Source organism: Triturus cristatus, chromosome 9 (genome assembly GCF_964204655.1).
Source record: "Triturus cristatus chromosome 9, aTriCri1.1, whole genome shotgun sequence".
Lineage (NCBI taxonomy): Eukaryota > Metazoa > Chordata > Amphibia > Caudata > Salamandridae > Triturus > Triturus cristatus.
The window spans coordinates 601762584-601834672 of NC_140592.1; positions in this window are offsets into that span (position 1 = coordinate 601762584).

Here is a 72089-nt window from a genome sequence, read left to right on the forward strand (position 1 = left end):
GTCTGAAGACTTAAGCATGTCGGAAAATTTATTGACGTCTTTTGGCCCCGTAACCTCAGGCGAAGTACTGAAGGTCCTCGGGAGCTTGAAGAGTGGCTCGCCTCAAGACCCAGTCCCAATGCGGTATTTAAAGCAGGTTGCCCCATCGATAGGAGAGCCTTTGACCGATTTGGTCAATCTCTCCTTCGCTCATGGCACGGTACCGCCAGACTGGAAGAGCGCAGTCGTTAAAGCGCTTCTGAAGAAGCCTGGCTTAGATCCACAGAACTTAGCCAATTTCAGGCCCATCTCCTTGCTACCAGGGATTAGTAAGGTTGCCGAGAAACTGGTTAACCGCCAACTGTCCAACTTTCTCGAGGAGAATGGTCGGTTGAGAGACTCCCAGACGGGATTCCGACCGGGTCATGGAACCGACACGGCCCTGCTAGCAGTTGTAGAGGAGGCCAGAAGCACTTTGGATACAGGGGGGTCAGTGGCAGTGATCCTCCTGGACCTAAGTGCGGCCTTCGATACTGTCAACCATGGAGTGTTGACACAACGCCTAGCAGAGACAGGAGTCACAGGAGCGGCCCTGGAATGGCTGGCCTCTTTTCTGGAGGGGCGTACCTTCGAGGTTTGGGAAGGCAACGCAAAATCTCCTCCCTTTCCACTTCACTGTGGGGTGCCTCAGGGCTCATCCCTAAGCCCCACGTTATTTAACGTGTATATGGCACCCCTTGAGGGTGTGGTGTCTCCGTTTGGCTTTAAGACCATAAGCTATGCGGATGACACTCAGCTAGTGGTGGGTCTGACACAGCTGGAGAAGCAGCCTGAAACGCTCCATTCATGCTTAAGAGAGGTGTTTGACTGGATGACCAGGTCATCGCTCAAATTGAACGGCTCAAAAACTGAGCTGATGATCTTGGGCCACTCAAACTTCGCCCTCTCGCCGAGCAGCTGGCCCAACTGTATGGGCACTCCGCCTGACCCAAAGAAGGAAATTAAGAGCCTGGGGGTCTGGCTGGAGCCTGATCTGTCCTTTAGGACACACGCCAAGAAGATCGCTGGCGTGTGTTATGGACTGCTCCGCTCGGCCCGTAAGGTTCTCCCCCTCTTACCGGAACTCTCCCGGAAGCTGTTAGTCCAAGGTCTAATCATCTCACGCCTGGACTACAGTAATGCACTCTTTCTCGGAGCACCGGAATCAACGTTCAAAATCCTGCAACAAGTGCAGAACGCGGCAGCCAGGCTGCTGCGGAACGTTCCGGCCAGGCAATCAGCCAGGCCCGCTCTAAAGGCACTCCATTGGCTCCCGGTCAAAGAGAGAGTGACCTTCAAAGCCCTCTGTATTGCTCACAAGAGCATTCAGGGGAAAGGACCTGCTATTCTGAAGGACATGATTCGGCCCTATAAGCCCACCAGAGCCTTACGCTCCGATAATAAACACCTCCTTCAGATAAAGAGAATTAGGAGAGCCCGTTCAGGTGGCAGGAGCTTTTCCATCCATACTGCACACGCCTGGAACTCCCTCCCACTCTCACTACGCTCTGAACCAAACCTGCTCAGGTTCAGGAAACATTTGAAAACTTATCTATTTCCAGAATAATTCTAAATCTGTTCTGCTTCACACAGGCAGCTTGCTCTGATTCTCTATAAGCGCTGGGATGCCTCTGGGTAACCGTGCGCGGTACAAAATTCGTTAATAATAATAATAATAATTAGCGCTGGTGGGAGCCAGTGCGACCATCACTTTGGCACCAAGATGCCTACGGGTGAACGTGTGCTTTACAATTGCACACTATGACCTCCTATGATGCGCCCACTACCATCCTTGCAAACGTGCCCCTCATATCTCCATAGCCCCTCTCTCACATACATTTAATCTGTTACAAAGTGTTGCTACAGAGTGGCTTTACTAATCCACTTAGCTGTCTACATAATACAGATCTCTTTGTTTCAGCATACCGTTTATGGCGACAAAACTGCCGCTACACAAAAGTCAGATATATCCATCTAGCAGAATTTTTTTTTGGTACTCTGCAGCAGTACCACACTTTACGGACTTTCAGGTAACTTCAAAGAGACTCATTATAGTTCTTTCACAGTCTCAGAATTTCAGCACTGAGAAATATCTCTGTGAATAAATATTTATATATATATATATAACAATTAATTCCCAATGTCAGCGCGCTCAATACCTGGTGCAGGCAGCAACGGGTGGAATCCTTACCCGATACTTAAATTCAGAAACACAAAGGATGCCGCACTCCAGAGACAGGTTTCGGAGTTGCTTTATTTTCACCACCACCAGTCGTGGTGAAAATAAAGCAACTGTGAAACCAATCTCTGGAGTGCGGCATCCTTTGTGTTTCTGAATATATATATATATACAAATATATATCCATATGAATCATGACGAGAAAAGGTGCCCTTCCAGGTGGATCAGGACTTCGTAGCGACATTGCCGCTTTACAATTCCAAATGAAAATCATGCCGTATTATAGCACAAAGGACGCCCTCCAGTCGAGAAAGCAGGTAACAAAAGTTGTTTTAATTAATGGCCAGCAGTCAAAGACTACATGTATCTGTATATATATATAAATATATATATAGATATGTATATAGATACATATATTACCTACTGGCGGTCGCCTGTAGGAGGTTATAGGTAGGACCTATTTTCCATAGGAAATCTGCAACATTCTTTTCCCAATAACTTTGGCGCCGATTGACGAATCTTCGCAAAATTTTCGAAATTTTTGGCCAGCTCCGGTCCGCTCCTATCCTGAAAGTCTTGGGATGATTCGTGTAGCGGGGGCCGAGAAAAAAAGGGGGGTCCCAAAACGTGTTTTCCGCATGCAATTTCCCATATGACCTTTAGCCGCAGCTACAGCCCGAACTGCTGAACGGAATTACACCAAATTTGGCCAAAGAGTTAGTCCTCAGTTCAGACTCGTGCCTTTTGCTTAAATGGTGTAAATCCGTTCAGTAGTTCCTGAGAAAATCAAAATCAAAATCACATATATATCTGGGCGGAGCCTAACCACACATCTCATCGTGAGATCTGATTGGCTGTCAGCACTTCATCCAAGAAGTGTTGGCAGCCATCTTGGGACCAATATACATGATAGCACCTCATTAAAAAGCATTGCAGTTAATAGAAGGTGTTAAGACGTTAGTTACATTATAAATCATTTGTTGATGGTATCATACTCATTTTAGGAATTCTGGTGTGTTCTAAGGTGATATTACCATGTGAAAAAGCCTTCTGCTGGGATATCGTGAATCAAGTTTGAGAGAAAAATATTTTCTCATGCTTTTCACACAGAGGTTTGGGAGGTGATCTATAAGCTAACCTGAGAGCATATTTTCTGTAAATTCACATTATCTTTATCAGTCATGTGAGCATGAAGTCTGAAATTCTCAGTAAAACATGTACATCCAACAAGGGCAGATACTGTCAGTTGAATCCTTTGTGTTCTACTGCAGCTTCCCAGAGTGTTCTAAAGAACAACTAGAGCGCTAACAGTCCTACTTATAACAAACGTATGGCACACCTGAAGCCATCTTGATTGGAATAAAGTGGTAACTCTTAAAACATTTAATTTAAAAAGGAACAAAACAAGGGGGTTCATTTTGCCATAGAAAGCATGATTAGTGCTGCAGAAAGAAAAATTAGGGCACATTTTGATTGACTTCTCTAATCCTCTTCTATTTAGTTAAAAAAGTCTGACATACTGACTGAAACATGCACTTTCAATACCAGCAGCAGACTTCCCTGGTGTGCAGTAGCTTTACTACAGTGATAAATAAGCAACAAGAGTGCTAACATTCCGAATTTATAGCAAATGTGTGACACATCTGAATGCCTTCTTGATGGAATCAAAGTAAAAAACTGAAAGTGTTTCCTACTGAGGAGACTGTAGTAAATGAGGAAATTAGGAAACTTCATAACAAATAAGTCTCCCAAGATGGCCACCAGAGACAAAAGAGCCCAAATGTAGCACAAATATCACTCAGATGTAGCCCAAGTATAGCCCAATGACAAAATGTCCCAGAGTGTTCTAAATATCAACTAGAGCGCTAACAGTCTTACTTATGACAAAATTATGGCACACCTGAAGCCATCTTGATTGGAATAAAGTGGTAACACTTAAAACATTTAATTTGCAAAGGAACAAAATGAGGGGGTTCATTTTGCCATAGAAAGTATGATTAATGCTGCAGAAAGAAAAAGTAGGGCACATTTTGACTTCTCAAATCCTCTTCTATTTCATTAAAAAACTTTTGACATGCAGACTGAAACATGCACTTTGAATACCAGCAGCAGACTTCCTTGGTGAACAGTAGCTTTACTACAGTGATGTAATGAGCAACTAGAGTGCTAACATTCAGAATTTATGGCAAATAAATGATACATCTGATTGCTTTCTAGATGGAACCACGTAAACAAGCGTTGAAAACGTAATAGGTCTCGCCCTCGTTTAAGTTAAAGCAATTCAGTTTGTAATTAGGTGGCTTTTTAGCTTTGCTTTTATTAGCGTTTTTCAAACTTTCATGTACATAATATGCATATGTAAGTATATATGTATATGTATGCATGCATTTATATTTATATAGATATGCAGATTATATATATGTTTATATAAGTATGTATATATATATATATATATATACACACAATATCTACTGGCGGTCGCCAGTAGATAGTTATAGTTAGGACCGTGTTTCCATAGGAAATCTGAAAATTCTATTTTGAATAACTTTGGCGCCGGTTGACGAATCCTCGCAAAATTTTCAAAACTAATGGGGCGCTCCGTTCAGCTCCTACCCCGAAAGTCTCGGGGTGATTCGTCAAGCGGGGGCCGAAAAAAAAGGGTGGTCCCAAAATGCGTTTTCCCCATGCATTTTCCCATAGGCACTTTAGTCGAAGGTACAGCCCGAACGGCTGAACAGAATTACTTGAATTTTGGCAGAGAGGTAGTCCTCAGGTCAGGGAAGTGCCTTTTGCATATATGGAGTCAATCTGTTCAGTAGTTCCTGAGAAAATTGCAGTTAAAGCACATAAATATCCATAGCCGCGCACGGTGCGCGCACCGTGCGCGCACCCTAACGTGCGCGAGCGTAATTCTGATTGGTGGTTACATGTCAGTCAACGTTCGAATCGGTCGAAATCAGGAAGTGTTGGCCGCCATTTTGTTTGTTGTGGGTGCGAGAGTGAAAAAGAGAGGTGGCGAACGTGAAAAGGGGGCAGGGTAGAGAGTTCCTGACCCCCTAGCCTTTGTCAGGTGGTCCCTAAAGGACCCCGAAGGGTGAAAAATAATTTTATTTTATTTTTGAAAAAAATCGCGGGGTGCGCGCACCGTGCGCGCATGGTGTAAGACCATAAAAAAATAAATTTAAAAAAATTAAACATTAGCATTTAAAAAACCGTACAAATTCACTTAAAAAACCATAGGTTTCACACATGTTATAGTTAGGTGGACATTTCACTCGTAAAAAAACAATGAAATTCCACCGTTATAGTTAGTTCAGATAACTATAACTCACGCGACCGCCACTCTATCACAAGGATGATGTCATCAGTGATGTCATGAGTGATGAAATATGTGACGTCATGAGCATTGGATTGCGGGCGCGCGAGTTATAGGTATCTGAACTAACTATAACGGTGGAATTTCATTGGTTTTTTACGAGTGAAATTTCCACCTAACTATAACATGTGTGAAACCTATGGTTTTTTAAGTGAATATATATATAAATGCATATGCATATATATGCATATATATATGTGCATATGTGTGCGTGTAGAGAGAGGTAGAGAGGTAGAGGTGTAGAGGTAGAGAGGTAGAGGTAGAGAGGTAGAGAGTAGTAGAGAGAGAGGTAGAGAGAGGTAGAGAGTAGAGGATGAGTAATAGAGAGTAGAGAGTGAGTAGTAGAGAGTAGTAGAGTGAGTAGTAGAGAGTGAGTAGTAGAGTGAGTAGTAGAGAGTAGTAGAGAGTGGGTAGTAGAGAGTGAGTAGTAGAGTGGAGTAGAGACTAGTTGAGTGTGAGTAGTAGAGTGAGTAGTAGAAAGTAGCAGAGAGTGAGTAGTAGAGAGTGAGTTGTAGAGAGTAGTAGAGAGTGAGTAGTAGAGAATGAGTAGCAGAGAGAGAGTAGTAGAGAGTAGTAGAGTGAGTAGTAGAGTGAGTAGTAGAGAGTAGTAGAGAGTGAGTAGTAGAGAGAGAGTAGAAGAGTGAGTAGTAGAGAGTAGTAGAGAGTAGTAGAGAGTGAGTAGTAGAGAGAGAGTAGTAGAGAGTGTGTAGTAGAGAGTGAGTCGTAGAGAGAGAGAAGTAGGGAGTAGTGGAGAGTGAGTAGTAGAGAGAGAGTAGTAGAGGGTAGTGGAGTAGTGGAGACTGAGTAGTAAAGAGTAGCAGAGAGTGAGTAGTAGAGTGAGTAGTAGGGAGTAGTAGAGAGTGACTAGTAGAAAGCAAGTAGTAGAGAGTAGTAGAGAGTGAGCAGTAGTAGGGAGTAGTAGAGTAGTAGTGAGTGAGTAGAAGAGAATGAGTAGCCGAGGGTAGTGGAGTAGTGGAGACTGAGTAGTAGAGAGTAGTAGAGAGTGAGTAGTAGAGTGAGTAGTAGAGAGTAGTAGACAGTGAGTAGTAGAGAGAGTAGTAGAGACTGAGTAGTAGAGAGAGAGTAGTAGGGAGCAGTAGAGTAGTAGAGAGTGAGTAGTAGTAGTGAGTAGTAGAGTAGTAGTGAGTGAGTAGTAGAGAATGAGTAGTAGAGAGTAGTGGAGACTGAGTAGTAGAGAGTGAGTAGTAGAGTGAGTAGTAGAGAGTAGTAGATAGTGAGTAGTAGAGAGAGTAGTAGAGAGTGAGTAGTAGAGAGAGTAGAGAGTAGTAGAGTAGTAGAGACTGAGTAGTGGAGAGTGAGTAGTAGAGAGTAGTAGAGAGTGAGTAGCAGAGAGAGAGTAGTAGAGAGTGAGTAGTAGAGGGTAGTAGAGTGAGTAGTAGAGAGAGAGTAGGAGAGAGTAGTAGAGAGTGAGTAGTAGAGAGTGAGTGATAGAGAATAATAGAGAGTAGTAGAGTGAGCAGTAGAGAGTGAGTAGTAGAGAGAGTAGTAGAGAGTGAGTAGTAGAGAGTCAATAGTAGAGAGTGAGTAGTAGAGAGAGAGTAGTAGAGAGTGAGTAGTAGAGAGTAGTAGAGTGAGTAGTAGGGAGGGAGTAGTAGAGAGAGAGTAGTAAAAAAGTGAGTAGTAGAGTAGTAGAGAGTGAGTGGTAGAGAGTAGTAGAGAGTAGTAGAGAGTGAGAAGTAGAGAGTGAGTAGTAGAGAGTAGTAGCGAGTGAGTAGTAGAGAGTCTATAGCTTAATTTAAAAAGAACACAATGAGGGGGTTCATTCTGCCATAGAAATTATGATTAGTGCTGAAAAAGATAAATTAGGGCACATTTTGATTGACTTTTCAAATCCTCTTCTATTTCATTAAAATATTCTGACATGCAGACTGAATCATGCACTTTCAATACCAGCACCAGACTTCCCTAATGTGCAGTAGCTTTACTACAGTGATCTAATAAGCAACTAGAGTGCTAACATTCCGAATTTATGGCAAATGTGTGACGCATCTGAATGCCTTCTTGATGGAATCAAATTAAAAAACTAAAAGTATTTCCCAATGAGGAGACTGTAGTAAATGAGGAAATTAGGAAACTTCATAACAAATAAGTCTCCCAAGATGGCCACCAGAGACAAAAGAGCCCAAATGTAGCACAAATATCACCCAGATGTAGCCCAAGTATGGCCCAATGACAAAATGTCCCAGAGTGTTCTAAATACCAACTAGAGCGCTAACAGTCTTACTTGTGACAAAAGTATGGCACACCTGAAGCCATCTTGATTGGAATAAAGTGGTAACACTTAAAACATTTAATTTGCAAAGGAACAAAATGAGGGGGTTCATTTTGCCATAGAAACTATGATTAATGCTGCAGAAAGAAAAATTAGGGCACATTTTGACATCTCAAATCCTCTTCTATTTCATTAAAAAAATTCTGACATGCAGACTGAAACATGCACTTTGAATACCAGCAGCAGACTTCCCTCGTGAGCAGTAGCTTTACTACAGTAATCTAATTAGCAACTAGAGTGCTACCATTCAGAATTGATGGCAAATGTGTGATACATCTGAATGCCTTCTTGATGGAACCAAGTAAACAAGCATTGAAAATGCAATAGGTCTCGCCCTCATTTAAGTTAAAGCAAATCTGTTTGTAATTAGGTGGCTTTTTAGCTTTGCTTGTATTATTGTTTTTCAAACTTTCATGTACATAACATGCATATGTATGCATATGTGTATATGTATATGTATGCATGCCTTTATATTTGTATGTATATAGATATGCAGATTTTATATATGTTTATATATGTATGTAAATATATAGACACATATATATAAATGCATATATGTGCATATATATATGTGCATATGTGTGCGTGTAGAGAGAGGTAGAGAGGTAGAGGTCTAGAGGTGTAGAGGTAAAGAGGTAGAGGTAGAGAGGTAGAGGTAGAGAGGTAGAGAGGTAGCGAGTAGTAGAGAGAGAGGTAGAGTGAGGTAGAGAGGTAGAGAGTGGAGAGTGAGTAGTAGAGAGTAGTAGAGAGAGTAGCAGAGAGTGAGTAGTAGAGAGTAGTAGAGTGAGTAGAAGAAAGTGAGTAGCAGAGAGTGAGTAGTAGAGAGTAGTAGAGAGTGAGTAGTAGAGTGAGTAGTAGAGAGTAGTAGAGAGTAGTAGAGAGTGAGTAGTAGAGAGTAGTAGCGAGTGAGTAGTAGAGAGTAGTAGAGAGTGAGTAGTAGAGAGTGAGTAGCAGAGAGTGAGTAGTAGAGAGTAGTAGAGTGAGTAGTACAGTGAGTAGTAGAGAGTAGTAGAGAGAGAGTAGTAGAGAGTGAGTAGTAGAGAGTAGTAGAGAGAGAGTAGTAGAGTGAGTAGTAGAGTGAGTAGTAGAGAGGGAGTAGTAGATATTAGTAGAGAATAGTAGTAGAGAGAGTAGTGGAGAGTGAGTAGTAGAGAGTAGTCGAGAGTGAGTAGTAGAGAGAGAGTAGTAGAGAGTAGTAGAGTAGTAGAGAGTGAGTAGTAGAGAGTAGTGGAGTAGTAGAGAGTGAGTAGTAGAGAGTAGTAGAGAGTGAGTAGTAGAGAGTGAGTAGTAGAGAGAGAGTAGTAGAGAGTAGTAGAGAGTGAGTAGTAGAGAGTGAGTAGTGGAGTAGTAGAGAGTGAGTAGTAGAGAGTAGTAGAGAGTGAGTAGTAGAGAGTGAGTAGTAGAGAGAGTGTAGAAGAGAGTAGTAGAGAGTGAGTAGTAGAGAGTGAGTAGTAGAGAGTAGTGGAGTAGTAGAGTGTGAGTAGTAGAGAGTAGTAGAGAGTGTGTAGTAGAGTGAGTATTAGAGAGTAGTAGAGTGAGTAGTATAGAGTAGTAGAGAGCGAGTAGTAGAGAGAAAGTAGTAGAGAATGTGTATTTGATAGTGAGTAGTAGAGAGAGTAGTAGAGAGTGAGAAGTAGAGAGAATAGTAGAGAGTAGTGAAGTAGTAGAGAGAGAGTAATAGAGTGAGTAGTAGAGAGTAGTTGAGAGCAAGTAGTAGAGAGTGAGTAGTGGAGAGTGAGAAGTAGAGAGTAATAGAGAGCAAGTAGTAGAGAATGAGTAGTAGAGAGTGAGTAGTAGTGAGTAGTAGAAAGTGAGTAGTAGAGAGAGAGTAGTAGAGAGTGAGTAGTAGAGAGTAGTAGAGTGAGTAGTAGAGAGAGAGTAGTAGAGAGTGAGTAGTAGAGTAGTAGAGAGTGAGTGGTAAAGAGTAATAGAGAGTAGTAGAGTGAGTAGTAGAGAGTGAGTAGTAGAGGCAGTAGTAGAGAGAGTAGTAGATAGCGAGTAGTAGAGAGTGAGTAGTAGAGTGTGAATAGTAGAGAGTGAGTAGTAGAGAGTAGTAGAGTGAGTAGTAGAGAGTGAATAGTAGAGAGAGAAGTAGTGGAGAGTGAGTAGTAGAGAATGAGTAGTAGAGAGTGAATAGTAGAGAGTGAGTAGTAGAGAGTAGTAGAGTGCGTAGTAGAAAGTGAGTAGTAGAGAGAGAGTAGTAGAGAGTGAGTAGTAGAGTAGTAGAGAGTGAGTGGTAGAGAGTAGTAGAGAGTAGTAGAGAGTATTAGAGAGTGAGTAGTAGAGAGTGGTAGTAGAGAGTACTAGTAGAGAGTAGTAGTGAGTAGTAGAGAGTGAGTAGTAGAGAGTAGTGGAGTAGTAGAGAGTGAGTAGTAGAGAGTAGTAGAGAGTGAGTAGTAGAGTGAGTATTAGAGAGTAGTAGAGTGAGTAGTAGAGAGTATTAGAGAGCTAGTAGTAGAGAACAAGTATTAGAGAGTGTGTAGTAGATAATGAGTAGTAGACAGTAGTAGAGAGTGAGTAGTAGAGAGAGTAGTAGAGAGTGAGAAGTAGAGAGAGTAGTATAGAGTAGTAAAGTAGTAGAGAGTGAGTAATAGAGTGAGTAGTAGAGAGTAGTTGAGAGCGAGTAGTAGAGAGTGAGTTGTGGAGAGTGAGAAGTAGAGAGTAGTAGAGAGCAAGTAGTAGAGAGTGAGTAGTAGAGAGTGAGTAGTAGAGAGTAGTAGCGTGAGTAGTAGAGAGAGAGTAGTAGAGAGTGAGAAGTAGAGGAGTAGAAAGTAAGTGGTAAAGAGTAATAGAGAGTAGTAGAGTGAGTAGTAGAGTCAGTAGTAGAGAGAGTAGTAGAAAGAGTAGTAGAGAGCGAGTAGTAGAGAGTGAGTAGTAGAGAGTGAATAGTAGAGAGTGAGTAGTAGAGAGTGAGTAGTAGAGAGTAGTAGAGTGAGTAGTAGAGAGTGAGTAGTAGAGAGAGAAGTAGTAGAGAGTGAGTAGTAGAGAGTGAATAGTAGATAGTGAGTAGTAGAGTGAGTAGTAGAAAGTGAGTAGTAGAGAGAGACTAGTAGAGAGTGAGTAGTAGAGTAGTAGAGAGTGAGTGGTAGAGAGTAGTAGAAAGTAGTAGAGTGAGTAGTAGAGAGTATTAGAGAGTGAGTAGTAGAGAGTGAGTAGTAGAGAGTAATAGTAGAGAGTAGTAGAGAGTAGTAGAGAGTGAGTAGTAAAGAGTGAGTAGTAGAGAGTAGTAGCGAGTGAGTAGTAGAGAGTGAGTAGTAGAGAGTGAGTAGTAGAGAGAGTTGTAGAGAGTAGTAGAGAGTGAATAGTAGAGCGTATTAGAGAGTGAGTAGTAGACAGTAGTAGAGTAGTAGAGAGTGAGTAGTAGAGGGTAGTAAAGAGAGAGTAGTAGAGAGTGAGTAGTAGAGTAGTAGAGAGTAGTCAGTCAGTGCCAGTCAGTGTCGGTCAGTGTGAGTCAGTCAGTCAGTGTCAGTCAGTCAGTGTGAGTGTCAGTTAGTCAGTGTCAGTCAGTCAGTGTCAGTCAATCAGTGTCAGTCAGTCAGTGTCAGTCAATCAGTGTCGGTCAGTGTCAGTTAGGCAGTCAGTCAGTGTCAGTCAGTCAGTCAGTGTCAGTCAATCAGTGTCAGTCATTGTCAGTGTCAGTCAATCAGTGTCAGTCAGTGTCAGTGTCAGTCAGTGTCAGTCAATCAGTGTCAGTCAGTGTCAATCTGTCAGTGTCAGTCAGTCAGTGTCAGATAGAGCAGATCTGCTGACTTGGTTCTCTGGCTCTAAAGCAGCTCTGCTGACCTTGTTCTCTCCCTCTAAAGCAGCTCTGCTGATCTAGTTTCTCTGGCTCTACAGCAGGTCTGCTGACCTGGTTCTCTGGCTCTAGAGGAGCTCTGCTGACCTAGTTCCTAGGCTACAGAACAGCTCTGCTGATATGTTTCTCGGGCTCTACAACAACTCTGCTGACCTGGTTCTCTGGCTCTAAAGCAGCTCTGCTGACCCGGTTCTATGGCTCTAAAGCAGTTCTGCTGACATGGTTCTCTGACTCTAGAGCAGCTCTGCTGACCTGGCTCTCTCCCTCTGGAGCAACTCTGCTGACCTGGTTCTCTGCCTGTAGAGCAGCTCTGCTGACCTGGTTCTCTCCCTCTGGAGTAACTCTGCTGACCTGGTTCTCTCCCTCCAAAGCAGCTCTACTGACCTGGTTTCTATGGCTCTACAGCATCTCTGCTGACCTGGTTCTCTGGCTCTAGAGCAGCTCTGCTGACCTGGTTCTCTGGCTCTAAAGCAGCTCTGCTGACCAGGTTCTCTCCCTCTAAATCAGCTCTGCTGACCTGGTTCTCTGGCTCTAGAACAGCTCTGCTGACCTGGTTCTCTGCCCCTAGAGCAGCTTTGCTGACCTGGTTGTCTGGCTCTAGAGCAGCTCTGCTGACCTGGTTCTCTGGCTCTAAAGCAGTTCTGCTGACCTGGTTCTATGCCTCTAGAGCAGCTCTGCTGACCTGGTTCTATGGCTCTAAAGCAGCTTTGCTGACCTGGTTCTCTGGCTCTAGAGCAGCTCTGCTGACCTGGTTCTCTGGCTCTAAAGCAGTTCTGCTGACCTGGTTCTCTCCCTCTAAAGCAGCTCTGCTGACCTGGTTCTCTGGCTCTAAAGCAGTTCTGCTGACCTGGTTCTCTCCCTCTAAAGCAGCTCTGCTGACCTGGTTTCTCTGGCTCTACAGCAGCTCTGCTGACCTGGTTCTCTGCCTCTAGAGCAGCTCTGCTGACCTGGGTCTCTGGCTCTAGAGCAGCGTTGCTGACCTGGGTCTCTGGTTCTAGAGCAGCTCTGCTGACCTGCTTCTTAGGTTCTAGAGCAGCTCTGCTGACTTGGTTCTCTGGCTCTACAATGGCTCTGCTGACCTGGTTTCTCTGGCTCTACAGCACCTCTGCTGACCTGGTTCTCTGCACTCACGATGCAAGCACCCGACTTCGAGAAAATATATTTGAAATTAATATACGTTTATTATAAGTACAAATATGTTATTTTTATGACTATCTTAGATAATCTCTTGTATATTAAAGACACATACATATCATTTTGGAACATAACATTTTTTTTGCGGGAGTTGCGCACCCAGCGCGCCCCAGCACGTATATGACATCACGCGGGACCCACCACCGCGCAAGCATCTCGTACCGTAATGTGCATGTGTTACGAATGCGCGGGAGTAGGAGTCGCGGATTGGTCGTATACCAATCGCACACATCACGTAATATTAAATGTATATGATGTAACTGAAAAACATGGAGCCGTCGCACACCGTACACGGATCCTTCATGATTTTTCTAAAGTAGAGGCTAGAATCCGCACACCCACCGTGATGTATACGCTTCGAGTGCACGACTCTGAAAAAAATTGGGATAAAACGTTTCTTTAAAAGAAAATATTATAAATATATTAAAAGAATTTTTTTGTTTTTTTTGCAATTTTCAAAAAAATATATAATGTTATTTAATGAATAAAATATTTATAAATGAACAGTTAAAAAACTGTAGAAAATCAGTACAAAAAAATAGGTATAACTACTATCACACTTAAAAATTAGCATTTAAAACACCTTTTAAATTCACTGAAAAAAAACATAGGTTTCAGAGGCGTTATAGATAGAAATTAGCATTTAAAAAAGCTTTGAAATTCACTGAAAAAACCATAGGTTTCAGAGACGTTATAGTTAGAAATTAGCATTTAAAAAACCTTAGAAATTCACAGAAAAAAACATAGGTTTCAGGGGTGTTATAGTTAGCTGGCCATTTCACTCATACAAAACCATAGAAATTCCTCCGTTATAGTTAGTTCTGCTAACTATAACTCGCGCGCCCTCAATGCACTGCTGATGATGTCACATATTGCATCATTCATTACATGTTCAGTGACATCACTGATGACATCACTGATGACATCTCAAATGACATCACTGATGACATCACTGATGACATCATCCACGTGACAATCTGATACATATCATCATACACTAGTATAACCTTTCATCACTCACTGTAAAATACAGCGTACCATATTTGAAACTGTTGGCACACCAATACCAGTTACTACATACCCACTCACTGATTCATAAGTCTACACACACAACTACCCATTCAACAAAAGAATCGTTTATACATACAGTCACTAATTAATAGAACACTATCAAATGCACTTATACACATATATAGACATTGACACATCAGCATTCATCTTAGTCGGTTATACAGTCATCCCACTCACTCATGAAAAAAATGTATCACACTTACATTTACTCACTTACATAATTATCCAACAACACCTTGTTTATTCAAACACATAGTAACTCATAGTTAATATGTTAAAAAATCACCATTACAATTATACACTCATTCATATAGTTACTCTCACAATCACTGACTCTTACACATACTTATTTATATACACCGACTCTCACATACAATGCCTTTTATTTTTTTACTTTGTTGAAGATGTACAACTAAAACACATATTCGCTCACCAACACACAAATAAATACACTCAGTAACCCAAACAACTTTTTCCACATGTACTCTTAAACCTATACACCTAGTCAATCAACCATTCACACATCTATGCATAGAGTTACACACACCCCATCCAACCACACACAAACTCAGTGTCCCATACAAATACTCACCCAACTAATCAATAACTAATGTACAAACTCATGTAGTTAGTGACCAACTGATGCAGCATGTTATACAACAACAGAGACAGTGATGCACACATTCACATAGTTTAGTTACTAATCCATGTATTAAGTGAGACACTTTAAATTACTCACTTAAACAGACAGTCAGACAGCTACTAAATCCTCCATCCAGACAGTTATATATCCACTCAATCTTCAGTACAGATTGGCATATATATATAATACATATTTAAATTTCAAACTAAACTACATTCACTGGATGATGTCATCAGTGATGTCATTTGAGATGTCATCAGTGATGTCATAAGTGATGTCACTGACCATGTCATGAATGATGCAATATGTGATATCATCAGCAGTGCATTGCGGGCGCGCGAGTTATAGTTAGCAGAACTAACTATAACGGAGGAATTTCTGTGGTTATGTATGAGTGAAATGGCCAGCTAACTATAACACCCCTGAAACCTATGTTTTTTTCTGTGAATTTCTATATATATATATATATCATTCACTAACTAACGAAAGCACAATCTAAAGTCAACCTGACCCAAGCGATATGCTGCTGCTCGCCAATAATTGATAGCCTGTCTACACTTCCCCAGTTCCTCGCTATGGTCCTGACAGAAATAAAGAAACTACCATCAGGCTTGCAAACTCAATCACACCTTTCAGATTCACACTCAACAAATGGAATCACCCCAAAAGTCAAAGACCAAAGCACAAATCTCAATAAATCTGGCAAAAATCATAAGGCTTCTTCAGCAAAAATCACCACTCGATCAATCGATGCTCCAGTAATAGTTCCGTCTCCAGATAATCGAGATAATCGAGTGGCACCTAAGGAATACGGTATTTTTCAATTAATGAAATCAAACAACAAAAATAATACTACGTCAAAAACAGACAAACCGTTCACACCTGAGACAGGTGATATAATCTCAATTGAGTTCAAACCTATCGAAAGTAATCAACTCACAGAATCAACGTTAATTACCTTCTCAACTTCAGCAATCAAAGAGGAAGTAATTTCAAGGTCTGATTTATTTAATAAATGGGGCATCAAAATAGTTCCCCAAACTGAACCACGGTATCCATCGGTCCTTGTGAAACCCCCGGCTATATTAGATAAACAGGGACCACCACTATTCTCAGTATTAAGATCAGCCAAACGGCGATCCCCAGTAAGGGCGATCTATCGAAAAAAAGAGGAGGCCAAAACCACAGCGACTGACTGGGCCTGGCTGCCAGCGGCCCTGGACGGGGAACATTATAATTGAACTCAACCTGGTCTCTCAGTGTGCTCATGGAACATCAATGGCTTTACCCAAAAATGTCAATCCCCAGATGTGATAACGTTTTTAAAAAATCACGAGGTCATACTATTGCAGGAAACATGGTACCTGGTCAGCCTTCCAATAGAAGGATACTTGGAATACAGAACACCAGCTCAGAGGCTGCATAAATCTGGTCGACCCAGTGGCGGTCTCTCAATTTACATCTCAGCCAAGTTAAATGTTAATATAGTGCAATTGACATTTGAAGAAGATTGGATTTCTGGCGTAAGGATTGATAACCCCAAACAGAACGAACAACTAATCCTGATCAATATCTACATCTCACCAAGGGTCAGGGAGAAAAAAATGAAGTTTCACCATCTAATCCAGGTTCTGTGTAACATACAAAGTAACTATAAAAGACCAGCCTGCCTAGTAACCGGTGACTACAACACAAACCTCTTTCAAGAACTTCCGAAAGAGTATGATGCACCGTGGCCAGACGCTCTGGAACAAATAAAACCCACTGGCAATAAATTTAGCAAACTAGGCGAATATATGGTGCTACAACTCAGTGGTCTGGGATACACAATCTTAAATGGTCGCTTCCCCAAGGATAATCCTCCAAACTGGACAAGATCAAACGGTCATACCCATTCCTTTTTAGACTATACCATCTGTAACAAGGAAATTCTCCCTCTTATCAAGAATTATACCATAGCTGCTCGAGGAGACAGTGACCATCGCCCTCAAGTAACCACCCTGTCATTTCACTTAGTACATCATGCCATGGCAAGTTTGACCTCAGAAGGTAACTATACTGATAACCTCCAAAGGCTGAAGTGGTCTGATCCGATTATTCCAGCAATAATGAGGCAATGTAGAGCCCAGCGAGATTCAACGAGTATTGCTGCACTCCCGCCTACTTCCTCATGGGAATTCTTCTCCCGGGAACTGCTTAAAAAATTCCCACGTACTACATGGAAAACCAAAAAAGGAAACCAGGCAATAATAACAGCCGAAATCAGGAAATTAAAATCAGTACGTAATAGTGCTCTAAGACAACTACGCAGGCTCCCAGGGGAAGATCATAATCTTAACAAATATAAGCAAGCTCAAAAAGCATTTTGACGTGCAGTATTCACCGAGAAAAAGAACGGCTCCAAGCAGTTCTGGCTAAAATTGTTACACGCAAGTAAAAATCACAACCCAAAATCCTTCTGGTCACTTGTTAATACTAAAATACACAAACAAGGAGGACAAAGCAGCGCTAACATCTCTGAAGCTGAATGGGTTTCCCATCTAACAACTCATTTTGAGGAACCAGAAAAAGATGCCCCATTGGCCAGACCACTAGCCACGGCTCCACAACCCAATTCATGCCAATTACTTGGCATAACGGATGCAAGGATATTAGGAAACCATGTCGAATTAAATACAAGGACTCCATCGACAACAAATACGGAATCTCTGCTTCAGTCCATAGAACTGTCACAAAGTGCTCCAACAACTCTGGGAATCATTAGAGAAAAAACCGTTCGAATCATAACCGAGGGTCGTTCAGACGGAGCTCCAGGGCCAAATGGTCTCCCCCAGTCTCTGTTTAAGTAGGATACAGAATTTTGGGGCAATCAATTGGCACCCCCTTTTTCCTATTGCAAGATCAAATCAGTAATACCGGAATCGTGGCAAGGTGCCATTATTCATCCAATTTACAAAGGCGGTAAGAGATCAGACCCAAAAAACTATAGGATGATCACCCTACTGGATGTGGAATCGAAATATTATGCTAAGCTGCTCCTTCAAGATCTGGCATCCTGGGCTGCAAAAATACATCTTATACGTTTTAACCAGACAGGATTTGTGCAAAAATCAGGCACTATAACGAACTTGCTCACAATTTCTGTCCTGCTGGATAAAGTGGCGACCTCAGGAACGTTAATGCATGGCGGTTTCGTTGACTTTAAGGCTGCATTCGACCGCGTACCTGGAAGCCGATTATGGCTCAAACTGCGGACATGGGGGATTCCACCAGCGTTATTACAAGCCATAATCATGTTACACACCAACACATGGGTTCGTATAAAACTTGGGGATGGAACCTATATCTCAAGGAAAATACAAACTTCCCGCGAAGTGAAACAAGGGTGTGTGTTGGCGCCCCTTCTTTTCAACCTTTTCATCTCCGACTTGTCAGAATCACTTGACAAAGTTAATTCTCACCCCCCAAAACTCGCCGGGACAAGAGTTAGTAATCTACTGTACTCAGACGATCTGGTCCTGCTAAGTCACACCAGGGTCGGCTTGCAGAGACTACTTGATCGGTTATCTCTATATACCATCGAAAACGATCTCGAACTGAACTTAACAAGACAAGGGCAATCACCTTTGGGCAAAGGAAATATCAAGGTGGAGGTTGGCGATACAATGGTAAAAACGTTGACAGAGCCCCTTCTTACAAGTATCTGGGGGTTCACCTGGACAGAAGGGGAATATTCTCTAAACACAGAGACGAGGTAGAAGCCAAAACCCTGACAATCCAGGTGTTTTTTAAGACTCTAGCAAGGCAACTACCTGGCCCCAGTCTGACCCCACTCATAACTGTCATGAAGGCAAAAATGATCAATTTCCTCACCTATGGCCAGGAGATCATGCAAGGGAAAGACAACAGCCATGTAAATAAAATAATAACAAGACCATTCAAACAGGTGCTGGGTCTACCAAAATCTTCATCTCCCGCCCAAATACGTCTCGAGTTTGGTCTTCAAGACCATCAAGCAGTAGGGCGTGGAGCGTACATCAGGCTGTGCAATAAGTTGCGTACCTCCAGAGAAGGAACCCTGGAGGCCCTTTTGTAGGCGGAAATCTCAGCCGGCCAACCTGGCAGTTCATTCTGGCGCTACCTGCAAGATTCTTTAACCCCTTCCCCGCTCATGACGGAACCGCTCCGTCATGAGCCACGGTTGCCGTGTGCTCATGACGGAGCGGTTCCGTCATGCCACGACCGTTGGCGGCCGCTCCGCCCACGCGGCGCTGTTTCCCCGCCTGTGCGGGGGGACAACGCAACTGGGCGGAGTCATTACGGAACCGCTCCGTCATGAGCACAGCTCAACCGTGGCTCATGACGGAGTGGCTCCGTCATGAGCACAGCGCCACCGCGCTGCCCCCCCGCACCCCTCAGCGCTGCGGTGGAATTCCCGCCGCAGCGAAGGGGTTAAAACTCCTCGACATAGAAGAAATCTGGTCCTCTAATCCACCGCAGCAGGCTCTTAAAATTCACATCAAAAGAAACGTCTGCCTTTGGTCTTTTCATTCGGATAGAGCCCAACTGGTGCAACGCAAGCACGCCTGATCAATTGTATCAGGATTCAAGCCAGGGATTATGGCACACCATCTGTCATGTACCTACTCAGTGCTGTGGAAAAAAATATTTTTGGCCCTCAGAATGGGTGAATGGCCATTCCTGTACCATCTGCCAGGATGGCGCCGCACAAATCCCAACGTAACATGCAGGGGGTGTGGGAGTAGCCCAGAAACAATCGAGCACGTGTCATGTCGATGTCCTGCAGTCCATGACGATCGAAAGTCCTTGTTAAAGAGCGAATGGAATAAACTTGGAATTCGTACGTGCCGGCAAGCCATCCTTGCATCAATGAACCCGGATAATCCACAGCTCAACATCCGGTTCACCAAGTTCATCACAGGAACAGCAAGAAAATTTACACACAGTGAGAGCCAGCATGCCATTAATGGTTAACTATCAAAGGACAGATTAAACCCTTCACTGCTTCACCCGAATTTTTACACTTGTCCGCACCACCCAAGAACAGCAGAACATGGCCTTCTGCGTATGGATCATCTCGTTTTCCTGTGTAATCTTGGAACCTCCAAATATTGTACGCAGGGACCCTACAACATAAATGGATTCGCACCACTAGGGTCTTTACCACAAACACGGACTTAACCCCTTCGCTGCTGCGGACATTCCGCTGCAGCGCTGGGGGGGGCAGGGGGGCAGCGCGGTGGGCCTGTGCTCATGACGGAGCCGCTCCGTCATGAGCCACAGTTGAGCTGTGCTCATGACGGAACGGTTCCGTCATGACTCCGCCCATTTGCGTTGTCGCCCCGCACAGGCGGGGAAACAGCGCCGCGCAGGCGGAGCGGCCGCCGACAGGATTGTCATGACGGAACCGTTCCGTCATGAGCACACGCCAACCGTGGCTCATGACGGAACGGTTCCGTCATGAGCAGGGAAGGGGTTAAATTACAGTGTTATTGATTATCGCCTTTTAATAACCAATGTCTGCCTGTGGCCCTAGTAGATGATATAATCAGAACGGATGATGATGGCCCTTAACTGTTTTTTAATCACTCTTTTTAAAAAAGGGTTGTACCATTTAGATGAGTTAATACCTTTTATTATTATAAAAAACAGGTCTCTAGGATTTTAAACTATTTTATGACGCATATTTACTTGTTGTGATGGTACAAATGTAAATATTTTAATAACTATTCTTGATACATGTTTTTATTATTGCAGCATGTTCATCATTGTAATGATTTTTATTAATCAAACAATAAAGTATTCCAGATATCATTCACTCCAGGGCCGGTATTAGCGCTGGTGGTGCACTCTGCGACAATGTCTGCTGGTGCCCCACCAATGACCACCTCTGCCATGGATTCCCTCACTAGCACCATCTAACAGTGCCCCTCAAGTCTCAATAACCACTGTCTCTCAGATTCATTTAGTTTTATAGCAACACTCAGAGTCAGAGCACTTTCCACCACACACATATTGCACAGAGACATTCGTACATCAGTTTATAGGAAATGCTACATCAGACAGGGCAAGGTGTAGTGTAGCAGTAACATGCTATCTATACTGGCAGGCAATATAGTTTGAGTCCTTATTCTGGGAAAGCACAAATCCAGATTTTAAAACTTACCATCATTGTTAGAGGTTCTCTTTCATAATTAAAATTACTTTCTACCCAAATGAACCCTTTTCACAAGATTAAGATGATAAAAGACTGGGCGAAAAACATAAAGCTCTAACATAGCCATTGAAGTTTACATGCAGCATTAGTATGACAGTTTAGCCCAATAAAAGCACGGAAAACAAAAGGGCACAGAAGCAGTTACATAATATGCACTTTGTTATGTGCATGCCTATGGCTCCCCTGGGAGCCGATGGTGGACCCCACAGAAATACCCATACTTTTCTTAATAAATAATTGCCCCCACAGGAGGTCGGCCACTGAGCAGAAGGACCGACCCCCTGCCAATATTACTGCCATTATTCATTTAAAAAAAAAACTTTTTGTTTTAATATTTGGGGGGCGATTGTGCCCCCCCAAGGAAAGCCAGGTAAATTAATTTAAAAAAATGCCCCCATACATGAATGCATTTCCCCCACAGGGGGTCAGCCATTGAGCAGAAGGACTTGCCCCCTGCCAATATCGCCGCCATTTTAAAAAATAAAAAACATCGATTTTCTTTAAACTTGGGGGGCGATCGCGCCCCCCATGGAAAACCAAGTAAATTATTAGAAAAATGTGCCCCCAGGGGGGGTAACCTGTCACCACGAAGGCCGACCCCCCCAAAGACATCCCTGGTGTCTAGTGGGGTTTCCTGGCCGTGGATCGCAGCGCTGCTGCTATCCTCGACCAGGAAACCCTTTCCGGAAGGCCTCGTTTGAAAGGGGAGAGTCTCCCCTTTCAAACGAGGCCTCCCTGAAAGCTGGGGGGGCCGCTTCCAGTCAGACTTCCCCATCAGAGTCGAGCGCGGCCTTACCTGCTGCTGTCTTCGGCTCCGGTGGGCAAATCAGTGACGTCAGAGCGCCTTGCGGCGCGCTGACGTCACAGATGGGCGGGAGGGGGCGGGGGAACACGCAGAAGGCTATCAGTGTCTCCCCCAGTAAAAAAATGTTTTAAAAACAAACTCCGGTGCGATGCACCAGACCATTAATTACTGCCCTCCCTGGTGACGTCCAATGGACGTGAGCAGCACCAGGGAGGTAGTGGCAAAGCACCAAAAGGGTTAAGTTTGTCTTGAGTCAAACTTAAGACAAAATCCTAACTTTACTACTACTAAATGCCTTCTGTGAATACCAAAAGTAGTAAGTTTAGGATTTTATCTCAGATTAGTTCTGTGAATTGGCCCCTTAGACTTGTTTTCCCAAAAGGTGTAGTTTTGGAATCCCCATGGGATGAACTGTGGAGCAGGTAGCATATCTACAGAACAAAAATGACACTGAGTGGCCATTCATCTCACCATCTACACATGTGTCATTCTGATCTACCTCTAGGACTGCACCAAGCATGCAATCCACCTCCACCTCAGGTACATTCATTGGGAATCAATCACAGTTTCTGAAATGTTGGGAAATGTTGGGAAATGTTGGGAAATCATTATTAATCATTAAAAGATCTTCCTGTAAGATGGGCATTTTGTTTCACATGCTTTGCTGCATACTTTAGCCAAAGGCATATTTGCATTTAACTGCTTCTGACTTTGAATGTTTTGCACAGAAGCAAATTGATCTGGGGCTTCTGACAGTTTCTGATTTAAAGGCTGCTGCATTTTGGGAATGAAATCATTTTGAATTTGATCAGGATTCTGACAACATTTTTGCTTCCAGTGTCCAATACGCACACAATATTGACAAAGGGTACTCTTTTTCAACATGTTAACATGTTAATGTTTGCATTCATTCCCTTTGAGGGATTTACAAAACCTCTACCTCTATCCTGAGGAACAGCATTCAACACACTGTTTTCCTGTACTGTTACTCCCTGCATGTTCAAATTTGCACCATCAATAGAACCAGAATCAAAAGCTGAATCCACTACTTGGTGCTAACTACCTCTTTCTAAATCCTCCCAGGATCCGCTGGTCTTGGCACGCAGGTAGAAGGCTGGTTCTCCAGACTCCTGGCAAGTAGTCTTGGCATCCTGGGTGATGGCCTTCACCAAGAATGCAGACTAGCAGACCTTAGTCCCCTACCCTGGTTCCAGCAATTATAAGTCTTTATGAGATTCTCTCCAATTTAACCCAGCTGTAGAACAGTGCAGTTGAAAACCTTGTGGGACCCATTTCTCTACTTTGTAGTCCATGCCCGTACACAGATTTAGTGTCTGGCCCTTTGATGTTCCTGTTGTGAGTGATGATTTTTTTTTTTTGTGCTCTCTTCTCTACCCTGTCCTTTTTCAAAAGGACAGTCTGTCACAACAGAAGTAGGTCCAATTTTGATTGACCCACAACTAAGGCCAAGGGAGTAACCGGCTATCATACCAGGCTGTCAGCCTCCACTGAAATATACCTCTTAAAGGTTCAAACGCCTAAGCTTTCCCCTTTTTCATGATTCCCAAGTCCTACAGTCCATACCTTATCATACCGACCATCTCCCTGAAAATGGGCGCAGGCCCCACTGACCAGTAACTGGTACTGGACTCAAACAGACCTTTGATGTGCACAGAGAATCTTTCTGATTCCTTTCCTTGAGTCTGTTTGTTTCTACCCTAGCCCTCAGGAATGTCAGCAATTCACATCTCTGGCCTGGTGATTGCAGTCCTCACCTCTACTAGCTTTTCCAAGCTCAGGGTATCCAAAATTAAACCCGCAGCCCTCAATAGTATGTACCATGCACAGGCACACATAGGTACCAGCACACACACACTTTCTGGCACTACACACAATAACTATGTAGCCTAAGGGTGAGTTAAGAACGCAGCAGCCAAACTTTGGCCTTTGGCTGAGTAGGCCCAGAGGTATCACTCTGGATTAATTTTTGGTAGTGTTTGTTTTTATGTCTGCTATCCCCTTTTACGATGAACATAACTTGTATGAAATTCGATTTTGTTTTTAACTATGTCTCTTTTGATTGTGCTTTTATGATTTTAACTTTAAATATCGAATAAAGCTATCTTGACTTGACTTGATCACTCCAGTGACACAGGTAAAAAGGCCTGTTCAAACTACTTATTTACTAAAAATAAATAGGTTGCTGCCATCACCATGTTCATGTCACTTAACTCATGGTATGGGAGTAGCCCTCTGCCATTACGAGGGTAGCAGTTCATGTGCCCCTCCTGATCTAACAAGGCCGCATTAGAATAAGACAAGCCTAGGCCATGGTGCACATGTATTATCCATGTTAGCCTGTGTAGAAAAGTGCCCTTTTTGTAGGGTCACTCCCCACATTTTGCTCCAAATGCTGATTGCTATGACTCCAATGGTGCACTAGAGTCTGCTGCCTATACCACAGTGCCTGTTCTTGCTCCTAAAACTGCTCAGTTTGACTTAATGATTTCAAATTAACAAATGCCTTACCCCCTCATAAGTCCCTAGTATATGGTACCAAGGCTACCTAGGGCATTGGTGGTAAAGGAGTCCCCAGGGCTACCTCATGAGTGTGTGCCACCCTGGGTGGTCCATACAACCTACTGTCAGCAGGCCTGCCATTGGAAACTGCAGGATCAATGCAAACTGATTGAACTCGACTGTGCCCTCAGCATGTGTGGACCAGTCACATGCACTTCCTTTCATGCATGTAAGGCACTCCTATAAAAGGGCTTTTCAGCCCAGGAAGCATGGTGCTTTTATTTAATGTGTGGACATGTAAGTGCATGTATATGTCCCTATTGTGGCGTTCCTCATTGGAAACCACTATATGTGTTAGCGGTCCATAGGATAACATGAACTGCCAACCGGGCACCCTCAAGATTGGCAACTCCATGATGGTACCACTTAAATAAGCCATGTTTGGTATCAAACAACATGGCTTCTCACCCCGGACATGATTATCATGCCCTGGGAGACATGCCATGCTCACAGAGAGCAGCTTAGAGTTTACCCCCTGGTTGCCCCCAACTTTATTGTGTTTTGGCTGACCAGCACACGCTTTCCCACTGATTCTTCCAAGACAGGATTCTGACGTCCTGCCAGGCAGTGTCACTCCCAGGAGTCAGAGACAAAGGCTGGGCATGAAGGAGGTCACACCTCCTTTCTTCCCAGAAGTCTAGTGAATTGGCCCATCAGAACGGTGAGCTTCAAAGGTTATACCGCCTCTGATATGCAACTAGGTTGTCCCACTCAGAAGGAAACAGGCGTCCCCTTTCCCAAGGCGTGCTTGCACCAGGGCAAGGTAGGAAAATAGCTATGCAGGAGGTGTAGACCCGCAGTTAGGCTTACCACATCTCTAGGGTACAGCCAGGCATGTACACCAAAAATGTAATTCGGCCATCGTTGGGAGGGCAGAAATTGTGGATTCTGGGCAGAAAAGGTGGCCTACACCACCTGATGTTGTCACCTAAGGGGACGACCAGCTACAGGGACCAGCTGCCCATTAGTTACTAGCTCCCATACCCTAATCCAATAAATCTAGTATTTAGGGCACCCCCTGACACCAGAACCTTAGATCTGAACACCTTAATGCAACGAAGGACCAAGAGGAGAATCCTCCACCGACAATAGGACTTTGCCACCAGCATAAGGCAAAAGAGGGATACTTTGTTCCAGAGGCAACAGACTTTGAACTGAGTGAAAGACCCTCATACTTGCCTAAAAATCGACACTCCTGAAGAGAGGGCTCCTTGTGGAAGCCATAAGCACTCTCAATCTCCCTTGGACTAGTGCCGCTAGTCCCCTGAAAATTGCAGGTAAACGCTGACCGGATCTAAAGAATCACTGGCCATCGGGCCCTCCGAGGTATCGCCCAAATCCAGGTGGTCCAGTGGCTTGTGGGAATTGTAGTCTTGCCTGCCCCGAAGGCTCAGGCCGCTATGTTACTCCCCCAGACCAAGCAAAGTTCCCAAAGCTTTTCGTTGTGCTTACTGCTGCCAAGGATTGTTGGTCACTAGTCTGGTAAATGACCCCCACACTAAACCCTGCAGCTACAGAGAACCATCATCCAACGTCAGTAGCTGTGTACCTGTTGTGTTTTTGCATGTTGTTTCTTACAGCACCATCCAAGTGATAAAAACAGCACCACCACGGCTCCTGGTCAGCCCCAAAGACAGACAGAACAACTCTGCACCCATAGTCCCCAGGCTTGGTAAAATTGATCTGACTATTGTGACCTGGTCCTGTGGCCCCCATCACCTTACCCCTTCTCTATGTGTTCCAAGTAACTCAACTTGTAAGTGAGTGATTGTCACTTGTGGATTTTGCCATTGATCCCATATTATTATGCCTATGTATTTTACTGCACTAATTTAATATTGCTTCAAAAAATGATAACTCTGATTATATATATGATATCCCGTTGGTTTTGGTGTCTAAGATAAATTGCACTTTATTTGTATAAATTTCTGTCTGATTTCTCTCAAGTCATGTCAATTACTTATCGTCCATGTTGGTACTCTGAAATGCTTAACACGTTCCTCTAGTAAAGCCTGACTGCTCTTTGCCACTCTACATGGGCTGAGCTAAGGATTTATTAGTGTGAATCCAAGGACCATCTTTGGGGTATAGTGATAATTTTACATAGAAAGGCCACCCAGCCATACCACACAATATTCCACTTTCCTTCAGTCCTTGACCAAAAAAAGGTATCAGGGATCCAGATATCAATGGAGCTAGGGCTCTCAGGAAAGTGGTGCACACCCTTCACCATGCAGGAGTCTTTTCCATCTCAGTGATACCATCACAAAATGTGTCACATTGCGCTGCATAATTTGTCTTTTCTTGCCACATAATTTAGTCAACCCGGGTGTCTTATCTGGTCCTCCGCCTCACCCTAATTCCACTGGTCCTACCTGTAATGTTATATCAGCAGAACTTACCCTCTTCACACATCACATAAGGGAGGACTACATACAGTGGCGTAGAAAGGGAGGGGCGGCATGAGTTTTTAGGGTGGTGGTGGCCCTTCTTCCCCAGGCTCTGTGGCCGTTGTTGGGCGGCCACCGAGAAAATCGCCAGCCCCCCCTTCCCACTCTTACACACGGGCAAGGGGCAGCAAATGCAAAGACCGCCACAGGAGGCCATAGGTCTAGCTATGACACTGCCTACATAGTATAACAATGATAGGCAAACACTGCTTTGTTATTCACAATACGACGGCTCCCCCTTGGGGGGTGATTTAGGCGCTTCACAAATAAATAAATAAATCAAATCAAATCAAATCAAATCAAATCAGCTCATTCCTTTTGCCTCCTTTTCGCCTTCTGGTCTGCATGCAGGGCCTGCTGTCCAAATGCCTTTGCAAGGAGCAAGGGGCTCCTTGAAATTGTGGTTCCGCATCTTTGTGAGCGGGGCCCAGAGCTTCCATGGTATGCTATAATTTCAGGGCAGTGCTGAATTGCACGAAAGGATGCGTCAACAGATGAGTCAGCAACTGCTTTAAGCTCCAAAGAAGGGAAGGTTCTTCAACAGAATACAGCAGAAGCGTCTCAAGCTCTCTCATAAAATCCTTAATACTAGATAAGCAGGCCAAGGAAGCTTACCCTTAATACTTGCAATAAGCAGAGATCTGGCTTTAAATGCACCTTTACAAGCAAAGTCCTGTGGAATTCAATTTAAGTGATGCTATTAGAAAAATCTTCCTTTCATGAACTGTTTCTTAGAACCTCAGAAAGCTGAATTATAGAACGGAAAGCCATGGCAGCTTCTCACTGTCGGAAGAAAAGCATACACTCACAGTGATCTAGCAGGAATTACACCCAGCTACACAGGGCATTATTTCAAAGGAATAAGGTGTTCTCAAGGAGAGGCCCTACAACAGGAACAACTCCGTTTGCTAAACGACTTCTAACCCTTGTAGAAAAGTCTGTGATCTAAGTTTGCTAAACTATAAAATGTACCATAGTTAGATATCTACATCTATACAATCTACTAGATCAAGCAGAGCTATAGCTCTGGCCTTGACAGGGGATACGATGGTTCTTCTTTTGAACTGTAAGCATATGCAACAAGAAAAAAAGAGGAAAAAAGAGAAAAAATGCCAAAAACATGGTGGCATGTGTTTGGAATAGAATTTTAAATTTAAAATAAATGTGTTTTTTATTAAACGATGTAATTTTCAACAGTACAATACGTCAACTGACATCACCAGAGAAGTCACATTCGCGAAAATCCACATATGGACAAGAGCAAAAATCGAGAGTAGGTGACCACCTCAGGTCACATTTCCATAGTATGACGGTTATTAACAACAGCGTCCGCTGGGGCATCAGCATTGCATTTGTGATGTGTGTGGGGCACTATACAACCTCCGACAAAAGGAGCCAATTGGTGGCGCAATAACAAGTTCCATTGCAGAATATTCAACCCCCAGACACTGGTCAACTACCCATTAACATTAGATCAAGACGGCGATGCTGGCATTGTGCAGCCGAGGTTAGCAAGTTTACCTTCAATGGGCACCGAGTCTGAAAAGGGCAAGCATCCATTCAGCATACATTTGTTGCTTTTCATTGCATAGGATGAGGAAGTCAAACCATTGTAGGGCGGGGGTCTCACACCTCCCCAACAGCAAGCCATCTGCCTCTTGGCTAGGAGGTGCGCTAGAACTGATACGGTCATATTTGCTAGAGGATAACGCCACCGCACGTTCCGGTGGCACTATGCCCTGCACCATATTTACAAAGTAGTGTGAAAGCTACTTTTTGTGGCTTAACGCCGCTTTGTAAATCATGCATGCATGAATCTGCGTGAAAGGGGAGTGCAATGAGTGTTGCTGTGGGCGTTCCACGGGAACACCCATTGACTTTTGATGCTGCCCCAGATTTACAAGGAGGTGTAAATCTGAGGCAGCGGCAAAAACTATAGCCATGCAATAGCAGGCATTAGAAAGGCGCAATGAGGAGAAATACTTTTATTTCATCTTGTTTTTTTGCATTTTCTATGTGTGCTGCATTCTGCAGTACACATGGATAGAGAAAAATGGCTTTAAGGATTGTTAATGTGCAGGAAGGTGACCCTTACTGCACATAAACAATCATTCCCTGCAATGCAGGCACCCTTGCACTATGGTGTAAGGGTGCCTGCGCTGGCACTGGGCAGCTAGGTTTAGCACCAGCGCTAGGGAAAACACAGGGGTGCACTGTATTTTTGTAAATACGGCGCATCCCTGCATTTTGGAAATGCCAGAGTGCGGCGCTGCCAATTTTGGTGCAGCTCCGCGCTCCGACATTTTCTTGTACATATGCTAACTCATTTCTAATGTGGTGTGTCACTTTCTCCAACCCAACTCAGTAACACAATGTTTGGATCTATGGAGATCACGTAGACAATCATGGTAGACAGATTGGCTAGAATTTCACACAAGTACTCCTGCACTCCAGTGCACATCCAGGCCAGGTGGAAAAACACAGCCTCCAGCGCGCACACCTGACGCAGTTGGAGTCCTCTCTGTAAGTTCAAATGTTTGCAGTGCCGGGAGAATATAATAGGACCCTTAAAGACATTTGTAGTGGGTGATACGCAGTCTGTTGTTTGAAGCAGAAAATTCCCATATCCTCATAAAGTTCCACCCTCAGCTCCTTTAGCCATCCTGTTCGGGTGAACTAGGACGTCGCTGACAACTTAGCCTAGGCTGAGCAGTACACAGTAGAAATTAAGGACCTCATTTACATGCCATTTTGCCGCCAGTGCGGGTGCTTCACTTTTTGTGATTCACTAGTGGTGCAGTGTGCCTGCTCGTCTTGTGTGACTTTTCATGACCTTGTAGGAAGGGCCCCTTTCACATATTACTCTGTGTGAAAGGAGCATTCCATGGGTGTTGCTGTGGATGTTCCCATGCAAAATCCATGGAACCTGACACATTCCCAGATTTACAAAGTTTTGTAAAGCTGGGAATGCCTCAGAATCTTACACCTCCCCGGGGGAGGCATAGGAGTGGCACAATAAGGAGAAATACTTTTATACCTCCTCGTTTTTTCCTCTTTTAATGCAAAGATGAAAATGCCATCAATGATTGTTTTTGTGCAGTAAGGTGTCCCTTCCTCCACAAAAACAATCATTTCCACTATGCAGACACCTTTGCAACGTGACGCAAGAGTACCTGCACTGGCACATGTCAGCCAATTGTGCTCCAGCGCAGGGGAAAGCACATGGATGCATCGTATTGTTGCTAATACGACGCACCCATGTGCTTTTAAATAGCCGCATCTCGGCGCAGCAAACTGGCTTGTGGTGTCATGTGCGCCAATTGTTTTGTGAATGAGGCCCTAAATGTTTTGTGGCAATGGCTGACAGAAGCTTCTCCAAAGACCAGAAGGGGCCGTCTCCTCAGGAAAAATAGGTGGGACTCTTACTTGTGTCTCATAGTTGATTATATAAGTAAATATCTAGGGGGCATAAGGGGATTTCCCTTTGAAATCCGACAGTGTAATGGAGGATCCATTATTATATAGGTCCCCTTAGTGGAGCAGGTCAAGAGATGCGAGTTGGGACAGAGCGCAGGTTTATAAGTCACCAACAAGAGGTGGTGACGATCAAGTGGCAGTAGAGGAGGATACATGATATACTCCTACCCAATCTGCTACCAGGGGCGGCTCCTCCACTAGGGCGGAGGAGCGTCACCCCACTACTTTCTCGCAGTCGAAGAAGCAGAAACATAAAATGGTAAAACTACCATTTTATCTTTCTGCTTCTCGCACTGCGAGAAAGCAGAAGGATTTGGTTGGTGGCGGGCTTGGTGGGGGTCTGCTCTAGGGCAGGGGAGAAGTGGTTTGCCACTGCTGAGGGTGCTGACGGTTTGGTCAGCCGTCTGGGGCTGACCAAACCAGTCATGCACACTCTGCCCTTTCTCCATGTGGGCTGCAATGCAGCCCAAATGGAGAAAATGGTCTCCCCATAGGCACCCGGCTGGTCGGCGTCCTGACCAATCACAACCCTGCCATTGCAGCATTGTGATTGGCTTAGGGGAGGGGGAGGGAGGCTGCCTGCTTCCTGTTCATGCCAGAGGCAGGACAACAGGAAAGCAGGTCGGGAGCAGAGATGATGCAGGACCCTGGAAGGTAAGTTTATTTTAATGTTAAATTAACCCCCGCGTGCACCCTAGCAAGAACCCCAGGGCAACCAACCCCGCACCCTACTTATGAGTAATGCTGGCCGCGAAGTCTGCTACAGGCATCATATGTGCATGTGATAGTGGCTGTAGGGCGTGTGTGGCTAAGATCAGCGTGCTAATCTTGGAGTGAAGGGGAATCAGAGCTGACCCATCTTTCAATGAGTAGTGGACAAAGTGGGCTTGTGCACTAGATAATATAGCTCTGGATCTGGGGCTTCAAAGACAATGTGAGAGTGTCCCATCTTATCCTGGGTTGCTTGCATGCCCAGGCCAAGGCCAATCTATCAGTTGAGTGCTGAGTGTATGGAAAAACACATTGATAAGTGGGTAAGTTCATGAACAAATAGAGTAGTTTGGGAAGGATTTCCAAATTCATGATCCCCACTCAGCTTGCCAAGGAAAGTAGAAGGGATATCCAGCATGTAACCTGGTTGGTAAAATTGTCTACAGTAGTCTTGTAATTATCTCATATCAGAGTGTCTGAATCTTTACTCACCCATATCCCCAAGTATTTTAGGAATCCATCACACCACTCCAATCTAAAATTTGGTGAAAACTTTTACAATTTGGTTGGTAAGGAGGAATATCTGATACGTACTCCAATTAATGGTGACTCCTTAAAGGTCCTTAACTGGGCTAAGGTTTCACTTGGTATTCTAAGGTAGAGGATCCTCCCTGTGTAATTATATTAGAACATGCAAATCGAGTATGGTAACACATTTTCTGAGTAATGTTGTCAAAGCTTAGTGGCTAGCAGTTCTAGTGACAGTACGAAAAGGATGGGCAGAGAGGGCAGCTCTGAGGTGTGCCACGTGAAATGGAGATTGGCGAGGAGGAGATCCTTTTAATCTACCCCCGTCCATCGGGGAGTGTGGAGCAGTGCAATCCAGCCTGTAAACATCTGTGGGAGGCCCATTCTGCGTAATATCGGAAAATAATACTCCCCTTCAATGGAGTGGAATGCCTTAGAGGTTTTGCAGAAGAGCAAACAATTATGCGTCATAGTAGTCAGCCCGAGATAAGTCATGATTGGCTGGGTTTCAAGAGGTCAGACATAAGAAGCATCAAGTGATTTATGATTAGTTTGGCTAAGAATTTTATGTCACCCTTCAGTAGCAATAGGGGATGAAATGCCTCTTAACCCGCCGACACCCCGTATCTGAGCTGAGCTGTATGCTGAACAGAGGAGGAGGGAGCGAGCTGGGTTTAACTAAGCAGAGGGACTCGGTGTCCCGTGAGCACCTGTGCTTTCTTCACATGCTCAAAGAGTGCCAGCGGTCCCGCGGCGTGGTGTAACCCGCCAACGCCCCGTACCTGAGTTGAGCTGATCATGAATGGAGGAGGAGGGAGCGAGCAGGGCTGAACTACGTGGGGGGACTTGGTGTCCCCTGAGCACCCGTGCTTTCTTCATGCACTCAAAGAGTGCCAGCGGTCGCGCGGCATGGTGTAACCCGCCGACGCCCCATACCTGAGCTGATCCTCAATGGAGGAGATGGGAGTGAGCTGGGCTGAACTACGGAGGGGGACTCGGTGTCCCATGAGCACCTGTGCTCTCTTCAAGTGTTCAAAGAGCATCAACGGTCCTGTGGCACGGGACGCGCGTGGGGCCAGCCCAGGTGATGCCCGGGCCAAGGGCAGGCCCATCCACGCCCATCGGAGCCCGGAGGAGGCTGGGCTGGCCCCCCTGATGCGTGTTTTCTTGAAAAGTAACCAGGGGAATCTTCAGAATGACTCTTGGGCACCAGCTGCTTTCTTCTAGAGATGGGTAAGAGGAAGTCTATTAATGAACAAGGAAGGGGGACAACATCAACGAACCTAGATGCCTTCCTATCAAGGGCCGCAAACGCACTGTCATATGAGATTGAGTTGACTGAACGTCGGCTATTCCTGGGGGAGGGGAGGCATGCTCCCGAGCTTCCACAGACTACCCCTCAGACTACACCTGATCCTTCCCTTGACCTTATGGCCAGACAGCCCTGCAAAATCTCCCCCCTGTGCTAGCAGTTTCCCCATCCCAGTTGGACCAGGCCACACAACCTGCCGCCAAGAGGAAAAGGGGGAGGGAAGCGCAAAACCAACCTGTGACAAGAAGTTCTTAAATTGCTAAAAAAAGAGCCATTTCCGGGATCAGAGGGAAAGAATCCCCCATCCCTAGCGCTAAGAGCTTCTATAATCCAAAATTCTGACTTTGAGTGGAATAAACTGGAAAACCTGGTCAAAGATCTACTTGGCCCACTGCTTGACACGCTTTTCGATAATTGAGGAGAAACCCCTACCTTTACCCACCCAGAAGCAATTGATAAATTCTAGGGCAGCAAGTTGCATTCCTACACCTAGCATGGATTTCAACAGGAAACAATGCGGACAGTGAATGCAACGTAGGCCAAATAGTACAGTCCTGGGAGCCCAATTTAGTACTGGACCTCCCGCCCGCCGCTTCCTCATTGGTTGTGGTATTGGTGAACGTCCTGATGCTGAGGTAAGGCCAAAGGGAAGATATGGCTTAACTCATGGATAAATCACTGCATTGGCTGAGCACTAGGGCCCCCATCTTTGATGGTCCTAAGGGTTTGGCCAGACATATCATTATAGTGAGGAGGGTGAGTTGGGTGGGTCCTTCATCAAAGGCAATCCAGAGGGATTCCGTAGAGGTAAACTTCAATAACAAACACGTCACGAGGTCCATACTGCACTATTTCCAGGTCAACCTCTTCCTCAGCTCCCAGATTTCTGTTCTCCCACTAGAGCATTTCTACAGTTTCTATTCAGATCCACCCAAAAAGACCAATGGAGCACTGATCACTGCTGCAGTGGGCTTTACCAAGCCAGGGCACCTAGATAAGAGTGGGATGGTGTTATCAAATATATTTAAGCCCCTAACCCAGCTGGTAGACTGAGAATCCTGCTACTGACTGTCATGGGTAGCTGCGACTCGGCTACGGGGGCCCGTAAATACGGTAACTACTCAGGACCCTAAGTCTATTCAAGAATGCTAAGACAGAGGGGAGAGGGGTTGTAGCAAGGGGGTCTGCACTCACCTTAAGAATAGTCACATGGAATATATCACACATAGGCTCAAAGTTAAGTAGCTCAGATTGGTTATCCCAGTGGCAAGATTTAAATCTTTTATGTATACAATAAACGTGGGCAAATATTTTTTAGACAGGTTTCGCTCATTCCAAACAGATGCGCTCCCATCCACCTCAGGAAGTGCGGGGGGGGGGGTTTATTGACTTTGCCCCTGAAAATCATAAATTTCTGATGTCCGAGTACCTATTTCCATATTCTTCTGTTAGAGGCGGACAATAATTTTGGGGATAATATGAAGGACGTTGTGGAGCACCTAGATAGGGAAATTCAAAACAGTACTAACACATCATACGAGAAAGGTGTGAACATCCTGTGGGTTGGAGACTTCAATACCCAGCCATGCAAGTTCAATGAAAATAGGGCATATTGTCTTGAGAACACAGCCGGAGATGCCATCCGTCATTTTATCCAGCATGAATATGACAAAAGCTTAAATAAATTGTTAATTTCTAAAAACCTAAAAATTCTCAATAAGGTAAACCCCAATACATATAATCTAGTTAAGACCTTTTCAAGAAATGAGTACGAATGAAAACTTGATTTCATAATAGTTTCAGGCGCACTTCAGGCTTGTATCAAACAAGTGAAATTAAGTCATCTTCATTCAGTGATCATGCAATTCTCTTCGCCCTCGATGGGAATGGGCCTGAGAAATGCATTGCCCACCCATAAAATTAGGAAACCCATCTTGGGCAGGAAAAATGGCTTCCAGTTAAAATGGAATCAAATAGACAAAGGAAAAATAGTCCAGCTAATTGTAAATAACTGTTTGGAACCTGTAATGAGATGCTTGTACCCCGATAATGCTGGAGCAGAGTTTTCTGTTGAAAATTTATCGTGTTTTAAGCTCCAGTTTTGTTTCTATGTTATGATTAAAAATATTAATTTGAAAATACTAATTAATAGTTTGTTTTGTTAAAGTCTGAACTAACCAACATTACTAATGAGAAGAAACGATTACACGTGGGACGCATATATGTTGCTTAATAATAATGTGCGGTTTTAATTAAATGAGTGTTGTAAAAGTGCTATTTGTTTCATGTTTATGCTTTTAAAATAACGTGTACTAATGCTTTATTGCGTTGCAGAAGGCTAGATAATTACATACACATATGGGTATTAGTGGGAATTAACACTGTTTAATCATTATGCTGTGGTAACGTTGTTTTGTGTTTCTTTTAATTAAGATGGTCCGTTTTGGCCTAAAACAAGATGGCTGCCTTTTACAGCCTGCACTCGAGTGATTGAATTTTGATGAGAGGCCTTGCTGAACATGGTTGAGAGTCACCTGACCGCAGCCTTTGCCTGGTTAGAAAGTTTTCCGTAAGGACAGTAGCTCTGGGAACGTTTCCAGCTGCCCTTGGACAAGGATAAAGCCACAATGAACAATAACTAGCCTGCGGTGGCTCTGCTAAGATATCAAGGAAGAACATTTACGAAAGATACATTTGCAAACTCGAGTTTCCTTCTTCCGTCTTTTTATTTTTGTGATTTTTCTTGAGCGGAGGTTTCCTAAATGTAACTGAATGGCATCCTTTCCTGTCCGCTCTGCTCAGCGGCTCAACGGATATCTAACATTTGTTTGTAACTTTTATTTGTAACTTTTCCTATAAATATGTTAGACTAGAGAGGGTCCGTGTTCATTGTGTTCATTGTGTTCTTTGGTTCCATCGCGTTCAGTGCGTTCATCGCGTTTTGGACTTCTTCCTGACCCCATGCTGAGGACGGCATCTTGAGAGACTTTACTGAGAGACCTGTCCTGACCCTTTTAGCTAGAATAGGTAACTATGAGAATAATGATTTTGCTAATGATTGACTTTCATTTTGAACTAATTTAGATAAATAAGCATTTGTTGGAATTACAGTGTTGGGTGTTCATTTCTTGAGGTTTCAAATGTATCTTCTATGTTTAAAAATCATGACTCAGGACAATAACTTTCTGGTCGCATTGACCTCATTGTAGATGCAGATTGGTTCTCCTATATTCAGTGTGGATAGAGTAATAGTATGAATTTTAGTGTGATGGGCCCTAGTGTATGATGTGTGTTTGTGCGTGTGACTGTAGGTTTACTCTGTCCGTGGAAGCAGAGAGAATTTATATGCGCCGATCTGCAGCAGTTTCCTGGTAGCAGTATGATGGTTAGATTATTGTCTTGATCAGATTAGATTGCTTGTACATTGGCTTTTGATTCATTGATTATTGATTGATGTTGGTATATGTACTAATACTATATGTTGAAGTCATTGTATTGAGTTTTATGTAGTGATTCTGGAACTTGGGAGCTGGTGACGGTTCCGTAGTAGGGCAGAGGGAAGTGGGTGCTGCTCTCGGGAAAAACGGGATTGTTGGAATTACCTGTATGTATGCAGGAAAAACGTGTGACAAATTGAAGTTGCGCGTCACATTGTCTGGGTTCGGAATCAGTGACATCGTCGTGTGTTACTATTAGAGATATATTTCCGGTATAAAAGGAGTGCGTATGGTAGCGAAGGTTATCTGTGAAACTCTGGTCATAAGTCCCAGGGATCCGTAAGGTTTGTCGTTAAAGCTTATCGCGGGAGGAGTAATAGGTATTCTCTGAGCTTGTCTGAAGGACTGGGCAGAGGTAAGCGCTGCTTGGTTAACGTGTGTTATAATTCTGTAGTGGGACAGACTGTTCGCTGTTCTCGGGAAAGGCAGGATTCTGGGTGCACATGCTACATTTTCTGGTGTGAAAGTGCGTGAATGTATGAGCATTTAATTGATTGTAAGACTCTTTGGAGCAGTCCTAGAGGAAACAGTTAATGGATGCATGTTAGAAGGGCAGAGTAGAGGGATGTGCTACTGTGTCAACGAGAGTAATAATTCCGTAGTGGAGCAGAGGTAAGCGCTGTTCTAGAGAAAAGCGGGATTCATGTGAGAAAGAATTTTCTTTACTATTCTATGGTTAGCGAAACAGACAATGGAGATGTTTATATGTTGTAACTAATAGATTTTGTGGAATCTGAAACGAAGTCTACTGAAAAGGCTTTGTAAAGGAGGGGTAGACGAGTGACAGGAAACAGGAGCAGAAGCGACTGCAGCGACTGCTGACGTCATACAGACCGCGCTCTGATTGGGTAGTGGATCAGAACAGTGCTCGCGCTAGGATTGGTGCGTTAGTGTGAGCCGCGCAGGGATTGGAAGGAGTACAGAGTGACGTAGACGCTCCAGGATTGGTGCGTTAGTGTGAGTCGCGCTGTTATTGGACAAAAGATCGCACAGTTGCGGAAGGGATTAGAGAATATTGGTAAACATTTAATAGTATTACGAACCGGAGGAAAAGAAGAAGAAATCCTTGTTTGGTAAAATAAAAAGATGGTTTGACAAGGATAAGAATATAATAACGAGAGAGGGTGAATTGCTACCTCCAACGAGAACTCCTGCATCCTTCATGGTTGCGAAGTATGGGTATCATACCTGTATTTGGTTAGATAATTGGGCTAAGTATACTAAGGACGATGGTGTCTTAGCGTTCCCGGAACATGGTTCATTTAATTTGGCCGTGTTGAGAAATTTATGGGAGAAGATGATGTGTCTAGAGCCTAGACCAAGGCCGACACAGTTTGAGGCATTGGTGGAATGGGAAGATGAGGTGCATGAGCGAGAAAAGCAGAGGAGTGGAGGAAATTATAGGTACTTTTTTGGGAGGAAATATGATCGTGAAACTCATCATGATCAAATGAGGAGATGGCGGGATGCTAGTATGTCAGAGGGATTATATCCTATGAGGACAGTTGAAGAAGCAGAAGGGAGGAAAGGTGCAGCGAAGGTGCCTGATGCAGAAGTGAGAAGATATGGAGCTAATGATTATGAGGATGAGGTCTTGGATGACATGATTTACAAGAGACCACCTCCATATAGACCAGAACCAGAAGAGAGCGCGCCAGTTGCTACTCCAATAAGAGATACTTTGCGAATTATTAAAACTGAAGTTGTGACACCTGATCTGAAAAGTGATAGCTCTTTCACGGAAAGGGAAAGAGAGAGAGAGCGAGAGAGAGAGAATCGAGTCAGTGACGAGAAAACAAGAGAATTAGCCAGAACCACATCTGAACTGACTGAGAAAATTAGAGAGCTAACGAAAAATCTTGATGCTGTTACAGTACCTGTAACTATTGGTCCGGTTGTGCCTATTTTTGATAAGCAAAGAATGGGTGAAAATGGTTTGACAGTTCCCTATGTTGGAAATGGTTTGGTTGGTACTTGTTCTTTGGAGGAATCAGGAATGAGAACGGGAGGAAATAATTTGAGTCAGTTGAGACATGACCCCTGTAGTGGAGGATTAGATGTACAGCCTAATTCAGGATTGAATACTGGTTGTTTGGGAGGAACAATTCTGGAACCACAGAGGGTGACAGAACAAGTGGGTGCAGTGAAAAAGTCTACTGAAATAACAGCTGAGGATTTGAATGATTGGTTGAAAGTTCTTCAAAGGAAGGATAAAGATTCACAGGCAATTGATGTAGCCAGGTTGCGCATAGAACTGGAGGAGCTTATTGCAGGGACAATTCCTACGGATATACTCAAAAATCATCATGATGGAGAGTTGTTATTCATGTGTAAAGGTATCACCTGGAGGGCTAAGAGTACACATGACAGGTTAAGAGCAATAGCGAGTGAACAAGGAGTTGACATGGATAAGGTGAAAGCTTTGCAGAAGTCTTACAGGATGGATTTCACAGACAAAGATATTGAAAATCTAAATGGTGCTGGTAGAACAGGACAGATTAAGGAAATGATTGCCTTATTGCGAAAATGGGGTGATGTAGAAAAGTGGAAGGATAGATGGTACAAGAAAAGGGAAGATTCAGTGGATAGGACTTATTCAGCTTTCCCTGTGAGAGAAAAAGAGAAAACAGTGGATGTTTATCCTATGAGAGAGATTCCTGGAGGAGGATATGTACATGTCCCATGGACTAGACAGGATATTTTATCATTTACGAATGATTTCCCTCGACTGAGAGAAAAGCCCGTCGAGTGGTATAGGCAGGTAGACAGGTTTGTGAAATTGTCAAAAGTGCTGTGGATTGACCTGAATAGTTTGTTTGATATAATTGTTCCAGCAGACTTGTGGGCTGAGTGTAAGATAGTTATAGATTGGCCTGCAAAGGAGTATCCAAGAGATCAGAAAACAGGAGCACCAGATCCAGAGGTTATGAAGAAGTATGATCAGGTTATAGTGTTCCTGAAAAATAAAGTACCCCCGAAAGAGACAGACTGGGTTAAGATAGATCGAACACATCAAGAAGCAAAAGAATCAGTTCATGCTTTTTACGAAAGGCTGATACTGGCTTTTAAACAGTTTAGTGGAGATGAACACCTGGGTGACAAGGATTTGAGTCATTTTGTATACAGATTTGTATATGGCCTGAGACCTGAAATCAGTGAAAGGATTCGTGAGCATACAGTTGATTGGCAGAGTAAAAAGATTGATGAAATCCTGAGACATGCAAAATACTTCAGTGATGAGATTGAAGCAAAACAGAGAAAGTTGAAAGAAAAGGCAATGTGGGCACAAGTGAAAGTTGCTGAGAGACAAGAAGCACAGTTGATGGAACAGGCAAATAATCCAGGAAATAGACCCAGATATGCAGGGAAAGGAAAAGGGAATTTAGAGGAGGCCAAAAAGAAGTTCCCTTGTCACAACTGTGGACAATTGGGGCATTGGAGATCCGAGTGTACCAATCCACCATTAGTGAGTAATGAAAATAAACCCTTAAATCAACAGGTGCAGAACGAGGGGTGTAATCAACAGCAGCAACAGCAGAAGGTTATTAGACAGCAGAGTCAAGAGCCAAAACCGCCCTTGCCGCAGAATAGAGGGTCCCAAAAGTATAACCAGGACTCAGGATTCTACAATGATGAGCAGGTAAACAAACCGAGACGTTCTAATCTGGTACAACAGTACTGGTTAAAGAATGAGGGGAGTGAGTCTGAAGGGGACTATTGACGGTGCCGAAGAGAGGAGGAAGAGTGCATACTTGGTGCAACTCTAGAAATAGACCAGGCAGGACCATTTGTAGATGGGAAAATAAATGGGGAGAGTGTTACTTTTTTGGTAGACACAGGAGCGACAAGATCAACTGTCAGGTCAGCAGATATTAGAAATCTTCCTCTCTCGGACGAAGCGATCAAAGTGGTTGTGTAGCCAATACACAGATTAAGACTCGTCTTACTGAACCAGTAAGGGTGAGTATAGGGACATTTTCAGACATGCACAGATTTATTATCTGTGACACTAGTCCAGTGAATTTATTAGGTAGGGACCTATTGTGCAAGATGAATTGTACAATTTTTTGTACTCCGGATGGAATAGCTTTTGAGACACCAGATGAAGATGTTTTGTACCGGATGACTCTAGAAAATAGAGAGAGTGAGATTGTTGGTACATATGCAGTGTTTAATCCAGATGATTTGCCTCAGGAGTTGAGACACACAGTGAAAACAGCAGTTTGGGATTTTACTGGAGAAGATGTGGGATTGATGAATAATGTAGATCCAGTGAAGATTTCAGTGAAAGAGGGTATTGTTTATCCTAATATTCCTCAGTACAGATTGACACCAGAAATAATTGAGGGAATAACTCCTATAATCGACAAGATGATTCAACAGGGTGTTTTGAGAGAGATATTGAGTAGCCCGTGTAATTCACCGATAATGGGGCTGAAGAAACCTAATGGGAAATTCAGGATTGTACAGGATTTGAGAAAAGTGAACAAAATTGTGGTGGCATGTTGTCCCATTGTGCCAAATCCTTCAGTGATTTTATATCAGATTCCACATGATGCTGAGTGGTACACAGTGATTGATTTGTGTCATGCTTTCTTTTCAATTCCATTGCATCATGACAGCCAGCCGATTTTTGCATTCCGGTTTGGCCAGCGTATTTTAGCATGGTGTCGTATCCCACAGGGGTATACAGAGAGTCCTTCGATATTCAATCAGTTATTGAAGAAATCATTGGAGAGTTTGATCATGCCTGAAAGCTCAGTACTAGTGCAGTATATCGATGACTTACTTGTGGCATCGAAGACACGTGAGGCCTGTGAAGTAGATACCATAGCTTTACTGAATCATCTGGTAGATGGAGGATTAAAGGTATCTCCAGCCAAATTGCAATTTTGCAAGTAAGAGGTGCATTATCTTGGACACAATATTGAGAAGGGTCTGAGAAAGGTGACTGATGACAGGATCAAAATTATCAGAGGAATGAGAGCCCCAATGACCCAGAGAGAAGTGAGGATGTTTCTGGGGATGGTGGGTTATTGTCGTCAGTGGATAAGTAATTTCTCCCTGATAGCAAAGCCACTGATTAAGCTGACAAAAAGTGAAGTGAGAGACCCATTGGAACTGGATGGAGAACAAATGGCAGCATTTGAAGAGTTGAAGAGCAGACTGTGTGAAGCCCCTGCTTTGGGAATGCCAGACTATGAGAAAGAGTTTGAGTTGTACTGTAGTGAGAGAAATGGGTGTGCACTTTCAGTGTTAATTCAGAAGCATGGACAACTGAGAAGGCCGATTGCGTACTTCTCATCGACACTTGACCCTGTAGCTGTGGGTTTGCCAGGTTTTCTGAAAGCAGTAGCTGCTACATGCAGAAGCTTGGAACAGAGTGAGGGTATAATAATGGGATATCCTGTAAGGGTATTCGTACCTCATGATGTGGCTATTCTTTTGACAAGAAGCAGGACTCAGTACATGTCACATAGTCGGCTGACTAAATATGAGAAAATCATTCTGGGAGCATCAAATGTGACTCTTGAGAGATGTGTGAATTTGAATCCAGCGACACTTCTACCAGATGCTGAAAATGTGAATGTGGGAGATGATGTTGATCATGATTGTTTGGATGTGCTTGATTACTGCACAAAACCAAGACCAGACATAAGAGATTTACCATTGCCTGAGAGTGATCATGTGTTGTTTGTGGATGGATCATGTCTGAGGACTGATGATGGTGTGCTGAGTGCAGCATATGCAGTGTGCAAGGTTTCAGAAGTTATGGAAGCTTCGCCTTTAAAACGAGTGAGATCTGCTCAAGTGGCTGAATTGGTGGCATTGACAAAAGCTTGCAAAATTGGGAAAAATTTGAGAGTGACTGTGATGACTGATAGTCAGTACGGATTTGGAGTCGTTCATGACTTTGGCCAGCTTTGGCTACAGAGAGGTTTCTTGACATCGAGTGGGACTCCAATAAAGAATGCTGAGGTGATTGGAAAATTACTTGAGGCGATACAGCTGCCTAAAGAACTAGCAGTTGTGAAGTGTGCTGCTCATGGACAAGGAGATGATTTTGTTACTCTTGGTAATAGATTTGCCAATGACATAGCGCAGTATTGTGCGAAAAACTAATCATTCGATTAATAGGGCACGAGAAAGGGAAATGTCTTTTTGTTCTGTGATGTTTACTAATGTCCTAGAAACGTGGGATGAAGTGAAACAGTTGCAGGATGAGGCAGGAGATGAGGAAATGAGAGATTGGATCAAGGCAGGTTGTGTCCCAAGAGAGACAGATCATGTTTGGATCTATAGAGATGGAAGACCAGTCATGCCAAATAGCATGTTGTCGACAATGGCAAGAATGTATCATGGCCAGGGACATCTGGGAAGGGACGCAATGATTAGGTCATTCAAGCAGACCTGGTATAATGCAAAGTTCAGGTTGATTGCAGAAAGCATCTGTCAGAGATGTTTGATTTGTCAACAGTTCAATACTGGGAAAAAGACAGTGGTGAGTCTAGGAACAATAGGCAGAGAAGGAGGTCCTTTTACCAGGATGCAAATAGATTTCATTGAAATGCCCCAAGTGAACAAATTGAGGTATGTTTTAGTGGTAGTCTGTTTGTTCTCAAGATGGGTGGAGGCCTATCCGACTAGGAGAAATGATGGAATAACAGTGGCAAAGTTACTGTTAAGAGAGTTAAATCCTAGGTACGGGTTTCCAGTAACAATTGAGTAAGATAGAGGTGGACACTTCTATAATGAGCTCATGAGTTTAATTTGTGAAGCATTGAGCATACAGCAGAAGCTACATTGTGCATACAGACCAGAGGCTTCTGGCATGGTGGAGCAGATGAATGGCACAATAAAAAACCGAATTGGTAAGATGTGTTTAGCCACTGGAATGAAATGGCCTGATGTCTTGCCTCTAGTGCTGATGACCATTAGGTCTACTCCAGATAGAACCACAGGTTTGAGTCCGCACAAAATTTTAATGGGACGTGCGATGAGACATGCATTTGTGCCTGTCAACAAGTTGATGACAATAACTGATTACATGATTTTGGATTACTGTAAAGGCCTGGCTGACGCAGATCATTCTGTGTTTCACCAGGTTGGAGGAGACGCTACCACACTTGAGAAGAAGCAAGCCCATGATCTGAGTCCAGGGGACTGGGTGAGGATTAAGGTACACAGAAGAAGAAATTGTTTGGTTCCAAGGTGGGGAAGGCCGAGACAAGTCATTCTGACTACGACAACTGCAGTAAAGTGTGCCGGTGTGAAAAACTGGGTGCATGCGAGTCATACTCTGAGAGTTCCAAATCCAAAGGATGGGACTGGTAAAGAGTATTTTCAAGAATCAGATTCGAGTGATGATGAAGAAACTGAGCCAGTGAGAAGGAGGAAGAATCCTGAAAGAGCTGAAGGAGAAAGAGAGTCAGGTGATTCTTTCTTTCCAAGAGAGGCTTCAAGAGAAACCTTGAGAGTTTCAGGGGAAAGATCAGATTCTGTAAGAGTGCCTGAAGTTCCAATAAGCAGTGGAGAAAACAGAAGAGAAAAGAGCAATTCCGCAGAGATTACTCCTGAATCAGATGAGGAGGTTGAAAATCCACTCGAGATTACACCTGAAGAAGCAGGGTCAGAAGAAGATAGAGAGGGACAGATTGCGGAAGACTCCCGAGGAGGTGTAGGGAACATTCCTGATAAGCTAGGTGAAGGGACAAGTAGACAGCAAGAAGATTGCGTGCCGGAGACCCGAGGAGGGAAAGAAATAGGGAAGTCTCAATCAGTGGTGGTAAAGACTGTGGAGCAAAAGAAAACTGCTGAAGAACAAGAGGCAAATGAGACAGAATTAGATGAGAGTGAAAATGAGAAATCAGAGGGTCGAGTTCTGAGAAAGAGAACTTGGATTGGAGAGAGAAATAATAAAGAAGTGAGACCAAAGAGGGTTGTAAGGGGAGATCTTTGGCCTAACAGGATAAAGAGGCTGAGGTACAGACTGACGCGAGTAAATTCATCAAAAGCTGAACAGGTGAAGTGTCGAGTCAGAATCAAGCAAAAGGTGAAAAACAAAAGATCACAAAGGAACCGGAGGAGATCAAGAGAATCAGAAAACCTAACCAGAAGTATAGGTCACCAGAATGGACGTACGTGGCACTGTCTGAAGGTGAAGAGACAGAAGGTCAAGGAAATCCAGAGGGGATCGTACGAGAAGTGGTTGAGGAGAAAACTGTTGGAATCCTGAAAGTAATCTTGACTGACATTGGAGAAGAGTCGGATGCACAGGATGTTGTTGATGATCTGATACAATTTGATGTTGCTGAAGAAGAAGTGAAAAGTGATGAAAATCCAAACTGAGTGAACTAAAGGAGTCACTTGGAAAAAGTGAAAAGAGAAAATCTGAAATTAGCTGTTTGGAATAATCTAGTGTTCTAAGTGTTTCAGTAGTGGAGTAGAAGAGGCTAAGTCAAAAGACACTGTCAAAGTAGTAAAATGGCTAACACAGAGAATAATCAAAGTAGATGTGCCTTTTTGAAAAGATGGTGTAGGATGTGCTGCTGCTGTACTGGATTATTAATGCTATTTTGGGGTGTGCTAGCTTTACTAGTTACTTTTAGAGTTACAATAGATACTTTTGGAATACATACTGAGAATGTGACCAATGTAGAGAAAAGTTCACAAAAAGTAGTTCCAACTAGAATTAGTAATATTTACATACATAAAGATAGGTCAATTAATGATTTTTCTAGCAATGTTTTTTCAAAGTTATTTTATGAATACGTAAAGACAATGGAAGTTAGGGATTGCTACGTCTGTATGCAATTACCTGCATCCGTTTCAGAAGGTGTTACTTATCACCATTTACCAGCTACGTATGGAATTTCATGTAGTGTGTTAAGTAGTGTTTTTTATTTGTTAGGGAAAATAGATTATGAGATGTCTAACAAAGATAGCATTTTTGGGCAATTGCCTATGAACAAAAAGCTGAATCCAGCTAAAGAAGCTAACATTTTTGGTGAGATTTTTATTGAGAAAGAAGAATTAACATTAGATTACATTTTTAGAAACAATTTAACTTGCAGTTTGAAAGAAGAGGAGAAGGCTTTCCTAAATTTGGTAGAGGAAAGGAGAATAAGCATGCATGAAAAGGCAGGGAAATGTAAAGTGAGTGAGACAATTTGGGACATTGAAATGGGAAAGGAGTTGAAGAATGGGGCTAGTCCAACTTTAGCTTTAGATGCACCACAGAAGGGTAAACTAGGCATTACCAGAAAGAAGTCTCAATATGATACATATTTTGTTGGGACTAGTGAGTATCATGATACATACTTCATTGCAACAGGATGGGGTTTTAAAGGTGGAGAAGATCCAGTTTTCCCAGGAGTGTATTATGTTTGTGGGAACAAGGCTTATTACAAGTTGCCTGACCATTGGTATGGCACGTGTTATGTGGGCCTGGTCTTTCCAAAGATTTTTCGTATAGATAGGATAGAAGATGTAGAACACATTAATTTACTAACACGTTTTAAGAGAGAAACTTGGTCAGAGATAGTGGGTGATATTTTTGGTGCTTTAATTCCAGCAGTGGGAATTTCTTTGAATGCATATGGGATTCGGAAACTGTCAACAGTGGTGGATCGCTTATCGACAAGTACCGCTGGAGGGTTTCTTTTGGTGAATACGGAGATGATTGCCGTACGTGCCATGTCTATGCAAAATCGACTTGCCCTTGATATTCTATTGGCCAAGGAGGGTGGGGTCTGCGGAATGCTGAAAGTTCAACATTGTTGCACTTACATTCCTGATGAAAGCAAAGACCTAAAGGTCTATATCAAAAATATTACTGATTTGCATGAAGAATTAGTACCCCTGGAAGCTGAAAGTGTCTGGACTAAAATAGCTAATAAGATAGTTGCTGTTAAGAGTTTTATTGCTAAGATAGGTAGTACCTTTATTGGTAAAATATTGTTTCCTTTGACATGTGTAATTGTTGCTTTACTGATTCTAAGATTGGGGTGTTTGTGTTGTAAAAACAGGGGAGGGAAAAAGAAAAAATTAAATAGAGGAAATATTGACAAGAAACAGAAGAGATCAAGGAGAGATCAGCAAGAAATAGAATTAGAAGAATTGAGGGAGAGTGTTTATTTGGAGTCAAAAAGAGATGATGTGAGGGAGTCTGGTGTTTAATGTTGTGTTATAAAAGACATTTTCGATTTCTCCTAAAAATTGGGACTACATTTTTTTTTGGGGTTGGTTTTTGTGGTGATAAGATATCACCAAAGGGGGGATTGCTGGAGCAGAATTTTCTGTTGAAAATTTATCGTGTTTTAAGCTCCAGTTTTGTTTCTATGTTATGATTAAAAATATTAATTTGAAAATACTAATTAATAGTTTGTTTTGTTAAAGTCTGAACTAACCAACATTACTAATGAGAAGAAACGATTACACGTGGGACGCATATATGTTGCTTAATAATAATGTGCGATTTTAATTAAATGAGTGTTGTAAAAGTGCTATTTGTTTCATGTTTATGCTTTTAAAAAAACGTGTACTAATGCTTTATTGCGTTGCAGAAGGCTAGATAATTACATACACATATGGGTATTAGTGGGAATTAACACTGTTTAATCATTATGCTGTGGTAACGTTGTTTTGTGTTTCTTTTAATTAAGATGGTCCGTTTTGGCCTAAAACAAGATGGCTGCCTTTTACAGCCTGCACTCGAGTGATTGAATTTTGATGAGAGGCCTTGCTGAACATGGTCGAGAGTCACCTGACCGCAGCCTTTGCCTGGTTAGAAAGTTTTCCGTGAGGACAGTAGCTCTGGGAACGTTTCCAGCTGCCCTTGGACAAGGATAAAGCCACAATGAACAATAACTAGCCTGCGATGGCTCTGCTAAGATATCAAGGAAGAACATTTACGAAAGATACATTTGCAAACTCGAGTTTCCTTCTTCCGTCTTTTTATTTTTGTGATTTTTCTTGAGCGGAGGTTTCCTAAATGTAACTGAATGGCATCCTTTCCTGTCCGCTCTGCTCAGCGGCTCAACGGATATCTAACATTTGTTTGTAACTTTTATTTGTAACTTTTCCTATAAATATGTTAGACTAGAGAGGGTCCGTGTTCATTGTGTTCATTGTGTTCTTTGGTTCCATCGCGTTCAGTGCGTTCATCGCGTTTTGGACTTCTTCCTGAACCCATGCTGAGGACGGCATCTTGAGAGACTTTACTGAGAGACCTGTCCTGACCCTTTTAGCTAGAATAGGTAACTATGAGAATAATGATTTTGCTAATGATTGACTTTCATTTTGAACTAATTTAGATAAATAAGCATTTGTTGGAATTACAGTGTTGGGTGTTCATTTCTTGTCATTTATTGAGGTTTCAAATGTATCTTCTATGTTTAAAAATCATGACTCAGGACAATAACTTTCTGGTCGCATTGACCTCATTGTAGATGCAGATTGGTTCTCCTATATTCAGTGTGGATAGAGTAATAGTATGAATTTTAGTGTGATGGGCCCTAGCGTATGATGTGTGTTTGTGCGTGTGACTGTAGGTTTACTCTGTCCGTGGAAGCAGGGAGAATTTATATGCGCCGATCTGCAGCAATAACACCCACAAACAAATCACCTCTTATTTTGGGATTCTTCTTGGAGAAGTAAAAAATGCTTTGACAAGTGTAAAACAATCTAATGCTGCCCCGGCCACTTGATGGTTTGACCACTTCTGCACACAATCACAAAACTCTTGGCATAAAGCCCTGAACGTAGGCACTCAAAACAGTGTTCTGATAGCAACGCTCAAGGAAAGTTACCTAGAAGGCAAGAAGTTAAGGGAGAGAACTTTGAGAGAAGATGCGTGGGAAAACTAAGAAAAGACAGCATTATCTAAATCTGGGTGTGATTACAATTAACGCTCCATTTTTCAAAAAACTTGAAGATCCCACATAAGACACCCATGTGGGAAAAGAAGACTGGGTGGCCCACTTTGAGCAGGTTTTTGGAGCAGGGGAGAAAGGAGCAGCAGAATACCCACCCTTAATCCTTTCCCTTATAGAGCATGTGGCATTCTCTCTGGAAGATATACAATTTGGCCTGGGTAAATGCATAGGTGGGAAGGCTCCGGGCCCAGATGGGGTCCCAATTGATTTATTTCTAACTCATCAGGACCTGTGGGCCCCCCTTCTCAAAAATGTGCTAGTTGCAATTGCAAAAACAGGCCCCCTACCGACATGGTCGACTAGTAAAATAATCCAGATCTTTAAAAAGGGAGATAAGAAGAACCCTCAGAACCATCGACCTATCTCCTTGTTGGACACAACAGCAAAGTTAATGGGGCACCTATTGCTACACAGACTGGAAGATTGGGCCAGCGAGAATAACATATTGATAGAAGCACAATATCGGTTCCAGGAAGGGAAAGGCACAATTGATCAGCGCCTAAACCTGAGCCTGACAATTATTAAGTACACTAGAGCTAAGGCGGGGTCAAATCTTTTTGGCATTTATGGACCTTAGTGCCGAATTTGACTCCGTGTCCCATGCTAAACTATGGGACCTAATGGACAATGGACTCTATGGGGATTGATGCCGCTATAAAAATTTGTATCCACTAATTATATGCCAGTGCTAAAGCATCAGTCCGCTACGGCAAGAACGGGGAATGCACTCGCCCCTTTAGGATCAGTAGAGGAGTAAGACAAGAGTGCGTTCTTGCCTCCTTCCTATTCTCTATTTACACCAACGGGGTTGGGGAAGCACTTAGGGAGTCAGCGCCGGATGTACCAGTTTTTGGTGGCCGCAGCTTTCCGATACTGGTATATGTGAATGACGCCATCCTAGTTGCCAGAACAGGTTTAGCCGTCTAGCGCTTAATAAGGGACTATAGAGCCTTTATGGCCTCATTAGATTTTCAGGTAAATGAGTCGAAATCCTTCATTCATACACCATGGTTGATGGTGTGTCTTGCTTCGCCATTCAGATAATACAGAATCTCCCACACGGTGGCTCAAAACACATGGCGAAGCAGGAGACATAAACACAAAACAAACACCTTTAGAAAAGGGTTTTATTTTACAAAATGCAAAGACTCTCTTTTTAGAATAAGGCTTGAGGTTTATTTTACACAATGCTCCCTAACAGAAAGGCTTTACCAGATGCCAAATGCAGAACATTGAAATACACATAGATATATATTTATATTTATATGCATGTAATAATAACACACTTAGTAAATGCAACAGTTAAATGCATGAATAATACTAATGAATAAACAAGCAGCAAATAAAATGAGATAACACTCAAGAAAATATAATATGGACATCCTGCAAGAGATCAGAAAGATATATATATATATATACACTAGATACCTCAAATCATTACTTTGGATGTGCACCTCACTCAGTCACACATCACAAAGAAAACACCTCAAATGATCAAAGCCACTGGCCACACATCACATTGACAATAATCAAAGCTCAAACTCCTCAAATGACCACAGCCACTGGAACCACACATCACAATGGCACTAGTCAGAAACAAATCACCTCACCCAATTGTTCACTCGACATCCTTGCCAATTCTCGCTGGGGCCCGTTCACAGCTGGCTTGGACTCTTGACCGGGAATCAAGTTCCATTTGTCTTACAGCAGTATGTCTAATCTGTAAGTGAGCACCCAACTCAGCTGTCAATAAACCCCAGCTTTATAGTCTCAAAACTCACACTAGAAGGTTTGAGAATTTCCTCCCTGCGCCAAAAGAATCTTACCAGAACTGGCCAGCTTCCAAGCAAGAATTCCATGGCAGGAAGGAGTTCCCACAAACCCTCTAGATTCTTGCATGTTCCAGCCTTTATCTTGACGAAGGTCCCAAAGCCTTCTAGGGTACATTAAACAATCTCTCACAAAAACAAACCTTGACAAACCCAAACAACTTGCAAGCGTGGCTGTGAGCGCAGATAAAGCTCAACCCAGGCAGAGTAAGAATTCAGGATGACATGAGGCAATGTGAAAGCCAATGGTAAGAACTTCATAATACTTATCAATGTACAACCCAATACACATTTGTGCCCCTCTGCTTATTGCATCACATGCTTCATCTCTCAATGTACAACACAGTGCACATTTGTGCACCACTGCTCATAACACTGCCCTTCTCGACCAAAAAGTACAATCCACACCTCTCTCTCACTCATCCCACACATTCTGTTCTTGGCAAGGCTGTTCTACTCCGTGACAGCTCCCACTGAATGACTGCAAGATTACAATAAATAAACCTTTAAGAGAAGCAAGGCATATGCAGGACATTGTACATTCAGGCTAGGGTAAAATAACATACCAAAGTCAATTAAAATAATGGTAGTCAAAGGTCATCACAGGGTGTCAGACCACAAGAGTGCCTCTAGCACTACACGGTTGGAAAAAAACACCTCCCTTTCGCAGCAGTACTCGAAACTTGGAGTTGGTAGATTAATTTCCTTATCTCTCTGTCGTGTTTGATAAGTCACAGTCTTTGGAAAAAATGGTTGACAATAGGGCTCTAGTGATAAAGAAGAGTGTAGGGGCAATCTTAGGCTTTGCTAGAAGGCTGGACTTAAAACCCATTGAAACAATCAAAACACTCTTCAAAGCTAAAACAGTCTCTGGCGTCTGGGGTATGGCATCTGTAAGCCTTCTCCAAAATCTGGAGGATAGTTTCTTCAAGGATAGAGCCTCTATCCCTAAGAACTCTCTAAACTATACTGGTCATCTAGAATTTGGCGTGCCCTACTTGACCGACAGTATTAAGCAGGCACCAATTCTTGTGTAGGGACACAGTGAGCCTAACTCGACTGATTATAAAAAACTGCCTTAGATTAGATAATTAGCATAAAATAGCAAGGCCACATTATGTGGAAAAGACCCTAACTGAAATAGGGCATACGAAATTGTTTGAGGACCCTAACGCTTGCCAGAAAATCTCAAAGCTTGAACTCAAGACCTCCTATTTGAAAAGGTCTCTTTTGACCGTTATGAATCCAACCGTTTAAAGAAACTGGTTATCCTGTACCAACAAACACCCCCAATTTTAGAGGGAGGGTATTCCTATATAGGAATCACTAATAATTCCCAGCACAGACACATTTTAATCAGATTTCGAATTAATTTAATCCCCCTGATGCTGGGTTTTCCCTCTAACAAGTATACCCATTCCGACCTATCAGCCTGGTTCTTGCGACATGGTATAAAAGCAGTCTGATCTCCACGTTGTCTTATTTTGCACATTTTACAAATCTGCTCGAGCAAGGTATATTATCCCAATTCTAAAAATGTGCAATTTTAAACAACCTCTTGTAGCACTTTACTTTTTAAAATCCCTCCCAGAACCTTTTATATGTTGTTCAGTTGCTACGTTTTTATGGGCTTGTATGAGCACTAGGAAGACTCTGCACTTTGGTACTGTTTCAAATTGGCATAGCTCTTAAGATTAAGAGCTTTTACATGGATGGATTCTTTTGCACTTTATTGATTTGTGTAAGATGTTCAGGTGATACATCTGTGTTATTCTCTTCTTACTATTAGAGCTAAATCATTTATTTAAAACAGCGGGGTAGTGACGCTAACTGGTTTAGGAGGACTATCGGCTTTGATTGATAAATCTATTTCGCTCATTTGCGCCTTGCACTTTTGCACAAAAATGGATTTGGCTTTTAATTTTCGAATTGTTTTTTATTAGAAACTGTATTTTTATAGCTTTTAATAATCTCATGTGCTGCTAATGGTTTCATTCAAATCTACGTTTGGGGTTTTGTAAAGTGAGTAATAGTTGCCTTCCTTTTAATTTGCTTTTATGGATCTATCTATGAATCTAAATAAAGATGTATGGTTGATTGCTTTGTATCTGCTTGCCGACCTCTGAGGTGCACAAGCGGTTGTTCTAGGCAGATGCGATGTGCATCACTAAGAGAGCCCAGCGCTGTGTCCAGATAGTCCGCTATTGGCATTGATGTATGTGAATACAGTTGTGCTTGGTATTGGGAAAATGTATTCAGGATGTGAGAGGCACTCCGCTGGTGATTGCCAGCGGCATCTTCCACTTCCAGAACATCATTCACTGCCCACAAGCTCTTTAGAGATTTTCCCAGGTGCTCTCCATCTCCGTATACTCGAGCTCAAGCATATTTTACACAGATTTGCATTCCCTCTCTGCCACTTCGGTAAGAAGAGCTTGCCCCTAATGAGATTTATCACTGATCCATTACGTCCCTGCACAAGTGCCTTCACTAGTGTCTTTAGTTCATCTTCCACATGGGCCAGAGGGGACTTCAGGACCCCATGCTATTTCTCTACGTTTTTGCCTCTGGCTGTTGTGTACCATGCTTACACTTTTCACATTGCTGAGATTGAGTTTAAAGTATTTCTGGATATCACCTTTTAGTTCTTCCACAAAGGCCCTCTTTAGAAAGGACTCAGAAATTAAGCACCTGCATGTACCCAATGGGGCCATCTTCAGGGCAATGAGGGGAAGAAGGACAGGTGAGTGTCAGAGAGCGTACAAACTAGATCTATCAGCTCGTTCACCCAAATTCCAACATCTAGTGTGTTTAGTGAACAATCCAGCTGCAACCACATATTGTGAATGGCGTAATACGATATGATCTCTTACTTCAACAGATGCCTATGTCTCCATAGGTCTAGAAGATTTTGTTCTTTCATAGTGGCCCTCTGGTGTCTGGCCGCTAATGATCTCCTTTCCGATGTAAGTCATTACTGTAAGAAATTGGAGTATTAGGTGAGGTGGGGAAGAGCCCACCTCTATTAATAAATCACAAGCCTTGTCAATATGAATCACAAAAGTCACTACACAAACCTGTGCTTCACCCTCTGATAGCTTGTGAGAAAAGCATTCAGCCTTAACATAGAGGCAGTGTGTAAATTATTTATGCAGCACTCAAACATTAATAAAGTGAAAACACAACACAAGAAAAATCTGAAACCAATTAGAAAAATAGAGCAAATTGTATTAAATAAAATGACAGTAAAATAACAAAATACCAATAAGTAGAAACCGAGTTATGATATTTCAAAGTTTAGTCTCAAAATAGCGCCAAAAGGAACAATGCATAAATGGCTGGCATCTGATCATGCCAGACCGGAACAAAGTCACAAGTTCAGGCCTACTGCGATGGAGCGCAGGCCAGACACAGGACCAGGTTCATCCTGCCTGAAGTTTTAGCTTCTGACTTTGATGCCAAGATGGTATGGTATGGCTCTGCGGGTCTCAGCATCATTCTGCATTGGTTCCAATGAGGTTTTCAATCAGCGGCTGCATAGCTGTGCGTTGCTCAGTGCTGGTTGTGGTGAAGCCTTGGGTGAGGATCTGTGTAATGTGCTCTGTGAGGCCCTGCGTCACTCTGCATTGGATCGGGGGTGAGGCTTCCAGACAGGAGATGGATGGCATTATTCTGTTTGGCTCTGCATTGCTCGCCATTGGTTCAGTGAGGAGCTGTGAGGCTCTGAGGGGATCTTCATCAGGCCGGGTGAAATCTTCTGTTAGGCTGGGAGAAGTGCACTTTGACTTCAGCCAAGGGTCCGGGACCTCGAAGATGACACTTTGGAGTCCGGTTTCACTCTTCCAGAGGTCAGAAGAGGGTACCAAGTCAAACTAGTTGGGCTGGGTCAGCTAGGAAGCAGGAAAGGCCTCTGTAACGTGGTATGTTGTTGTAGTTTACACAGGAGTTCAGCCAGCTGAAATTGCAGTCACTTCTAGTTTCCTGGGGTCAAGGTAAATAGGTCCAGACTTTCCTCAGATTTCAGACAGCAGGGTAGTCCTTCTTCTAAGTCTTCACAGGTCAAGAGTGTTCTGATTTCAGCTTCTGTGGATGCCACCTTTATGTCCAGTGCCAGCCTGTGGGAGGGGGACACCCCTTTGTCTAATTCTAAAATTGGTTGTGGCCAGTTACTCCCTTTCCTTTGGCTCCAGTCTGGCTAGTGACACCAAGGCAGTGAAAGGTCTTGAGTCAGGTTCTTATGTGTGCCTCAGGGCAAGCCCCTTTGAAGTGCAATTAGGGCAGGGACACAGCTCCTCCTCAGCCACCCTGTCACAACAATCTTCACCTACCCACACAACAGACTCTTTTTCCACTGTCTGAGAGGAATTCACATCTTACTCCAGGGAGCCCTCAGGGGTCCGGTAACACAGAGACACTGAAAGAAAGGCAGATTAAGGTTTAGGCAGAAAAATGCCATCTTTCTAAAAGTGGTATTTTCGAAATAGAAATTTAAAATAGACTTTATCATTAGATTGAATTTTAAATCCTTATCACAATGAGTCCTTGAATAATATTTTTAGCTAGTCCCAAACTGAAGTTTTAATGGAAGCTATTGCTTTTCTGTAGGAGAGCCACCTTGCTGCAGTGAAAAATGACTTTGTAGAATATTCACTGCCAGAACATGTACCACTTTAAGTATACATATCCCACTGTTTAAACACCATGCACCCTGCCCTATGGTCTTGAAAGTCCTAACTTAGGAGTGACTTATAAGGGCTAAAAAGGAAGGTTTGGGCCTGGAATAATCTTTATTTTGCCAGGTCAAAATGGCAGTCTTAAACTGCACACACAGACTGCAAGGGTAGGTCTGTAGACATGTTTTACAATTCCACTTTTGTTGGTGTCACAATGAGTGCTGCAGCCTAGTTGTAGCATTTAATTTGCAGACCCTAGGTGTATATAGTACCATATACTAGGGCCTTGTAAGTGAATTAAATGTGGCAGTTATGTGTATGTCAATTATATCATGTTTAAAAAAGAGAACCCAAAGTCTTTACTACTAGTTAGCAGGATTAAAGTGTGCAGGGTCCCATGGCCAACAGACATCAGTCTAGATAAAGTAGGCAGAAACTTTATTAATAGTACACAAAAGATGGCAGTTTCCAACAGTGACCTATCTACTTGCCCATGAAGTGTACAAATAAAAACAACACCCAATAGTTGGGACTGAAGCTCTGTGAAAAGCAACCTATCCCATTAGGCTTAAAAACATTCTGATGTTTGGGGCATTGAAATTATTGATGTTGAGACCTGGTATATCTATCTTATTCATAGGATTACAAACATCCGTGATCATCCGAGTTGGAGCTGGTGGCCTGTACTTGTTACCCTTTCTTTTAGCAGGATGACCACTGCTCTAGTGTAGCAAGAGTGTGCTAATGGTATTCAATGTAAGGGCCATATGGTAGCAAAGCCACACCCTGCGTAGGAGCAAAATGTGTTTTCTGCAACAGGGTAATATTGTATATGTTGTCTGTCAAGATATATCTCACATCTCACATGAAATTGAGTGAAGTAGTATGTTGAGTGGTGATAAATACTCCAGTTAGACCCTTTTTTGTGAGATACCCCTTCTGTCAAGATATGCCAGGACCTACTATACCTTGCAGGCGTTATTAAGGCATCAGGCATTCCAGGTCCAACAGGAAAGTGTCCTACCCCCCACCCATATGCCATCCCGTCCTCTGTATATGTTTGCAGCTGGGAGCAATGATGCATAGTGTTCCATTATGTCTATTTTCCACTTGCAATGGGAGACAAGTGATTTTTTTGTGACCTGTGACATAAGTACCCTAACCACACCTTCCACCCTCGCCAACCTACACTGGTAGCCAAAATATAGCAGTACTTATCCACAAATGTCCTCATAACACGTGCCATCCCAAACCATTAGACAGAAAATGTTACGATAGGGAGAGATTACAAACAACTCAAGTAAAGGGTGCAACCGTTAGGATACCACTTCAAGTTTAAGCCTTCACCCCTCTGAAGCAAGGTCAAGGGGGTCAGAGGACATGTAATTTGCGCAAGCAGGATACCTGTACAGAGTCTGCGCCTTGGAGTAGCCTCTGGCCTCCAGGTAAGCCCGGACATAGACTTATAGGTAATGATATTGCTATTGCACCATGCGTTGCAGGACGTTGAATGTTGCAGCATGTGGAACAAGTTGGAAGCATCAACTAAAAGATTCATTCTGTGACATTTGTTTACAGTGTACATGTGTTCTTCTCACATTGTCCATCGTTATTTGGAGCCCAACTATTGGCTGGGTGAGGCACCTTGCTCTCGATGAGATGGATCTTTACAAGAAAAAAAAATTCAGAAACTCGGAGGCTCGTTGTGAGAAACTGAGTGCTTATTGCAGTATCCCAACTTTTTGCCTGTTTTTTAATGCAACTTTGACTGTGGTGTACTGGGTCCCTGCCAACCAGGTTCCGAGTACCAGTGTACTTTCCCTAAAACTGTACCACAGTTGGCATAACTTCAGCAACCCCTATAAGTCCCTAGTAAAATGTACCCATTGTACCTAGGTCATTGGAACTTAGAAGGGTCCATTAGGGCTGCAGCACAAATATGTGCCACTCTTGAGACACCTTACCAAGACCATGCAAATTGCCATTGCAGGCTGCGTTTCCTGGTGCAGAGAAAACTGAAGAGTTGACATGGCACACAGCCCTGTGTTCCATGCCCCATACCCAGCATGAGGTACAGGTAAATCACCCTACTGCAGGCCTTACAGCCCTAAGGCAGGGTGCACTGTATCACATGTGTGTACATATCTGCATGAGCAGATATGACCCTACAATACCTAAGCCTTTTTTGGATATAGTAAATACCCATGGAATCCAAAGAGAGTACATGGGCTGGATACTTGCCATCACGAGATTCCTAGCTCCATGATGGCTTCACTGTATCCTAAGATGTTTGGTACCAAACATCTTGTCTTACTAAATCCTCACTGATGACAGTGATGAATGTATTAATAAATGCATCAACAAGACCCTGTATAGGGTCCCCTGAAAACTTTCCAAGCACTGGTGTGGTCTCTGACTAGTCTTAAGCAGCCTGCCAACACCAGACATGTTTCTAACCTCATAGGGTGAGGTTCACAGTTCTCAGAGACCAGGAACAAAGCCTGCTCTGGACAGCGGTGCTTCACACCTCCTTGGAAGAGGATGTCCTTCCAAGGTGGGAAGCTTCGAAGGCGATGCCACCTTTGCAATGTGACCCGGGCAGCTCCTGCTAGTGGAGGATGCAGCCCCCCATTCCTGCTCCACATTTGGCAGGAGGACCGGTGAAAACATTTGGTGAATTAGGAGGTGGGTCTCAATTCAGCCAGCACCACCCCTCAGGTGGGGCAGGCGATGTGGACCCCACTTTTCATTTCTCTCCATCTGGGTTTATAAGGGAATTAGCCAATTAGGGTCATGGTAGTGCCCCTTCTCACAGGACGTGGTCGCTTAGAGGGTGTAGACATACTAAAGGTAGATAACCCATTGGCTCCTACCTGTCTCCCCCTTTTACAACCCCTAAATGTAGAATTTAGTTGGCATCCCCGACCTAAGAAGAGTAATGGACAAAGAAGGGTTGCTGACTCGAAAACTGACAAGCTGCTGCAGAAAATTGGCACCAAACCCTGCCGGCCGCTTCCAGGACTGAACCATCATGGCCTGCTGACTTGTTATGCTAATGTGAGGCCTGTGAGGAGTTTCTTGTACAGTGTGTTTTCAGGTTGCCTCCTTCTTCATAGTGCACTGGGTACTAATGACCTCAGCATCCCCCTCCAGGTCGAACCCGGGATGCTCCAGAGCTTCTGCTGTTGGAACATTGGATCTGGCCTTGCTACTTACCCAAATCCAGAAGGTGATCCTTGAGAACGCACTGTTATTTTATATGCTTTTTCCTATTTTATCCCATTGACTTCAATTGTGCATAATTATGTACAATTGTGACTTCTTTTAGGAACTTTAAAAATTATTAACCTAAAAAGTACTTGCCTTAGAACGAAGTTCTGGTTCTGAAAAATTATATTGAAATCGCTGTTACATTACAAAATTGGTCTCATATTTAGTCTTGAGTGTCTGTGTGTCTCATTTATTGCTTCTTAGTACAACAAATGCTTAGCACAACCTTCTGATAAGCCTAACTGCTCGCCCACACCACCACAGATAAAGCGTTACTATTATCTACTTTTGCCTCTGCATACCAATAGGGAATCTACTGAACTCTGCACGGTGTACTTCGTTTTAGTGCACTATATGGAGAGCCAGTGTCCTACAATCATTCTGGTGTTGGTAAGATATATTTTGTGTTTTTACTTCGATGTTTAACCTTCAAATGGCCTGGGTACAGCATCACAAATGGGATATTTGCTTTCAGCAGTTACATAGCAACACATTTATGTCCAGCCTCCTGAACAGTGATGGTGAAGTCTGGGAACAGTAGGATATCATAGCTTTTAAAATTAATAATATATGTTTTTCTTCCCTGTAAAAGAGCTGTGTCTCTATCCCAAAAGTTGAGCAGCCATGCAATTATGGGTCTTGCAACAGCTCCCAGAGGCAGCCTAGTTGCCAGCGATCTTTGTGCCCCTTTAACCACCAATAGCTGTGAAAACACCTCTGTGCCTTTTTATGTGTTGGCAGACTTTGGGATTTCAATTATACAGATAATATTTTGTGGGATCCTGCTTCCAGCTCATCATTTTTCATCTCAGTGGCACTTAGCAGCTTCTTCATTTCCTGGATTGTCTCTCCGTTGGTCAATAGACTCTAATGAGAATCTGTGCTTAGCCTCTCCAAGCCTTTTGTGTTTTTTCGTGTTTCTCTAGCCTTTGGGAAATGGAATCCATTCTAGAGCTAATGACATCCATCTTATTATCAATTGAGACCTAGCTTTCCTTCATGACTTTAAGTAGCGTTTTCATATCACTCGACATTCTTCGATACCGAGCTTTGTGAGTCAGAAACACATTTATCCATAGTCAATATTCTCGATCTTGATCGGGCAAACATTGTAGCTTCTGCTGTCGGCAATCTGATTTGCCCATTGCCACGGTGGAGGGTAGGGGGTTGCACAAGCAGGTCAACAGCAGTATCTATATCTCTCACGTGTGAGCAGCCACCTTTCTCTCGCAGCGCTGTGCATCTGAATCTTTTGGCTAGGATCCCGTTGGACAATGTGGAGTATTCTTTAACATGTATGGGGTTGACAGTCTTGTGCAGTGTAGAAAAAGACACTGACATAGTTTTAGAAATATATTACGAACAAGTGGACCACAAGTGACTACATTCCAGTTTTCATGACTTGGGACTCAGCAATGTTTGGGGTTATGGTCCTCGTTTACAACTCCCCAATTCTTTCCACAGCAATACGGTATTGCCACGCCCCAAATAAAATGTCTGCTGGAGGAACGAGCAGACCCAAATGCTCTGGTTGAGAAATATATTCACTGACTCAGCTTGTAGAGGGGCATCCAATCAATCCTCCTAAAACAGTAGCAGAGATAGTCAATGCTCCACAAAAGGGTCAGTTCACTGCATCCTCAACAAGATATAGGGACCTACTGTGCAGATTGCCGAAGGACCTGTTGATTCTCAGAGGGCACTATGACTAAATCTTTCCTCCATGGTCAGATAAGAGACTTTGGGCCAGATGCATCAAGCATTTTTCTCCCCGCAAATGGCCGATAACGAAACCTAACAGTATGCATGAATGTTTTGTGAGCGTTAATGCGGTTGCAAAACATTTGCATATTACATCAAATTTCAAGTAGGTAGTAAGACATTCACAAATGGGATGGGGTCCCCAAGGGACTTCTTCCCCTTTGTGAATGTTTGTAAAAGCATTTTTAAGAGCAGGCAGTGGTCTCGCAGAAAACTTTTGCTTTATTTAAAGGCAATCACAGACAATCACAGACATGGTGGTCTGCTGATCTCAGCAGGCCACCATCCCTGTGATGTTTGTGATTCCTAGGGGGTTGCAAATTGCGAGCTCCTCATTAATATTCATGAGGAAGGTCATTTGCGACCCCTTAGGAATCGCTGAAAGTGTACTGCACAATTTCATGCATGCCGTTTTGCGATTCCGTAATTGCGAATCCCAAAGATTTGCAATTAGGGAGTCGCTAAATATTTTTTTGTTGCATCTGGCCCATAATCACTTGTTGATGTTGCTTAGTAGAGTGTTCCTATAAAAAAATAAACTTGAAACGATAGGCAGGTTATATCCCATTTGAAAGTAATTAATGTATTTATGGCACAAACTAACTTTTTACTGAAGGAACCTGTACCGCAAAACTTTCTAAAGCTAATGGCCCTGACAACTTGGAGGAAATTCATACCTGCATTTACCATAATAATAAGCACCGGTGTTATTCAAGGTCCTAAGGTTGGTGTGGCACTTCGAGCAAGCCTCAGAGGTGTGGGGTTCATGTTGCATGCTGCTTTTGAAAAGGCCAACAAGAAGTCACTACAGACTTCTTGCTTGCTGGCAATGCTTTGTTCAACTTGCAAATTGTTATTGAGGTGAATGTTCTGCATTAAAATAATTTGATAGGTGCTAATTGTATCCTTTCCATTGCTCAGAAAGGTTTCTACAAAGATCACTCCACTGTAGCCCATTTTTTAGTGCTATCCAGCGACTTAATTTGAGGCTCTGAAAAAAATCCAACACCATCCTCTATTGTACATACATTCAACTGAGCAGTGAATTTGACACCATGCACAGAATACTACTGTTTTCTAATATGCATAAGTTTGGAGTGCTTGAAGTCATCATCAGAGATATTGTCTTCCTATGTAAAAAAAACAGGGCTTTTGTGTGTTTGTTAGTGGCAAAGGTTTTATTAGGAAGGCTGCAATAACAAGAGGGGCAACAAAGGGCTTCTATTACATACCTTGCTTATTACAGACTTCACTTGTATACTATTAGAGAAATCGTTTCTCTATTCAAAATTGGTCATCTCCGAAGGTCATGTCTTTTATGCATATGACATTAAACTGTTTAGTGACAAAGTAGATAGTATCCATATCCTTTTTACAGACATTAAATAATTACTGCTTTACTAGCTATCTAGCTGGAACCAACAAAAAGCGTGCATGCTCCAATGAGCTTTGGAGCATGCATAACCAAGTACTCTTGAAAATATAGGGTGAGTTATCAAGATTTTGTAAATGAATATAGCATCATAGGTTTAATCATTACAATGGTCTAAATTGGAGACGTTTAAAAATTGATGACACATAATAATCATTGGGGAGAGAATGTTGCCTAACGGCTAGGGAGGTTGAGCTTGGAACTGGGGAACCGGGTTTGAGCCTCGACAGGGACGCTCAACACTGTGATTCTGGGCAAATCTCTTAATCTCCCCGTGCCTAACAAAATTGAATGTGTTCATCTGTAACGTCACTGGTGCTTATGTAAAGTGCTCTGATACCTTCGGGTCTAGTTTGTGCTATATAAAACTCTGCAACAACATCAATCATGAGAGGATTAAGGTAGTTTAGCAACCTTTAGCCCTCTCCCTTCCTTTGCTCTTAAACTTGAATAGGTCAGGTATGGTTGAATAAAGTAATCCAGAAATTTGAAACAGTTTCATCAAAAAAATCAAACAGTTCAGTCTGAGGAGTGGGTGACTCACTTTGGGGGCCTTTACGCACTAGGTAGTACTGAGGTTGAGGCTCCACTTGGTGCGTGGGTAGAAAACTTGCACGCCGCTATGAGGACCTGGTGTTCTCCATGGAAGAAACCCAGGTGGCAGTTCGTTCTAGTATTCCAGCTAGAGCCCCCGGCCTCAGCTGAAGTCCAAGCGATCTGTATAAAGAGGACTTAATTGCCTGGGCCCTTTATATTAATATGATAACAAATGCCATCACAACAGGCATGAATATTCCCCTCTTGTGGAACATAGCGGGCAAAATCCCCATTTACGAGAAGGGCGATAGAGCCAACTCAGCCAGTTATAGACCTAATTGACTCTCTGCAAGCAAGTGTTGCTACGGGTCCAGGATTGGATCTCAGAGCACCATATTCTGAGTGACCTTCAAGCAGGCTTCCGTGCTAATATCAGAACATTGGACCAGGTCTTCCGTTTTTTGTGTATTTACTGGAGGGAGGTCAGTATTAGAGGGGGTAAGCTACATGTTGCCTTTGTAGATCTATGCACTGTATCTGATCTAGTACCAAGAGCCAAGTTGTGGAGAGTGGTGGCAGAGATGAGCCTACCTCATAATTTATAGAGGTGGGCGGAATTTGCAAAATCCACTTTTGCAAATTATCGCGAAAATGTAAAAAATTATCGCAAACACGTGGAAATATCGCGAAGATGCGGAAGTTTTTATCCCGCATGTTCGCAAGATTTTCTGCATGGTTGCGGTTCGCCAACTTACCCATGTGGTTGCTCACGGGCGCGGCCATCTTGTTTTCAGTTGTCTCGCGGTGCATGATCGCGAGAAGAAAGACGTGATCGCGCGCTGCATGACGTCACTGCGGGCGCGAACTGTCGCGAGACAGCGCAAATGGCTAAAAACAATACAACATCTCATGGAGAACGCGACCGGATCAAGAAAACTTGTCGGCGAACGCAGGGATTCAGGTAAGGCGATCACGCACGCGCGAGAATGTATTATTTTACAGCGCGAGCAAGAAACAAATTATCGCCAAGCTGCGGAATGCGGAAATTTTGACATTTTCGCGCTCTCCGTGGAACGCGAAAATGTCAAATTATCGCAATTTCCGCGAACGGAACGAAATTTTCGCCCAGGCCTAATAATTTATTAGAAACTTTAATTTGGTTGCATTTCTCAAATATAGCCCAATTTAGGTAGGGGGAAAACATCCAACTCACTGAGCAATTACCTGTTAAACGTGGAGTGAGACAAGGGTGTGTTTTAGCGTCCACGTTAGTCTCTATCTTTATAAATGAAGTGGTAGACTACCTAGATAGGGATGGATGTGATGCTCCGAAAGTAGGGGAGAGAAGAGTACCTGCCCTACTCTTTGCGGATGACACCCTACTAATCTCTAAATCCCACCTGGGACTGCAACAATTGTTGAATGATGTCACTGGGTTAGGTAAGGAGTACGGCCTGGTATTAAACAAGGCTAAAACCAAATATATGATCTTCTCCAAGGGTAACACTAAACCATCTAAAACCCCTATGTATGTAGGAAGTAGCCCCCTTGAGCAAGTTTCTGCCTTTGATTTTCTGAGTATCCATTTAACCGCAAAGTTAAATTGGACATCACACATCGAGAAAGTCCAACTGACAATAATCCAGCAAACTGCTCATTTAAGTAAACTTGATAAAAATACAGAGTCCAGGAAAGTGGCCCCAACATTGGAAATTTACAATATCAAAACATTGGGGGGGGGCTCTTTATGGGGCCAAATTGTGGGGCATTGGAAACGGAAATTCTCTTACTGCTGTAGAAAACCGTTTTCTTTGATCACTTTTAAACCATCCCAGTAGTACGCCCCTGGCTCCTAGTTTTTGGGGATCTGGGCCATAAACTACTAGCTCATCAGTTGGACTACAAGCAGCTAATGTTTTGGCACCATCTGTGGTCGGTTAATGAGCGCTCCCCCTATAGAGCAGTGACTTTTGATCCCCTTAGGCAATCCCAGGTAAACTCTATTCCATGGTTAAGCTCCTTGAAAAATCTACTCAATAGACTTGGGATGGAGAAGTTTTGGTCCACTCCTGAAAGATTGTCCCATATCCCAAAATGCAGGGTCAAAGAGGTATACTGGGATGCTATTATGGTGAAGGAGATGGATTAACCAGTGAGTACACTGACCCAGGATTTTACGAGTTGTAAATTAGTTCCATTTTATGAGGAAACTATTGATGAAATTGTTCCACCCTTGGTACATAAATGTCCCCTCTTATGACCACTGTCCAGCGTGAAAGGCTAGTAGTTCCGAATCAATAGTCCACTTGTTATTTTTTTGCCCCCATTATAGAAGCCTGAGGGGCAAGTGGATTGTTCAGTTGTGTAAACTAATTATACCTGGCCATTACCTAGAGGTTTTCAGGGTGGTAGTATTTGGTCAGGCCAGATTCTGGCAGGCACTATGGATCAAACATTTTAAATGTATTTTATAAGCAGTTTTTTATTAAGTTTCATAAACTATACACATCAAATTCTGGCTTACTTCCTGAACAATTACTTATTAATTTTTTATTGTTTTAACTATTGTCACATTTTGAACTTTGCAAATGACTTTTATTGCCTGTACTATTTTATATTTGTGTCACACTTCACACTTTGTAAGATCTTTGTGATTAAAAATAAAGTTATCTGATGATGAAACAATTTCAATTTCAGAACACACCACCTTTACCACACATAACTTCATGGGATTATAGTGTTCAGAAGAGTTCAGGATGAGCTCACGTTACGTAAATAGGGTGCTGGTGAAGGAGGGCATGATGATGAACTGTTGTATGAAAAAACCTGTATAAAGTCAGATGTTTGTATAGTACAGTGAGTGGCAAATAGTTGGAAGCAACTTTACAAGAATACATTTTTGATTGATCATTTCAATGCAAACATAGGGAGGGCAGAAGGTACACAACATGCTTATCACCTGTGATGACATTACAGTTAGAGAAAACAAGAATTTGATTCAGATAATTGTAAATCTACTATTTTTTATCAATCTCTATGTACATGTATGAGACTGAATGAATTAATAAAGATTGACAAGGGGCTCTCTCAGGTACTGAAACCAGCAAAATATAAAAGGATACTTAGTAGCACAGTATGAGTTTTCTAAACAGTAAATCAGATGTTGAAAACAACAAAATATCACAACACTTGCTACAAACAGCTATCCTTAATTAGAGTCACAGCCTTTAACACTATTTAGAAGTTGCTAGAGGAACAACATACTGCAATTTCGCACAGTAGAGCTGTTAGGGCAAGCTAAACTAGAAGCCACCAAAACATGGAGCCTCATGCAGGGTTGTATCGTGAACCCAAAGCAGCTCTGGCAAATTATGTCAGACCAGCCCCCGTATTTTGCGTTGCAAACGAGTGCAACGAGTGAGCCTGATAACTGCTACAAGGGTTTGAAGAAAGAAAGAAAGAAAGAACAAAACTGCATTTTACAACACATTTTTAATGACATATTTAATTATATTAACTCTCAAAGAATAGCAAATAATAAATGCCCTTAAAGAACACCAGTATACACAGTCATACGTACCAATAGACTTTCTTTCAGAGAACACCAAAAATAGACACAAGAGTGGTGAGTCAGAGAACACAAATTATAAGTTACACCAGCCCCTTGTATAATGAGCAAGCGCAGCGAGTGATCCTGACCGCTGCTAGGGGGCTTTGGGTGGGTCACCCCACCAAAACAATCTTGGAGAAAGAAAGGCCAAAATGGTGCATTTAAGAACACATTTTCATGACATATTTAATTGTATTCATTTTCAAAGCATAGTAAATAATGACCATCAGGATACCTAGTAAAAAGCATCCATGGACATTCCTACAGAGAACACAAAAATTAGACAAGAGAGTAGTGAATCAGAGAACACAAAGTATAACTCAGCCCAACCCCTGTATGGTGCATAGCAAGTGCAGCAAAGGAGCCTCACAACAATTAGGGGGGTTTTAGGGACTCCTCTCAAGAAATTTCAGGGAAAGAGATGCTAAAACGGTGCATTTTGCAACACATTTTTTATTACATATTTCATTGTACTAACTTTTAAAGCACGTTGGGCAGAGAGACTCTTGTCCCTCACCCCCAGGCACAGGAAGGCTCACCACCATAAGCCCTCATAATGCACTGCTCTGCTCTCCTTGCTGAAGCCATACCCTTAAGGGCAGACTGTCCTGCCCACTTCACATCTGTTTTACAAGAAGATTACAGTGGCTGGGCTGGTCTACCCCCAGTGCAATGGACCCTTACTATAACACACAACCACCAGACTCTTTGATCCCTGCAAGGACCGTCCTGGGGCATTTACATATTACTGCTTACCTGATGATTTGACCTGGTCCATCCCTATTCCCTGGCAATGCTGCAGTCCTCCCGGCTCCAGCCTTCAAAAGCAACATGCATGGCCACACAACAGTTGTAGGAGGCAATACAAGTGCTTGCTTGCTTCTTATAGACCAGCAGCCTCGAGCAGCAATAGGAAGAGAGGCCAGCCATGCCTACATGATGCCAAGGGAGGAGAGGATGGAGGGAGGTAATTTAAGGAGGTAACAGCAAGGGCAAGGAGAATGGGGGCAGGTCAGGCCAACCACTATCAGGGACATCACATTTTTGTGCTTTCACATTACTAGATTGAATGACAGTGCTGTGTGAGAAGGAGCGGTGTTAATATTTCACCCAAAAACTGCAGTGCAGGCTTCAACATGAGTGAAGAGTGCATATGCTACTACAGTGTGCTAGTGATGGAGCAAGGACTCATGTAAAAGAGACTTGCTCGGATGCAATCTTCTCAGATAACTCGTAATACCGTAATAAGTGTGTTTGTAAATACTAATTATGCATCAAAAATTCATGCATTTAAGCTTAGGGGAAGCTTGTCTAAGTGTCTTACTAATAAGTAACCCGAGAGTGACTAAAAATGTCTGCTAACGCGGGAATCTTTACTGCGCATGCGTCAACTACATCTACGTAGTAATGATGTGTCTATGCTTTGGAGGGAAATCTTTGCAGCTGCGCAATCGCTTTCAAGATGGCCATTTTGAACTTACATGTTAATGTGCATGCTTTTGCTGAAACTAAACCATGCAAATTTAATAAAATGCTAATGCGAAAGATTTATATAGGTAAAGGGGGTTAGAGTAGAGATGGGTGGTATACAGTGAAATCATTTTATTTTGAATTTAATATTTCTCTTTCTGACTTCTTTATTAGTTTGTATTTTGGGCCTCAAAGGATGACTGATGTCCATACCCCACGTGGCCTCCGCACAAGTGCACTTGTAACCCCCCCAGGGACCATGACGAATGAATTTGAAACTCATCCAAGGCCACGACCTCTACATGTCCTGGGAACGGAATTGTCTTCCTGACTGATGAGTGAAGAAAATAATAAAATATATAATTTCGATTGATGAAATTGTGAACTCGGGTGGGAAATAAAGCTTGGGAAAGTAAATTAAGGGGCGGGAACACAGAACAATGAGCTTAAAGAAAAATATAATTTCCCCTTTTTCTGTCCAATCAGAGTTAGGGGTTTCATAAAGTTGAAACATTTAGGTACATGCCATTAGAAAGGTATAATTGAGGTAGTTTAGTTAGTCAATTTATATCACAGACCACAGCTAGACCAGAATGCTGAGAGACCGAGATGCTGTCAAAGAATTAAAAGAATACTGAAGAAGATCCATTTCCAGACTTCGAACTCTGAGCCAATTAATTAGAAGAACATCGCGGAAGAACCGAGGAGGGTCATAATAGAAGAAGATCGTGGAAGAATCGAGGAGGAAGGTAGTGTCAGAGAGGGGTGCGATGCAGGCGTCATATCTAGAAGAGGTCATCTGTCCTGTTCTGAGCCTTTGTCACCTGATCTGTCCCAGGGGACCCATTCCAGCTCCTTGGCCAAGGGGTTGGTTTTCACACCATTCTAGGTAACTATAATCCTGTGTAGTATGTCATTGTACTGCTCTCTCTGTTTTCTCCCTTTCAGGTTCTGTCATCGTAATAACTTTAGTCAACGATTATTCTGCTTAAATTTCATTCCTTGCCTCTCCTTGGAGAAAACGGTGTTCTAATTGTATTCTTGGTTCTTGGCTCACATGAATTTAACTAGATAAACATTTAAAACTCCCCTGAGTCTGTGGTTATTAAAGGTTTTATTCTAACGTAAATGTTTACCGACAAGGTTAACTAAAAGGTCCATTGACCAGAGGAAAGTACATTTGGTCAGAAAGGTTTGGTAAGAAATGATTAGATAAATTCATCTTACAGGTATTAGTACAATAAATTGACCCGAGCGATATCTACTAGCCTATATGAATGTGTGTGTTTATGGGCCCAGGTGAGTATATGGTAGTTGAGTACATGAGGTTAGTAACCCGCTGGATCAGTTTTTCTGGTAGCAGAGCTATGGTTTTTTATTAAGTAGTTAGGTAAAAATATTGAATTTGAATTATTGAATTATGTATTAACAAACCCGTTTGTATTTTGTTGTGTGTTGTCTGGAAATTCCCGGGAATATTGAATAGCGGGTGGTGCATAGAAACTACACTGCAGTGAGGTTACTCGTTTGCTAAAGATAGCGCTGTAAGGCTATGCAAGGTTGACAGTGCTGATATAGAGATTAATTTGTATAAAAGTGAAAGTGTTTGATAGCAAAGAGTTCGCTGGTGAAACTTTGGTCTAATATCACCTAGAAAGGGTAATACCGAAGGAGTAGCAGGTTCGTCGGCGCTTGAGGGAAGAGTAAGCGGAAGAGTTTTTACTCATAGTGTGTGAAGAGTAAGCGGAAAGGTTTACTCGCAGTAAATGTAAATCGACTTTCTGATTTTAGTGGAGCAAACAGAGTAGCGAATGATTCTATGTTGTCATTTAAGGAACTTTGTTTGTAAATTGAAAGAAAAGTAAGTTTTTCGTGTTACCTTGTAAAGGAGGGGTAAGCTGTGGGTGCTGCGCTGACGTCACGGAGGGCCCTGCTGGGATTGGTTGCAACAGCGGGCGTGTGACTGATGGGAAGTTGTAAAGGAGGGGTCAGTAGTAAGGAGTGATACTGACGTCACAGAAAAGCCACGCTGGTATTGGCTAAGCGCATAGTGTGGAACAGAATTTGATTGGTCGAAAGAATAGAAGCCGCGCTGGTATTGGTCAATTATTAGAGTAAAAGCGAACATTTGATTGGTTAGTAAAATAGAAGCTACAATATTTAATTGACAGTGGATTCTGCATGTGGAGACACGATCCAACATTAATAGGGAATCGCCCAGACCAAAGGTATTTAGGGTTTGCCAGAGAACAATAGATAAAAGGATCGAGACCTAAAATGTACGGCGAAAAAAGGAAAATGACCTTTATGCAGAAATTTAAAAATTATTTTCAAAAGGATAAACCCGTTAAGACTAGAGAGGGAATTCTTATCCCTCCCCCGAAAACGCCCGCATCATACATGATGATGGAAAGAGGCTATCATACTTGTGTATGGTTGGAAAATTGGATAGAATATACAAAAAGTGATGGAATGCTAGGTTTTCCAGAACATGGTACGTTTAATGGGAGCATTTTCCATAAGCTGAGGTTAAAAATGAATGAATTAGAGCCTCAAGCAAGATTAACCCAATACGAAGCTTTAGAGGAATGGGAGACTGAAGCATTTGTGCGCGATAGATCCAGAAGTAGCAGAAGCTTTAGAGGGTTTTATCCTAGACTACCGCGCGAATCATAAGATGAAACAATGGAGACAAGCAGTGGTGGTTGAGGGATTATATCCTGTACTGATGGCTGAGGAATAGTCAGGAAGTAAGTGCACAGAGAAGACCAAACATTTAACGATGACAGGTAGTGGAGAATTGGAAGATGATTTTTTGGAGGACATTTTAATGAAAAACGCTCCACCTTACCAAGAAGGACTAAGTAGAACTATTCCTAGTGCTCCGGTTCTTGGAAAACCATTAGTCCCCCAAGTTATACATGACCCACCGAACGGAAGGGTACTTCAGGAAAAAGAAAAAGAGGCAATAAACAAGAATAGAGAGGAATTGATACAGAAAATAACCCAATTGAGTACCCACCATGAAGCACTAACTATACCAGTGACTATAGGTCTGGTGATTCCATTACATGGAGATAAGACAATCGCTCACAAACCACCAGTCATGTCCACACCTACAATTGAACCCAGAAAAGAGAATATAATAATTGATGATCAAGGCAGTGAATGTGATTCGGTGATATCATTAATGGATTTTCCGATAAGGGGACAGATAAATGAAACCCAGAGAAGAGTTACACCTAGTTGGTCAAAGGAAATACAAATAGAAACATCTACAGGAGTCAAGAGTGCAACAATAGTATCCCCAGAAGAAATAGAAAGATGAGCACAGGGAATAGACAAGCCAAAACAGCCACTGAAAATTCTAGATATTTACAAATTGAAAGTGCAATTGGAAGAAATGATAGCTGGAAATGTGGGACTAGACAAGCTAAATACTTACAGTGAAGAAGAGTTACTGTTGATTTGCAGAAGTATCACTAGAAATACAAAAATATTCCATGAGAAACTGACAGACCTAGCTTCTGAAATGGGAGTTGAAATAAGAAATCCAAGGTATTACAGAAACCATACAGAGCAGAATTCAGTGATAAGGACTTGGAAAATATGAATGTGTCTGGAAGAAAATTGCAGGTTAAAGAATTAAAGACCATTTTACAAAAATGGGGTGACCTAGACAAATGGAAAGCTAGATGGATGCGAAAAAGGGAAGAAGCACACACCAATCGAACAACTCCTGAATTTTGTTGAAAGACACAGGAAAGGTAGAAATATTATGTCCAATGAGAGCGATACAAGGAGGAGGATATGTGCATGTTCCATGGACCAGACAGGATATTTTATTGTTTACAAATGATTTCCCGAAGTTAAGAGAAAAGCCAGTTGAGTGGTATCAGCAAGTTGAAAGATTTGTGAAGGTTTAAAAAGTATTGTTAAAATACTTGGATGGTTTATTTGACATAGTGGTAACTGCTGATTTATGGACAGAATGTAAAATTACTGTTGATTGGCCTAGTGATGAATACCCGAGAGATGCGAAAACAGGAGCTCCTTCAGAAGAGGTAATGAAGAAATATCAACAGGTGATCACTTTCTTGAAAGGGAAAATTCCTCCAAAATAAACAGATTGGGTAAAGATAGATAGAACGACCCAGGATAGAAATTAGTCTGTACATACTTATTATGAACGCCTACTGCAGGTATTTTTTTAAACAGGATAGTGGTTTTGAGATTATTGGAGATAAACATATGGGACATTTTGTGTATCGATTTGTGACTGGATTGAAGCCATAAATTGAAGACACGTGTTGGCAAGCCAGACCAATAAACGATATTCTCAAATACGCAAAGTATTGCGGAGATGAGATTGACAATAAACAAAAGAAATTAGAAGAAAAGGTGATGTGGGCCCAAGTAAAATTAGCATAACAGCAGGAACTCCAATTAAACAGTCATACAGGAAATCAAGGAAAGGCCAAAATGAAAATAAAGGGGGAAAACAAAAAGGACGAATGAGTAGAGAGGAAGCAAAGAAGAAATTTCCTTGTCATGGGTGCGGAAAATTGGGGAATTGGAAAAACGAGTGTAAAAATATTGAGAATAGTAATGCCCCAAATCAAAATTTTAATCCACAGACGCAGAATGAGGTGATAATGAGTCAACCACAGCAGGTTGTAAATCTACAGAGTCAGTTGCCACCTGCCCCTATGCCAAATTTTGTGAACCAGGCCAAGTACAATGCAAACACCGGATTTCAAGGAGGAAGTGGTAAGAAAGTTCTGTACCATCACAATTTCTTTTACAGGACACTTATTTAGATGACAGCGACCAATGGCGGTGGCTGAGGGGGGAGGAAAAGGAATGCATACTTGGCGCATCCTTACCGGTAGATCAATCAGGTCCATATATTGATGGTAAAGTAGAAGGAAAATATATTACCTTTTTGTTGGGCACTGGTGGTACCGGTTCTACTGTGAGAACAGCAGACATTCCAAACCTACCCCTCTCGGGAGAAGCGATCCAAGTAGTGGACGTTTCCAATAAACAGATTAGAACCCCTATTACAGAACCCATGGAAGTACGCATTGGCAATTTCAGGGAAATGCACAAATTCGTGGTGTGTGACTCCAGTCCTGTAAATTTATTAGAAAGAGATCTACTGTGCAAAATGAATTGCACAATATTTTGCACACCGGACGGTGTTGCAATTCAAACCCCAGATGAAGACGGAGTCTACAAAATCATGTTAGCTAAACAAGGCACAGAGGTAGATGAGATGTATAACATGATGACAAAAGACGATTTACCAGATGAGGTCAATATGGCAGTAAATCCAGATGTATGGGATTTTACAGGAAAAGAAGTAGGGTTAATGGCAAATGTAGTCCCAGTAAAAGTAAC